The 58,023-nt window shown below is 40.4% G+C and overlaps 1 protein-coding gene, 1 non-coding gene and 1 pseudogene across 8 annotated transcripts; 2 read left to right on the top strand and 1 right to left on the bottom strand.

Annotated features, from left to right (window-relative positions):
• Positions 1-7,633: 7,633 nt before the first annotated feature.
• On the bottom strand, positions 7,634-56,594 carry Gabpb1 (GA binding protein transcription factor subunit beta 1). 7 transcript variants are annotated; one of them, XM_048459442.3, is made up of 9 exons: positions 56,369-56,594; positions 35,298-35,405; positions 31,459-31,626; positions 29,942-30,136; positions 28,301-28,448; positions 27,912-28,025; positions 22,748-22,933; positions 18,226-18,341; positions 7,634-9,086 (listed from the first exon to the last, which is right to left on the bottom strand). In XM_048459442.3, exons 2-9 carry the CDS (start codon positions 35,403-35,405, stop codon positions 8,934-8,936), a joined length of 1,188 nt encoding a protein of 395 aa, XP_048315399.2. In that variant the 5' UTR covers positions 56,369-56,594; the 3' UTR covers positions 7,634-8,933. The 7 variants fall into 7 exon arrangements, with proteins under 7 accessions (XP_048315399.2, XP_048315398.2, XP_048315397.2 ...); XM_048459441.3 differs by lacking the exon at positions 56,369-56,594 and adding an exon at positions 56,308-56,330 and having other exon boundaries at positions 22,748-22,930; XM_048459440.3 differs by lacking the exon at positions 56,369-56,594 and adding an exon at positions 56,308-56,329.
• LOC125416928 (U6 spliceosomal RNA) lies at positions 10,611-10,714 on the top strand. The gene has a single exon (XR_015004313.1). It is a non-coding gene; the product is annotated as a U6 spliceosomal RNA (small nuclear RNA).
• On the top strand, positions 55,322-56,273 carry LOC146892584 (uncharacterized; annotated as a pseudogene).
• Positions 56,595-58,023: the final 1,429 nt, after the last annotated feature.

The raw sequence follows: 58,023 nt of genomic DNA, 5'->3' as shown, positions 1-58,023 counted from the left end.
AGAACAGAGAAGGGACTGGGTACAATAGAGTGCAGGACGGGCAGGTTCCCAAAGGGGAAGAAACACTGTCCTGCGTCAGATGAAAATCTTTCTGGTGATGACAATAGTCTGGAGCCCTCCTCTTCCTGAGGCGAGTGGTTTTTCTGACAGAGGCTTCTTTCTGAATGTCTTCTATGAAAGGACAGCTTTTGAGAGCAATCCCTATGCCTATGGCTTCTCAGAATAGCACAAAGGAAATCCATGGCAGGGGAGTGGGGACAGCAAATTCTCTTCTCCTGAAATCATATTCTGGGGTGGTGGTGTGTTTGTCCTGAATCCCAACAGTGCCACAAAACATCAAAAATCCTTGGAGTTTTTCAGATGTCAAGAGGTTTTTTTTGTTTGTTTGTTTGTTTTTGTTTTGTTTGTTCCTTATATTGAGTTCCTTAGAGGCTCTAACCTGAGGATGTTTGAACCCGAGAGTTTAAGCCCAACCTGAGCAAAACGAGTCTCTGTCTAAAACATCATCTGTATCTATGACAACAGAATCCATGCTCAGAGGGAAGAGTAGAAAGAGCTGGAGGGTAAACAAGGGGTGAGACCCAGTGCAGAGCATTTACCCAGCACGTACAAGACCCCGAGTTTGATCCCCAGCCCTCACCTTCCCCCTCTTAAAAAAAAAAAAAAGTACCTCTGGAAGAAGAGTAAGAGTTTGAAAGACTTAGGAGTGCTGAGCACATGGGGCTCCCTGAAGGCTGGCACCCCTTCACACCCCATGTGCCGCTCTTTCCCTGGCTGTGGAGTGTACCCTGCATCACAGCCTTGTGATCAATGAGAAGTGTGTTTGCTATAGTTCTATGAGCCATCCTGAAACAATAATTAAGTCCAAGAAGGACGCGGGAATCCTGTATAAAGCATGTAGTTCGCAAACACAAGCAACAAAGTCCTTCCTGGCAACCTGTGCCTGAGGTCGGCGCAGACTCGTGCGGCTGAGTCCTCACACTCCAGGACCTGACAATATAGTGTCACAACTGGGATGGGGTTACAGGTTATGTAGTTGGTGTCTGCAAGGGATCCTTTGGTATACAGGGGAAAAGCCACACGTAAGAAAGGGAAAGGGGCAATTGCTTTGCCAACAAGAAGTTGAAAAGGGGAACTAGAGAACCGGCTCAGCCATGAAGAGCACTGGCTGCTTTTCCATGGGACCTGGATTTGGTTTCCACACTTATGAGGCAGCTCACAGCCATCAGTAGCTCCATTTCCATGGAATCTGATGTCCTCTTCTGGCCCCACAGACAGCAGGTATGAACATGGCACATAGACATACATGCAGGCTCGTAAGCCACAACTTCCTGGTCCTCAGAGTCCCATCCATTTATGCCCGGTGGATGAACTTGATTGGCTGCACTCATCTGTAAACCAGGGATCAAGGTGAGGCATTCTTGGCTGGCTGGTTTGAATACCTGTGGGAGATTTTTAATTGAATCACAGGTGACTCAGGGAAACCCAGGAAGAGGTAAGAAACAGGAAGCGAAAAGGAAAAAGACCAGAGATTCACTGTCATCTTGGTGAATCTGAGGTTTCAAAACTCACAGCTTCTAAGCCCAGCTGCTATGCTCAGTCTGTGTTGTGTGTGCCAGGTCCCAGACGTCTCCCATGCTAGTGGCCTGTCACTCTCAATAGCTGCCTATAAAAGACCCTACTTAGCTCCCAACTCCTACCAACACCAGATGCAGTGTGGGTGAACTAAGAATTCTCAACACTGATACTCTTCATAGATATTACAGAAAGCAGTTTGATAAAGTCAAGTAAGGCCTCACGATCCGAGACTAACAAGTCAATTGTAAGACAGTGTAGAAAGCCAACTCATGAACTTAAAAATCTAATATGATGATGTTCATTATGATATAGCAGAAAAACAAACTGGAAGCGATATTTCTATACATAGAAACAGGCCATACATATACAAATAAATATAAAAATACTTTTGAGAGGCAATCATTCTACCAATAAGATACATTTACTCCTGATTATTACAGAATTAGTCACAATAGCTGAAGTACGAGGTTGCCGTCACAAAAGCACAGCTCCCACTACAAAGGGAGTAAGGGAGCTTATTCCAGAGCCAACCTGGGTGATCATGGCCCCAGGACCTAGGTTTAGTTTCCTCCAAATACCATTCCTCAGTGAGGTAGCAGTTTCATGAACTTTTCATAGAAATAGAACAAAGAAAGTCATAAATTAAGACCCTTTTCAAACACATCGGTGGGTACATCAAGTAGGCAGGTTACATAGCAAGGCAGACAGAGCACTGCTATAGGCCTCAGATTTTAACTTAGTCTTCTGATTAGTGGAAAACGAAGGTTTTGCTAGTACATTCCGAAGATTTTTAGCCATTAGTCACAGGATGCTAGGTATGACACAGAACTGGGCAAGAAATGGCTGCTTAGGGGGTTAAAGAGAGCCCAAGATAAATTGGGATTAGGCTCCGGACTTGCAACATCCTGAACCCTCCACAGCCACTGAGGCTGTAACCAGTTAACAAGCCTTGCAGACTCAACGTCTCTCCAGGAGTTGTGGCTGCAGCGCCAACCCAGATGCCCTTCAGCAGGAGAATGGCAAAACGGCAACAGCGACAGAACATGGTGTGGTTACACAATGGCATATCACACCGTCATGAAGAAGAATGCAATCTCGCCATTTGCAGCAATTTGCAGTGATGTGGGAATAACGGAGGAAAGGTGGATGGAGATAGTGACACAGAAAAAGAAGAACCACGTGTTCTCTCGCTCGAGTATGGAAACTGGTAAGTCTGTTTGTACACTGTGGAATGGAATAGCGGACATTAGAGATGGAGGGGAGAGGACAGAGGGAACAGGAAGAGATTAAGGGAAACTTTGGGGACAAGGAAAGGTGGTGAACAGAAGTGAGACAGGACAGCAACCCTGACCCGAAGAACGATGGAGAGACATGAACACTGCACGTGCATGCATTATAGAAAAAGCACCCAATCAAAACCGCGTTAATTTTTATAAATTATGTATGTTGAAGAAGATGTAAATAAGAGCTGGGGGTGTGGCTTACTTGTTAGAGAGCTTTCCTAGCACGTGAAACCCTAGGTGCAAACCTGAGCACCACACGAGCCAGTCAGGTGATTGGGCCTATGATCACAGCACGTGGGCAGAGGAAGCATGAGAATCAGTTGTCCCAGGACAGGGTGTGGCACAGTGGATTCCCAGTCAAGTGATGGGCCTATGATCACAGCACGTGGGCAGAGGAAGCATGAGGATCAGTCATCCCAGGACAGCGTGTGGCACAGCAGATTCCCAGGCTAGTCTGGGAAACATGAGACCCTGTCAAAAACAAACAAAATAACATGTTTTTAAAAAATCAAATAACATATGAGCCAGAGAGATGGCTCTGTTGGTTAAGGTTCTTCCAACCTTAACCTGGTGACCTGGGCTTAATCCCCTAGGACTTGCATGGTAGAGGAAAGGAACTGACTTCTGAAATCTATACACATGCTGTGGCACAAGCACATACATGCATGCGCACGTGCACGCACACGCACATGCACACACACACACACACACAGAGAGAGAGAGAGAGAGTAGGGTCAGGGAGAGAGTAAATAAATGTAAAAAAAAACTGATCAACCAAAAATTATCAATATGCCAAAAGATAGCACTAACAAAGTTAGGAAAGCCAATGATGTAAACCTGTAGTCAGAGAACAGAGGCTATAGCTCATGAAAAGGTACTAGCCTAGGAACACACCAGCACATAAATCAATCAGTACATACCTGACAGACTGAACACCTTAGACTCGGGCTACTGGTTGAGTGGACTGGACAAAGGTGACAGCCACATCAAGTGGCATGCGCTTCTGAAAAGAATGGAAACAGAGGGCAAACCTCAGATTCATTAGATCTGGGTAAGAGCTTTGTGTTTTAGTTTCTTCTGTGTGCTTTGAAGTTTTCATCAAAGCAAAACAAGAAATTGATGTACAGTCTACTCCTGGAAAAGTACTAGACACACTGAACAACGTCTCAGTGTGTGATGCTTGTTAGATTTCTGTTTCCTCGTGGCCACCTGCCCCAGCTAAGCTTACGCAGCCGTTCTAGGGTGTTGGCAGCTCTGCCATCTTAGGGCCCCGCTTTGTGACCTAGTGGAAGCATGCTTAGACTCTGGCCACCACCAGAAAAAGACTGATGGCCGGGAAGTGGTGGCACAAGCCTTCCATCCCAGCACTCGGGAGGCAGAGGCAGGAGGATCGCTGTCAGTTCAAGACCAGTCTGGTCTACAGAACGAGTTTCAGGACAGCCAGTGCTACATAAAGAAACCCTGACTCAAAAAAGGAAAAAAGGATGAAAAAATAGAAAAGGAGAAAAAGCAAAAGCTGCCATTTTCTGAGCTGGACACAGCACGCGGCTTGTCTCCACCTAGAAGCTGGGTCCACTCTTTGGCTAGGAGGCAGCAGCAGCACCACCACCACCACCCCCACTTACTCTGACACTAAAATACTGGGTAGAAAAGAATGGAGATAAAGGCAGTTCCCAGGAAGACTAAGGAGTTCTGTAAAGAGACTGTGGTTTCACTCAAATGTAGCTTTCTTACAATACGGTATGTTCCTATAGAGATCCGCAGTTCACATTATACAGTATGTTCCTATAGAGATCCGCAGTTCACATCTAATTCTTTAGCATTACGACGGAAATGGAAAGGCTAGACCAGTCAGGGAAAACAGCAATAGAAAAGCAAATGCTTTAACTGGTGAACTAAAGTGTGTGAGAGAATCATTCTCGTAGAGCAATCAAGGTATTTAAAAAATCCATGACACTCAACATGGTAATCGACATACTCGGCAGTAAGGATGGAGCTGTCTTATGTGGTGGCATACGTGATGGAATGAAATTCATCGTATATTAACTCTGCATATGAGATCAGAGCTATTCAGATAAAAAAAGAAAAACCAAGCGAGCAAATAATAAAATACAGTGGACAGCACCTTAAGAAAATAGGTTATTGCGTGACTGCCTCCCCCTGATGGAAGCATTCTGCACTGGATGCAAGGAAACTTAAGGAGACACAGCCCTACAAAGCCCAGCAAGTTACCAGGATCTCGAGACCCACCCCAGGAGAGTTCAAAAACAGCAGACAATCTTGGGGGTGTTGGGTGGGGAGAGAGCCTCAGGAGCGCTACCTTCAAGCTGTTCCCACAGCTCCAGGCGTTCAGCTTTGGGGAGTCGTCATCTATGCCGGGTGGCTTTTTGGTAATGCAGTAGATTTGAGTCACTCATATCCCTGCTAGTAACGCCAACAAACCCATTGGTTTACCAAGCAAGACTTCGGCAGAACCATCTCTTTGGTTGTTGCTGGTGTCCTGTTTGGGGTGAATAACGTTTGTTCATGTCTCCCCCCAAAAAGTCAACACAACAAAGCTCTGTTTTCTTTCAGGAAAGTAAAAGAGATTTTTGTTTGTCTTTTCAAGTGATCTTTATCTAAAGAGTGAAAGGCCCTAGGAACTGTATCCACAGTACATTCCATATTTTGTTATCACTTTCATTTAAGTAAAATATTTTCACAGAAATTTAAGGTATCAAATGAGCAGAAGACACAAGGCCACCTCTAATATCTGCACATACAAAAAATTGTTTTAAGAAGTCACAAAAATATTGGTATTCAAATTTTAACTTGAAGCTAGCACATGGCTAGTGCTAATGCCGTATTTTCCGAGGTAGTCTAAAGAGCAATTAGAAGATGAACCAGGAGCGCTTGCGTCAAAGTAAATCTATGTGCATCAGGTGTTCCCATTTAACACAGAAAAAAACAAATATCAGGCATGGCTTAAAACTACAACAGATTAGTTATCTATAATGAGATCCAAGTACAGTAAATATTACTTAATGAACTGACAAGTCTATTAGCGAATCAATTCCTAAGTTGATTTGACAAGATGAAAGAGTTATTTATTCAGTAGGAACCAGGTGAATAGAAAAAAATTAGTTTTCCTGTTTGCTGTATGAGCCCAAATACTACTGCTCTGGGAGCTTCTCCATCTGCCACAAGGGTTCCTCGAACTGATTTGTGGCTTTATCTAAAAATGTTCCTTCTCGTTGTATTTTTACTTTGAGTCAAGTGTCAAGGTCTTCCCAGTATTAAAAAGCACAGTGTAAGTCGAACCACGGGTAGTACAAAGAGAAAAGTCTCCTCAGAATCAAGCCCCGTATTCATTTCTGTCGCTGTGTTGGTGTCTGTTATAGGATTTCCTATTGTCAATAAACATCACCACAAACGATGCTAGTCAACATATCCTGGCACAGGCTTTCCTTTAAGCCTGTGCTTTAAACAAATAGTTATATGTAGATCTTTTTATTGCAGACGGGAGTTTGTTCACCTATTTCCTCTTGATTCCCGCGTCAGAAACTTTGTTCTACTGTCAATAGAGCGCTCTCACCTTCCCACCACCATCAAGAGACAGAACAAGCTGGGGCAGGGGAGGAGACTTAAAATGCAAGCATGAGAACCTGAACGCCATCCAGAAACCACATGTGTAATACTAGTTTAAAATGCAAACCACGTCTCAGCAGCATGAAGCTTCTTGCTTTTGGTCCGAAGTCACTGGAGAATATGAGGTTTGGGTTTGTGTAGTAATTAGTGTTAAGCAGAAAGCTGGTGCACATTTAATTTCTACATGTGTAGGCTATAGGCCTAGCCCTAAAATCTAGTGTTAGATCATTTAACATTTATGTAAAGATGGTGGAGAGATACACCTGTTGTCTCAGTTACCTGGAGGAGGATTAATTGAGTTCAAAAGTTAAAGACCAGCTAGGTTGAGACAGTGAAAGATCTCTCTTCATGTTTGTCAAACCCAAGTGTGCTGTGGAATAATCCTTTTGTATCCTGTGAAGATTTGTCACCTGGATTGATTTAACAAAACACTGATTGGCCAGCAACCAGGCAGGAAGTATAAGTGGGGCTATCAAACTAAGGATGCTGGGAAGGAGGGCAGAATGACAGGAGAGAAATATGGGTTAATTTAGATATAAGAGTTAGGTAGTAAGAAGCCTAAGCTATTGGCCGAGCATTTATAATTTATATTAAGTCTCTGAGTCAGTTATTTGGAAATGACTGCTGGTTATTTGGGAGCAGGTGATCGGGACAGGAAAACTCTGCCTACACTATTGTAGTGGCACGTGCTTATGGCCCCAGAACTATATAGGCTGAGGTGGGAAGGTCATCAGAATTCATAAGTTGGAGACCAGACTGACAGTAAATTTATTCATTTTGAAACTTACTGTCAAATTTAGAGAAACGCTGGAAGGAATTCTCTTCCTTAGTCTTCTTATATTTGCCATGGAGATTTCCTGTGCTCTCCAGAAAAGCAGTGAGAGCAGGCTGAGGCTCCAGATCTTTTATCACCTTACCTCATGGAAGGATAACCTGGTTGAGAACCATCACATTCCCAAGGAGTCAGTCCCTCTGGGGGATTTTAAGACATATTTTCATATGGCAGAATGTAGCTCGGGTTATGTGTGTGACAGGATTTGAACCAGAGTCCAAAAGTACCAAGTACCTGCTCCACCACCGAGCTCTATTGCCCACGTTTTACTGTGAGAGGAATGTACAGTCAAAACACGAGTCTGCACTGAGCATATGTGGAAAGATATTTAATTGTAAAATAGAAAAGGAGGCCAGAGTACAGTCTTGAAGGTAATTGGTTCTTTATACAGGTCATCTAGAGTAGTTTTGGGGTTAAACGTTTTCATAAAGCAATAAAAAAAAAATAAAGAGCTTGAAGTTACATTTTACGAAACAGAATGGAAGAGCCTGCTAAATGTCCACACACTGTGGAATGGACCGTGTTGTGACGAAACTGAGCTGCAACGCAGGCCTGGAGCTTCACAGGGAATAGCGGGAGTTACATTAGACGTATCTATAGCATCACTGAGTACAAAAGGTTCCTGTTCTACATACAAAAGCAATTTTCCATAAGAATAATTTCTTGGGCGGGGGGAGTAAGTCCATGAAATATTTCAGAAACCCAAATGCACTGAGTTTGCCAAAAACATTATCTTAAAATCCAGCGCCTCAAAGTGCTCACGTGGAAATCATGATGGAAGGCACAGAATACAGTCTCACGTCCCCATAATGGAATTTTCAAAAAAGCATAGATTTTGCAGATTCACGTTCTCTTGCAAGCTGCTCCTTCCAAGAACATTGTCAGGGTTGCCAGCTAACCCAGCTGCTTACTTCCTCTCAGTGGCTGACAGAACGACAGCGTGCCTTATGTGTTTCCTGGTAACTTTCATCGTCTTTGTGGGAAACATATCTAAGCAAGGGATGCATCTTAAAATCATAGAACATGCAGAATATGTACAAACAAAATTTTAAAAATATTTGCTTCATATACATGTAAATCTACTTGCGTGTAGCTGAAATTGAACAAATATAAAATTTCTGCTTCCTAAAAAAATGTTTTCAGTGAACCTGAGACAACTTAAAAGCTGTACAAAAGTTCCTGGGAGAAATCTCTTTGCAGAGTTATTTCCAACATCAGTCCACCATAATTAGCACACATTTGGTCTAACCGACAATGACCACCCTTCGAACTTCTGTTTCTGAGATATGAAGTCTGTACCCAAATCAAGAATTGCCTGTAACAGTGCCTTACTATGGTTTTTGGATCTCCTCAACAATCTTTATCAACTCATTTGTAACTGTAAAAAAAGAAACAACCAAAAAACTATTTACAGAATTCAGTTTTAAATACATTTCACAAGTTCTAAAGTTTTATATTACAGGAATTCAGAGCTCATGGCTTAAGTCCCATTACCAATCTGTAGTATTTTCTAGTATTCAGTACTCCCGTGGCTGTGTCTTTACTGTGCGCAGTTCAAGACTGCATTCTTTCTGGACAAAAGGTAAAATCAAACTCATGTTCGTGTCAGGCGGCTAGACAGCCTCTTTGCTGGTCTGGAGGCGCGTCATGGCCTCCAGCTTCTGCCTGTAGGCCTCCGCCTCCTGCTCCTTCTTGAGCAGCTGCTGCCGGTACTTCTGCGCCTCACGGTTCGCCTCGTCCAGCTGTTTCTGAAGTGCTTCTCTCTCCTAATTTAGAAAAGAAAATCGTGTTTTCAATTTTTGCACAAATATATTAACATAATCATGTGTCCTTCAAAAAATACAAGGAAGACAGACAGACAAAACTCTGTGCAGTGGCCACAGCAGATGCCTAGTGGTAGGTACCTCCAGGACGGGCTCATCTTTTCCACCAATTCATAGGTAACTCCCAGTTTTGTTCTCTGTACTATGAGATAGAGATTACTCTATAATTTCAAGAAAATTATTTCTAATTTATAAATAAGAATAACAGACATAAAATGTGCACCTGTTCTCTTATGTACTGAAGAAAATAACAGAAGACTGAAGAGGAAACTATGTAAACACACCTCATCCCTCCTCAGAAAACAACCACAGAGCTGAGCCCCTACCACATGGCTGAGCAAAGGCAACTCCACAACTCACTTCTCATGTGTCAGGCTATGAGTGAGAAAAGTAACGCTCAGAAATGATGCAGCCTTCCCAAGAACACCAAAAGAATTGGGTGTATGGTATTCAGATGTTACTAATTTCAAAACGACCCATGCTCCTCTACACTACCAAGCCAAATACCTGAACTCCATCACAACAGGTGCTAGTCCAGACTTGTGAAGTCATACAGTGGGCAATCCATAAAAGGCAACTCTAACAACCTTCTACTGTTAAACAGGTATAAAATCTTTAAATCCCCAGTTATTGAGAGCCAGCATATACAAACCCAGTCCAATGAAAACAGCATACTTATTTCTTCTCTTCACTGTACCCATTATCAAGGAGAAAGAGACCAACACTATAAAGAACCCTTCCATATACCTGTAGTAAGCACATGGAGAAAACCTAATCCACACAGTCCCAGGCTCAGGGAAGTTTCCTATCTCAGGAACGAGGTAACCTCATCACAAAGACCTATGATCCGCTAGTGAGGCAGGAACCTGAATGTAACTGAATTACAGAAAAGACCAGGTTTACACTGAGCATGCCCAGAGGGAGCGGAAGGTGAGGGAGGTCCTTGAGGACGGTCTGAGATCTCCTCCTACATATCCACTGCCTCCTGACACAGGCTCATTTTAAGTACCCAAGACTGCCTCTGCTTTACTGCTCAATTGCCCCTACCAGGAGAAACATGCAGCCCCCCTCTTCCCTCACCCCCACCTTATGATCCCACCCACTGTCCTACGCTGAGAATGAAATTAGATTTAGTATTTTTTTTCTGATTCTTATTGCTCCACCAGATATGGGAGCGACTGAGGAGTTCAAGAAAGGAATGTCTTTTATTTCCAGTTTCAGCAATACCAGGTCCTACCTAATACCTTACATTGCCGTTTCCCTTCTCTTAGAACCTTCCAAGATGCTAGGAAAGATGGCAGCCAGAAAGATGGAAGCTGGAAGAATCAAGCCTCGGGGAAGCAATCAACACTAGAACCGCTGTGACCTATGCAGGACTCTGAGCTTGCCAATGACCAGGGGTAGAGGAGAAAGGTAGGGCCTGGTTGTGTTTCCCTGGGAGCAAGACCTATGAGGAGCGAGTGGGCTTAGCTCGCTTTGACAGCACATGTGCTAAAATTGGAATAATACAGAGATTATCATGGCCCTTGCACAAGGACAACACACAAACTCAAGAAGCATTCCATAATTTTCCTCCAGCTCCAGGAGGATCTGATGCCTCTGACTTTGCCAGGCACCAGCTCTGTGGATGCACACATACACATAACTAAAAAAAAAAAAAGAAAAAAGAAAAAGAATGAAACTAAATCTTTTTAAGTTTACATGTGTTAAGAAATAAGATCTTTTGTTAGTCAATGTTTTGAATATACATAAAATTTTCCCCAACTGCATAGGAAATATTAGAACAAACTGCCCATAAGGGATCATCTAGTATTAGTTATTTATTAACACCAGCATTTGCAAGGGATTTACTATTACTGTAGAAGATGAAAGCAAATGGAGTGAGACAAACAGTGTAAAGTGAAATGGCTTAATCCTATCTTCCTTATCTCACTTCACACACACACACACACACACACACACACATACACACACACACACACACACACACACACACACACATACACACACACACACACCCCACACACACCACCCAGCTGGGGTCAAACACAGAACCTCACAGATTCTAGGCAAGTAGTCAATCACTGAGCAGTAAGTAAAATACATTTTAATACAAATAAAGTAATAGCTTCCTTTCACCAATTGGGCCAAATAAAAGACTCATTTCATCATCTTTTTGTCTAAATCTGTAAAATGTAAAGACAAAGATCCTTAGTATTTGTTGATCTTTTGAATATGATTAATACATAGACTTTTGGTGTTGTACCTTTGATTTTTCAGAAATGCAAAGTATGGAACAAAATATGGAAGAAGAACTTGTTTACCATCTCAGTTTTCAAAGCAAATAAAAGTCTGAGAAATGGAAAATGTTATTTAACTGAGACCTTTTTCTGATGTCATAGTTACTAAACATACTCTCTTTACATAGCAGTGTTTCACACATTAATAGTGCAACAGGCTGACAGCTGACATTTTTATTTAAATATAAATGTTACTCCTATAGATTTAATATTTTATAGTAAAGCCACACTAGCCAATTTTTACATTTTTAGTATTTATTGTGAGTTTCTGTGGGCTCATGTGCTACAGCACATATGTGTTCAGAGGACAACTTTCTGGGGTCAGGTGTTTTTTTTTTGTTTTGTTTTGTTTTTTTTTTTTTTTTTGCTTCTAACCTTACCCAGACTTGGGATCAAACCCAAGACGTCAGGCTTCCACAGTGATTCCTTCCATCTACTGAGCCATTTTGTTGGCCCAATTTTGATATATTGTTATTGCACATAAATGGTATGGATGTTTTGCCTGTGTGTGTGCCTGTGCACCCTAAGAGTACAGTACCTAAGGAGGCCAGAAGAGGGCATTAGATCTTCTGGAACTGGAGTTACAGACTACTGTGAGCTGCCATGTAGGTACTGGGAATTGAACATGGGTCCTCTGAAAAAGGAGCCAGTGCTCTTAACTGATGAGCCATCTCTCCAGCCTCCAATTTTGATATTTCATATAGCAATAATTTCATCAGTTAATATGTGGTGCTAAGGTACTGTTCTAGGGATAGGTTGTAGCTGCTCAGCATCCAGGAAGCTCAGGGCTCAACTCCCAGCACTGGAGGAAAAGAAAGATGTCTAACATCACAGATCTCTAAGAAAATGAAACCCTAGTAATAATCAAGATTGACAGCCACAACATACACCATAACCCCGAATTAATATATCAGGTAACAGAACCATAGGGCAACAGGTGATTTCAGCTCTATTTTCAAAGATGATTCTCTAATTCTGCCATAAAAGCAATGTGTGGGACAATTTGACTGTTTTAATATATACTTTTTGAATGCTCAAATGTATGTCTTTGTTCTAGCTATTATAAACTGAAAGACACAATTACAATAGTTTATCTCTACCTCAACACACACTATAGGGCAATCCGGCTAGTAAATATCACTTACTGAGCATTTACTATATGCTCACCACTGAACTCAGCCTGCTTCTGTCCCCATTTCATCTCCAGTCTCACTGTGTAGCTCTGGCTGGCTTGGAACTTACTATGTACACTGGCCTAGCCTCAAACTCACAGAAGGGATTAAAGGCATCCGCCATGATACCAGGCTTTTCTTTCACGTAGTCTTCAATCAATTGCTGATGCTATTCATTTTTCGTCTTGTTGATGGACAGGCTATGCCTTGAAATGTCAAATTAGCCAAGGTCACACACTCAAAATATCAGAAAATTCAAACCTACTGTTGAGTCCAAACCCATGTCTCTGAGAACAAGCACGTTTTTAAGTTTTAACTTATTATTATTACTAGTTATTATTGTGTGTGTATACTGTGTGTATGCGCATGTGCACCATGTGTGAAGGTTAGAGAACGACTGTAGAGCTGATTCTCTCTGCCTTTATATGGGTTTCAAGGATCGGACTCGGGTCACCAGGCTTGCATGGCAAGCATTACTTGCTGAGTCACTTTGTCAGCCCAGCACACACAAAGACACACAAACACACACACGTCTTAATGTTTTATTTTTAGTTACGAGGCACTTATATGTCAGTGCAGGGCTGTATACATGTGAGTGTAAGTACCTACAGAAGCCAGAAGTTGTGAGGTCCCCTGGAGCTAGAGTTACAGCAGCTGTGAGCTGTTTGACAAGAGTGCTGTGAATGGGATCTGGTTCCCTGCAATAGCAGTACATGTTCTTAATCACTGAGTCATCTCTCCTAGGCCCTAACTACATTTCTTTTTCCTTAAATAAAGGACAGAGTGTACCTTACTACTACAAATTATACCAAGTTTCTCACATTTGGAGAAATCACAGAAATCAGCAGACCCACACTATAATGGATGAGCCTCTCCTTGGGAAAACCAGCTTCACGATTATAGATCTCCCTTAGCAGGTATTAAAGGTCTATTTTTTAAATTACTGTGTGTGTGTGTGTGTGTGTGTGTGTGTGTGTGTGTGTGTGTGTAGGTGCCAGTTAAGACTAGAAGAGTGTGTCAGATCTCTCTGAGAGTTGCAAGCTGTGTGTGGGTGCTGGAAAGTGAACCAGGTCCTCTGGAAGAACAGCCAGTGCTCTTAACTGCTGACCTGTCCCTTCAGCTTCAAGTCCCATTTTTTTTTTCCAGGATAAAAGCTAGGCCAGGTATCAGAACTATTTGCTTGCAACTAAAAATCAGCTGTCCGGATGTGATAAATGATGTGATTTGTATCAACATAGTTCTTGACACACAGCCACAGCTACTTGATTTGAACTGTCTGTGGCTGCTGTCTCTAACACAACAGACCTGGGCAGCTGCAGGGTTCATATGGTTCATAAAGCCAAAAAATACCTTTACTTGGCCTTCTCCATAGAAGACCCTCTTCTTCCCCAACTCTGGAGAAAGAACTTCCTGAGAAGAGATAGAGGGCATGTGACTATATAGAACTTTAAACCCTGGCAGAAGAAAGACAAACCAAGCATGGCTGGAGATTCAGCTGTGATTTCAGCACCCTGGAAGCTGAGGTGAAGAGGATTGCTGTAGTGAAAGACTAGCCTGGGCTATAAGGCTACTCCTAGACCAGCCAGGTCTATAGCAGAACCCTACCCCAAACCAAACAAAACCAAGAAAACATATAAAATAGGTGAAATAAACAAAAATAAATTTAAAAAATTATATCAAGACAGCACTTAAAATTTACAGATCATTTTTCATAAAAGCACTAATATGAAGGACCCTTTATTCATACCTGACTAAAGGACTCAGACATTTCATTTACAAAAGAAACCATCCAGATAGGCATGGTGGCATATAACTTTGATCCCAGTACTTGGGAGCAGAAGCAGGCAGATATGTTTGAGGTCAGAGCGGTCTACCTGGTGAGGCCTGGGTCAGCCAGAGTGACATAGTGAGACCCTGCCTCAAAACAAACAAACAAATACAAAGAGGATGAGAAAAAGGAGGAAAGACAAGAAGGAGAAGGAGAGAAAGTAAGAAAAATAAGGTGGAGGAACAGACAGGGTAGCTCAGGGGTAGACCTAGAATGTGCTTAGCATGTATCAGGCTTGATCCTGAACACCCACCATCCCCACAGCACAAAAAAAAAAAAAGGTCTAAAAACAAACAAACAAGAAAACTGACTAATAAACAGTCATCTCCAGAGGGCGGGAGAGATGGCTCAGCAGTTAAGAGCACTGACTGCTCTTCCAGAGGATCTGGGTTCATTTCCCAGCACCCACATGGCAGCTGTCTGTAACTCCAATATCTGACACCCTCACACATACATGCAGCCAAAAAACCAATGCAAATAAAATGAAGCAATAAATTATATAAAGTTAGCTCTGACTGGAATTCTATAACTCCCTAAGAAGCAGAGAAACCTGGCTCCTAAAACTCTTAGCGCATTGTCTCCCTCCCAAATGCATATTTACTTCCATTGAACAGCTCAAGGCTGAATCACCATAAAAGATACACTTCCCCTTCAAAGCATCTTCAACAGGGAGCCAAGAAGCAGAAGCAAAGTTGAATGCACTAACATCTTATTTGTATCTGCCTCTCCAAAATGAAAGCCATTTCATGTTCCTCACTGTCACAATGTATATGTGGAGGAACCACAACATCTATAATTAACTTTTAACAATTTAAATGAACTTTTCCAGAGATTACTGACTGCTGGAAAATTCTTATAAACAGCCACCCTGTCAGCTGTGAACCCCATGAAAAATACTGAGAAAGACCCATGAAAATTGTGCATGAGTTGAAGTTTTATATTTCTTAGTAGTTTTTTTTTAAAATCTAAGCACTACTAATACGCTTGAATGACATAAATTCTTAATGTCGTCCTGGGTAACAGGGAATACCAACCTAGCCTCTACCCACAGTTGTGACAACCAAAAATGCTTCTAAACATTGCCAAATATCCTTTAGGGTCAAAATCTCCCCACTTGAGAATCAGTTTTACAAAAAATTCTAGGGTTAAAGTTTGGTCGAGATGTCATCTAAGGAAACTGCATAAAAGCTTGCTCCTAGGATAATTCTACTGTCATCAAAGAAAATACATGTAAAAGAGTGACTTCACATGTTGTAGGAAAACAGTTCTTGGCCTGACATGAACACTGTGACTCCAGGTGCTTCATCTCTTCTAGTCTATGCAGCAACTAGACTAGAAACCTAAGAGGTCACATCACTTTGGCTTAAGCATTTCCAGCGATGAGAACAAAGATGTCCATTACCAAAAAGTTCTACTGAAAACAAAACAAATGTAAAACTCCACTGTTCTTTATACCAAATCAAACCAATCTCCCTAAAGTTTCCTTCTTAGTTCTACTTAATTACTGCACCTAGTTCCTCTTCTCTTTTGTTTATCTGGAATTACTTCCCCTATTCTCTGAAGACTAAAAAAGGAATCAGGCTGGACTTGGAGGGAAACAGGCCCCCTACTCATTAGTAAATAAAGGGATAAGCTACAATCACTATGGTTAGAAAATAAACTGTTAGTCAGGTGGTGGCGCACACCTTTAATCCCAGTCCTTGGGAGGCAGAGGCAGTTGGATCTGTGAGTTCAAGGCCAGCCTGGACCACAAAGCAACTTCCAGGACAGTTAAGGCTACACAGAGAAACCCTATCTCAATAGACCAAAGAAGTAAATTAATTGTTAAATAAACTTACATTTAATGAAATTCAAACAATTTTAAATGTTTTATTATAGAATGGAAACAAAGCAGTATTTTTTTTTTCACTTTCTATGTTCCAAAGAGACCAGCTGACAATGAAAAAAGGACAATAAAGTGAACTTCAGAGGTGCGGAGATGCTCACCCAGTAATGTGCTTATTGTGCAACCATGAGAACGTGAGTTTGGATCTCCAGGACCCATGTAAAAAGCTGGGCATGGTGCACACTTGTAATCACAAATGCTGAGGCAGAGGCAGGAGGACCCATGAGGCTTGCTGCTCCGTCTCAACCCACACCCCAGTCTAGCTGAACTGACGAGCTCCAGGCTCAGTGAGGGACCCTCTCTCAAATAAACGAGGTGGAAGGCTGGGGAGATGGCTCATCGGTTAAGTGCACTTGCCGCTCTTGCAGAAGACTTGGGTTCTGTTCCCAGTATTCACAACCATGTTTAGCTCCAGTTTTAGGGTATCTAAAGACCCTGGCCTCTGGAGACACCAGGAACACATATGATACACATATATACAAGCAAAACACTCATGCACATAAAATAAAGCTAATTAGTTTCTTTTAGTAAAAAGAAAAAAAAATAAAAACAAGGTAGAGAGTGATTGAGACACCCATCAACCTCTGGCCTCCACACGCATGCATACACATATACACCAATACATACACACACATACCACATACATACACAAGGGCATTTAGTGAGGACGAAATAAGATTCTGTTTAGTGAAGTAAGTTTTTAGTTCGTAAATCAGAACTGTCCTATAGGTGTCACTTTAAATTTTGAGAAATAAAACATCACACCCAATAGTTAACATTTAAAATTTTACTAGACATCCTGTATAAACCATTAGCCATAGATTCTTTTGTGTAAATTTTAAGGCAGGCTTTATTTATAACTAGACTCTGTTTCGTTTGATACTTGTGATTATGCCTACAATGTACCTATCTGCTATTTAATATATATGAGACTCTAGCTGTCTTTAATATTAAAGAATTGTGTTGCCATTCACTTACCAAACAAAACAAACCCCTTTCTATGATAATCAGAGCCTTTGACAAGAACAGCTAAGCAATCATCAACTTTACACACAGATGCAATAAAGGTAAAGAGGGTGCTGAAGTTATCCGTTCTCATGAAAACCCCAGAATGAAGTTAATACTCATCTAAATTCCAGTTCAGGAGAAAATAAAACCAAGACTCAAAGCTTATAGGTCAAGAGCTTGAGCAGTATCTAATATCAAAGATATTTCTATTGCATTTACTCTTCAAAGTTACTTAAGAATCATGCTTTGTGTGAGACACTGTAAGTTCAGTAGATGGAATTTTATTTATAGTCATGTAAGAGAAAGCTAAGAGATCATGATTTGTTACACCAACACATGAGTTTGGGAGAGGAAAAAGGTAGGTGTTAACACCAGTCTAAATGAATCCAAGTTCTTCAAAGGACGTACTAGGAAAATAAGCAGTTATCTTTTGTACTTACAAACAAAATGTTTAGCAAACATCAACTTTCTGTAAGAGGATTTCCAGGCCAATCAGGGAGAAGAACTTTTGAAAGAAAAGAAATTTTCAATATAAAAAGGGTATCTTCCTCCAGTGACTTATGAGAATGGTATGTATAAGTTTAACAAAAAATAAGGGGTGGAATCCAAGAACCAAAGACAGTACAAGTGTTACCAGCATAACAAACTTTGTTACAAACAAATTCTTCACTCATTCATTCATTCATTCAATGTTTATTTATTGAGGGCTTGCCATATGTATGAGGTCAAAAAGCTAAAACAAAATGATGACACTATGCACTTTCATTATTATCAAAACATAGCCAGTAATAAATAAAAATGACAAATAATAATAATAATGAAAAGAAGAAGAATAAACAATTTATTTTGGATGACTGCAGCAAAACACACCGGGTAAAAGGCTCCTTACTTCAATTTCTGCAGATTCCACCCGGTTCTCAATTATTTCCATACACTGTCTCTTAGCAGGCGGCTCTTCACTGATAACAGTTTCTTCAGCAATGTCTGTTGCTGGTACTGTTAATACTAAAATAAAAAAGGGATACTTGTTACGTCACCCCAGACAACTAAGAGATAAAGTCTCAATACTGTAGGTGCTACTTGCCTGCAGCAAGCAGCCTCAGTCATTTCAAACATTGTTCTTGTATAAAGATGCCCCTATTGGCCACCTTCATGGTCTCTCTGAAGCCCACTTACTGAAGTGGCTACTGAGGGCAATCATATACATAATATACTCATCCACAGCTGAAAGGTCAAAATAATATTAAAGATGCATATTTTAAGAGGTCTCAGGCACCTGCGAGCATAATTCCTTTTACTAGTTTCTGTGTAGTATTCTTACAATTCATGTAAAAACAACAAGTATGCATGGGACGCATATACAGAGCGCACTCTCAAACACACATGCATCACTCTGTGTCTGCTTTACCAACTCCATTTAGATTTCCTTTTCTCAGCACAGAGCTTTGTAATGCCTGCTAGTACTCTACTTGAATGCACACAATTGTGAACACTGTTCCCCATTGGACTAGTGGGCATTATTTACATTCTTAGTGTTTTCATATAAACATGTGCATATAGAGGGCGTGTACCCTGGCTAACATATTTGATAGCCAGGAAGAAAAAAAATTAATTAGTTTTTAAGTCATGAGGGAAATTATGGTCATTTTCTAAGACTATCAAAACTTTTTGTCAAAGTGGGCATGGTGGGACAGAGGCAGGTGGATCTCTGTGAGTTCAAAGTCAGTCTGGTCCACGGAGTGAGACCTTGCCTCAAAAAATAAGTAAATGTTTATTTTCTTATCAAAACATAGCCAGCATTATGGCTCCACAGGTAAGGACACTTGCCACCAAGCCTGACGACTTGAATTCAATGGATGGGATCCACACAGAGAAAGAAAAGAATGGATTCCCTCAAGTTGTGCTGACTTCCACGTGTGCTATGCTGCGCACATTCTCCTCCCAACAAGTAATGGTAAATGCTTTGTAAATTTTTGTCAAAACATTAAAAAATGTCAGCAACAAAGGTAATGCATTTAAAAGTAGTGAAACTAGTATTAATTTAATACAATGTACAGTAATTTAAAACATTAGAAATGGGGCTTAGTAGTTAAGAGCATTGGCTGCTCTTTCAGGGGACCTAGGGTTCAGTTCCCAGCATCAACATGGCAGCTCACAACTGTTTATAACTACAGTTCCAAGGGATCTGACACCTTCTTGTGGCCTCCATGGGCACTGCATGTATGTAGTACACATAAATTGTATGTGTAGAACCATACTTACATAAGTACTTAAAACATCATATATGCTAAGAAAGTATTATTTTATTAATAATAAATTATGTTTGTAACAATTCAAGAATGGAGAAAAAATTGTTAGTGTCAGCCAGGCATGGTGGGATGTACCTTTATAGCTCTTATACAACTGATATTCACCATTCCTCTCCAAAGAGAATCTCAATTTCTTGATAAGGATGTAGATCATGGTCACATAATTTAGCTCAATGCAGACAGAGAAGTCACCTCCCAGCACACGAGATCTAGGGCCTTGGTGTGTGGAACAAACTGCATGGCTGCCTACTAGTTCTTTCAATGAACACCTTGCTAACCGCTCTTCTCTCATTTAGACATTCCTAGTGGACTTGCTGGGACAGGTTCCATACTATTCAGGAAGCTCTGCATTAACTGGCATGGGATGGTCATGCTCACAGTCAGGTGCCTTCTGTAACTGAAGCATTACACCATGCTTCAGTGCTGCCCTCATTCTATACCTCCATTCTGTTCAGATGGTCAGTGACCATGATGCCGAATGGGACATTAACGGGGATCACCTAGACTTCCCAACAGTCTGACTGCTGTCACTACCAGAGTCCATCTACAAAACATCTAAAAGTGCTTAACTCTGATAGTACAGCAATGAGGTTAGACCATGGATATAAAGGAGACCCAGTGAGCTATAAGGGTCAAGTACCAACACGTCTGATTACTTATTCATATCCCCCAAACGAAACAGACTACACTACTGTCAGATTCCTTCATAATTAATGGTTCCACACTGTCATACATATCTTCTCCCTAGAATATCTATGCCAGAAGTAGTAGGAATCAAGAACTCAAGTAGTCCATTAAAGCCAACACTGCCTACAAAGAGTATAACTCAAAGTCAAAAGCGATCAGTTCAGCTATGAGGTTATGGGCTGTTTTGTTTGGTTTTTTTGCAATGGGGTAAAAGTTATAAAACTCTTCAGCGGGTGTCCCTGAAGAAGAAAGCTCCTAACGGCACTATACTCCAAAGTGTAGCACGGTCTCTGAGATGTTCATCTTCAGTGTGTGGCTGAGAAAATGAGGGTGCCCAGGCATGTGATCCTCTTGCCCATATAGGCAGTCTGGCCACAGTACAAGCATACCATGCTGCAAACAGTAAAATGGTTTCATAGCTTTGAAGTCTTCTTGTTATTAACAGGAAATACAATTTGATAGTTTTTCTGACTATTATTGTTCACTGTCACATCAACTAATTTGGTAGAGAACTTCCCACAGAAGCTGAAGTGGCAAGTAATAAGTATGCCACACTTAAAACTAGATTGTGCCTGGTTCCTGAACACCTCAAAGTGGTATCTGTTCATCCGCCATATCAAACAGCTGGCGCCCACATGTCCCTTCCTCCGCCTCTAATAACAGCTAGTACACACACTGCCTTGAGACTGTCTGGGGAACAGTGAAAGTGTGCAGTCACACTTCAGATTGCAGCCTTCCTCAAGACCTTATCATGTTGGATCACAGCACCTAATTCAAACCTTCAGGCGTTCACCACATCGGTCCATCAGTACTTGAGAAAGTACATTACCAAGGCCCCAGTGAGACCCATAAGACACCAGCACAGGTATGTCTTCTGGGCACACCCCTAGGATTCACACACAATGGCAGGTTCTCACCCTGTCTGAGGATTAGAAAAAGGTAGAAGAACCCTTTTCTAGGAGCTGTCCTAGAGCCTGCAAGGCAGGAATCCCCTCAGAACACAGTGTTTGTGTGCAAGCACAGGAACAACACATGCACACAGAACAGGATACTGTGAGTCTCACCTGCCCTTCTGTAGCCTACTCTGAGGGGGTGCATTCACTTCATGTGTATAAACAGACAATGAACAATCTGTACCAAACCTGTTTATGTTCATACTCTTTCATGAAGCATGCACATATTCTTTCGCGCTTTCAAAAAAATAATGTCTCTGGAGCCAAGTGGTTGTGACACTCACCTTTAAACCCAGCACTCGGGAGGCAGAGGCAAGCAGATCTCTGGGAGTTCAAGGCCAGCCTAGTCTACAAGAGCTAGTTCCAGGATAGGCTCCAAAGCTACAGTGAGAAACCTCATCTCAAAAAAACCAAAAAGTCTGACTTTAAAGCATTCCTCTTGGAGTTCTGTGCTGGTGGAAAGGAGACACTGGTCATGGCTTCCACAGCTGTCCAGTGTGCTGCTGTGCCAAGACAACGGCACCTCACTGTCACCCTTGTTATCAGAAGACTGAAGTTTTCCAAGCTTGCATATGCCTACCTGTCTCATGTCCTCAGAATCATTTATAATGTGCTTTCTTTTCCAAACTCAACTAGGAATATGATTAGCATTTCCTGTTTTTTGTTGTTATTGTTTGGTTGGTTGTTTTTTGTTTGTTTTGTTGTGTTTTGTTTTGTTTATTTTTGAAATTCACTTAAATCAAAAATAAGTTTCCTGACTACCCACCAGTGCCCAGTCGTATCTCGGGTATTTCACTATGCTAGCATCCTAGACTAAGATGCTCATTTGTGTACTCAAACACTTTTTAAAACAACAGTTCCATCTTTTAGGCTGTTTGTAGGAATATGGCTGATCTTAAGTATCACTGGAAAGACACTATAGCTCAAATGCACATGCTGGGCACAATTCTCTCCAGTTCTAATCAACACAGTCTGGATATGAGTGTAGTACAGACTTCTGGTCTTACAGATGAGCCTCTGCCGTCTCGACAGCAGGAACATCCTCTTGCGCTTGTCTCCACACTTCTAGAGCTCAGCTTCCCAGCTTCCCACACTTTTCAAGCTCTATACCTACCAGAGATCTGGGCCATACCCTCAACTTGTACTGCTAGTAGTTTCTGTTCTTTCACGGCATTTTTTAAAGCTCTCATTATATATGAATTGCATAAAATAGTCTAAAAAATTGTCCAATGCTAATTCTGAATTATTTGCATATTGTTTGTGGCAATATTTAAAGTTCATTTTCCACACAGAATATTTTGAGGCTAATTCCACCTACTAAGTGCTCAAGCAAGCTAATTTTAATACTAGGCTAAGTAAACAAAATCAGGGAATTATATCCATTATAAAAGGTTATATGAGTAATATTCAGTGCATGAATAAGTATTGAATGCAAACCATCACACGGACATCTAGTACTAACCTTGCTGTCCATCAGGCATGGTCACAATGATGGGCTGACCCATCCCACTGGTTGGAATGGAGTGCAAGTTTCCCAGCTGGATTCCATCTGTAACTATGGTGATGACTTGCTGACCCCCTGAGCTAACTACTTGCTGAATTGCACCATCGACAGATTCTGCGGTAACCACTTCCTCTGTGGCCACTACTAGAAGGGAAAAAGAAAGTAAAAATCATTCAATATGAATATAAATTCATTTTTTTGTCTGTGTCTTTCATACAGGTCAAGTTTACATGGTTTTTAAATGTCATTGCCAAAGGTAATATAGATGTCTATGTAAGTAGTTGACTGAAAGTTTTATAATTTATAATTGAGCTCTAACCACCTTTTTATAACCACATTTTAATAATCTTCACTCCTCTGTATCTCTTCACATGAAGTACAATATAAGATCACTGACTAATAACAAAGGTTACAGATACTTAATGAAATGACGCAACTCTGCCAGGTGATGGTGCACACGCCCTTTATTCCAGCACTTGGGAGGCAGAGGCAGGTGTATCTCTGAGTTTGAGGCCAGCCTGGTCTACAGAGTGAGTTCCAGAACAGCCAAGGCTACACAGAGAAGCACTGTCTCAAAAAAAGACTCAACTCCAATGAGAACTTTATGATTATACTCTAGACATATTTATGTATCAAGGGACATGCAGAACAAACAGGAGTCCCTTTTGGACCAAGTGAACAAAAACAGAGTTGGCCCTGTATGGCAATGTGCAATTCAACTTTTGTACAACCAAGCCCCCAGCTATGCTCTCAATAATTTCTAAGAGGTGCACAGAGAGTTCTTCTGACAGTTAAAAACTCTGCCTTTGGCATTGCCTAAGTAAAAGAAAACAAACTCTCAAGTTGATATGTCAAAACTTCTTCCCCCAGGCAGTCCTACACTGAGCCCCAAAAATGTGTGCATAAAGATATGCTAATTCGCATTCCTAACAGCTTCACAGTAGAAACTGTGAGGTAATGGGCTGGAGAGATGGCTCAGAGGCTGAGAGAACTGACTGCTGCTCCGGAGGTCCTGAGTTCAGTTCCCAGCAACCACATGATGACTCATACCCATCTGTAATGAGATTTGGTGCTCAGAACACTATATACATAATAAATAAATTTAAAATTTAAAAAAAAAGAAACTAAGATAAAACAAGAAACAATCACATACTCGTTGGCAGTAAATAAACTGTGGCCATCATACAATGGAATACAACAAAGTCACTAGAATAACTTTACACTAGTCATGTGAAAAACACGGATGAAAGTAACAAAACAGATGTAAGTAATGAAAACATGTTCTACCTGCCTTCCTCTTATGAACTGAGGAAGATTCTCCTGGAGTGAACTTTATAAAATTCTGTAATAACACGTTTAAGAGGGAGTGGAAAAGGGAAAGGTTTTGACGAAGAGTGACAATTAACTAACACAGTCAAAGGGTCACAACACAAACCCAGAATACCTCAAAACACAAACGAACTTTTGAGAGTCCTCGTTATTTTGTTTGCCTAAGCAATAATTACGTTTTGCTAGCAAGCACATCAGACAATTTCAGGAAAACAGCCATGAGACAACACAGAGAGCACACAGGAGCAATACATCCAGCAGAATAACTACTCATGTTTCCAATGCACCACCTACTGCTTTGATTTCTTTTAAGCATCCATATAAAAAAGAAAGGCTCATGGTTGAATACTAAATACTACTATTTAAAAGCTTCAGCAATGTAAGAAACTTCTGAGGTCACAACAGTAAGGCTCAACTCAAGAACTTTCATCTTTGCATTGTTAGCAGTGACTGCTATTAAAATAATAGGACCTACCTTTCATCTAAAAGGTTCTTTTAAGTTGTGTAATGATAAAGTATGTATGAAAAAAATTAAAAGGAAAACAATTATAAAGACAAAGTACACATCCCAAACCTAGAGAACAATCTGATAGCCAAATGTTGGAACATGTAAGAAAAAACAACCTTAAAACTTTAGAAGATTGTAAATATAAAGTGTATACGTGTGTGTACAAATTGGCTTAACAAAAGGTAACTGTGATATCATAAATATTCATTGATCTAATATAAAAGTCAAGCTATAATGAGGAGAAACAAACAATGTCTGTGCCTTTGAGGTTAAATTACCATGCCATAAACTAAATTAAGGCCATTAAGAAAACATTCCCTGAAAACTATCAAGACTGAACACTTTTATGTAGAAATATTTACATGAAACAAAAACTACATTACAGAAAAATATAACATTTTGAAGGTGGAATCCTATAATCTAACCTGAAATTAAGAACAAAGAAAAGTAAAACCAAAAAGACTTACATGACCCAGTAACTCATTCCTAAGTTTCAAACCCTATTCTGGAATAGACCAAAAACATAATGCATAAAAATTTCCTGATATACTTTACTTTGAGAAAGAGAATTTTCAATGGCCACTAGACACTTTATATCTTTCAAATACATCTAGCAATTATAAATTTTTAAATAGAAAAAAAAGGGAAATCATAGATTTCTATTTAATCAAGGTATTATGTAACTGGACCACAGAGAGCAAAGAAAAGTCATAGGACTACAGGCTAGGGCTAGAAAACAAAGCTACTGGGGTGGTGTATGTGGTGCATATGTATGTACAGGCACGCACGTCCATGTGTGTGCAAGCATAGGAAGAGTTAGGGCAGGCCGTCAGAGATCTTCCTCTACAGCTGGTCACCTTACTAGCGAAAAACAGGGTGTTCCACAGAACACAACTTTACCCTTTTGGCTGGCAAGCCAGCTCTTTGGAGCTACTATGTCTGCCCTCCCAATGCTTGAATTACAGGTGCATGCAGCCATACCGGGCTTTTCACCTGGAAGCCGAGGCTTCAAACTCAGGTCCTCATGTTTGCACGGCAAGCGCTCTTACCCAAAGAGGTAGTCTATGAAAAGCTATTTTTACATTAAACCCTCCACCTCATGGCACCTGAGCATGTGCTAACTGAGTCACAAGACTGGATCTCTCTAATTGGTGTGCATCGCAGTGACACATCGACCTGAACTTCTGCTGCATTCGCATTCCTTAATACCCCACCCCAGCTCTCCAGATCTTCAGTACGACAGAGCACTGAAATGAAGTCTCCACATTTAAACCACCAATGAAAGTTTTCTTTCTCCCTTTTCACTGGTGCCAGTGCCTCACGCACAGTGAGCACACATTCTCCCTCTAAGCTGCTACTGTTAGCCCTGAAACCAGCTGCCTTTGATGGCTTCTGCAAATCTAAGCACTAGCTAAAAAATGCAGCATATCAAAACGGTGATGCTTGTAGACGCTAATGGCCAGAAGTAATTCACAAAAATCTTAAGATTTACCAAGAATCAGGATAACACATATATGTTTATAGCTATAAATTAGCCAAAGAAAATGGGAAAAGGGTAAGATTTTTCTCTTTTCCAAGTGAAAAGAAATTCATTTATCTTTTTGGTAAAAACTCAATGACACCCTAAGTAAAAACATTGATCACAGCATCTCATCCACAGAATATGCAGACAGTGAACAATTATTATTAAATAAAATTTGGAAAAGAATGAATTGAAGGTTATTCTTTACTCTTATAAGCAAATATGATCCAAATATGATCATTTAAACTACAGCTAGAATAACATTTCTCAAGGTTTGGGAGGATTGTGCATGTCTTTACTTTCTTTAAGGCACAGTATCACCTAGGCTGACTTTGAACTAGTCATTCTGTCTTAGTTCTTGAGCAGCTGAGACTATTGGCAGGCACTATGGTACCTAACTACTTCAAGATTTCCCTAAAATTTCCAAATTAAAACAAATAATTTATTTACACAATAACTAAAAGACAATGTGAGGAGAATATAAAAGCAAATCAGGTTGGAACCAACTACCTGTCGATATTACATGTCATCATCTGAACACAGCTAAACTAACACCCTACCCCACTCCTTTGAAACAGGGTCTCACTGTGTAGCCCTGCATGGCCTCATGGAACGCATAGAGATCTGCCTGCCTCTGTTGCCTGAGTGCCCGGATTATAATTGGGTGCTACTATGTTCAGATATGGGGCACAGCTAACCTTTCTTTTTTGTCCTTTTTTTTTTTTTTTTTTTTTTGGTTTTTCAAGACAGGGTTTCTCTTGTGTAACAGTCCTGGCTGTCCTGGAACTAGGCAAGCACTACCATCTCCCAACCCAGTTAGCCCCCGCTTTTTTTTTCTTTTGGTTTTTCGAGACAGGGTTTCTCTGTGACTTTAGAGCCTGTCCTGGAACTAGCTCTTGTAGACCAGGCTTTTCTAATATTTTTATCAAATACTGCCAAAATTAAATTTATAAAAATGCAAATTCATATTTACCTACTCTATGTAAACAAGTCACAAAATAGCAAAAACCAAGGGCCAAAATGGGCAAGCACATGTTTTATGTGACCCATACAAGTTTGCTTTCCATTTTGTTACTAAAATTTAGCAGTTTTTATGCATTTATTCTCTTGGTTTTGTCTTCTCTTGTTTCTTTGAGACAGTATCACACTGTGTAGCCCAGGCTGAAACAGAACTTATGATTCCCCCTTTCTCAGCCTGGGATGCTGGGATGACAGGAGTACAGACCATGCCTGATTTATTTATTTTTTTTTTTAAAGAAAAACATCTAGATTTTTTTTTCTAGTTTCCCATGTAAACACAGGTTCTGGCAAGATGGGACACATTACCACACTCAGGGCGAGCCCAGCAGTGGGTGTTCATCCCACTTCACACTAGCTAAAAAGAACTCTCCAACCTCAGTCCTCTGTCATCCTCCTGCCTCTGCGTCAAGCCCTTGCACCTCTATCTTTCCTTCCTTACTATATTTAATAAAAATGGGATCAGGATATTGAGTCACACTGGTGGCTGATACAAAAAAAAAAAACATAAGAAGTAGTAACCTTAATTAATAAGAAATAAGACAGTAACAAGAAATGTAGGCAACTGATTCTGAAGAAACTGCAGAGGTTAAAACAAACTCTAAGTAAAGACTCTTGAAGAAACAAAATAGTCTACTAAATCATGAAGCGGTTTCTGAACAGGACTCAAACAGCACTAAGCACAGAGGAAACCCCGACAGTGGCCTATGAAAAGGTCAGTGGACAGATCTGACTTGTTCTCTGACCTGGAGTCTCTGAAGAGTTGGACAATGGGGCAGACGCCTCCGCTAAGGCAGCTAATGTAGCTAATACTGATGTAGAGGAGTTCCCAAACTGAACAGCAGATACTCCTGTTTCATCTACAAGAGAAGAAAAGAGAATTTAAATCAGGGTGCTTAACCCAATGCATCCTGCTCATCTACGTCCACTCAAGTCTTAACTAATGCTGGACAGCATGGTGCTGCACTGCTGTCACACGCTGTAAGACTGCCTTTCTTCAGATTCATCTACCTTAGAAGGATGGAGACCGGAGAGCAGATGTTATTCTTACCCTCATTGTCCAAGTGTCCTTCCTTAAACTGATGATACCTACTAATGTAACATCCTAACAGCTGTCCTACATGCATCTCAATACCTGTTGCCTTGGATGAATTTTCTGAAGATACCAGACCTGTTAGGTTCACCACCCCTCCAGGTCCAATGATGAACTGTGGTGTGGCAGTGTGTATTGTCACAGTGTCAGGACTCTCCGGGTTGGTGTTGATTTGGTTCTGCATAGCAATCTAGGGAACAAATTATCACAATACTTTCAGAATTACAGGCAGCACATGTGGGACAGGCTTTCAATGCAGTACATAAATATACATATGAAGAAGCAGTCTCTCAGAAGAGTCACACAATTCAATGGGAAGACTTGCTAATGAAGCACCGAGAGTGCAGCTCTAAGTATAGGTGTGAATTCACACCCTATAGCCTTCTGTTGAGTGACAGCAAACCCCACTGGAGGAGAAATTAGTATCTGAAAGGTGTCTACAGAACGCATGAAAGGTAGTCTACTGTTCCGTCAAATTAAATTATTTCTACCACACTAGGCAATATATAACATGACATATTAAAGTATGACCTTCCCATTTAATTGTTCTCAATCTTTAAATCTCAACCCTTAAAGTGTATTCCTAGATATGAAAAATGAGAAGAGTCAACGTAAAACTCATTATTTCCCAGCACATAGCACATCTCATAAGTAAGTTGTGGAGTTCAATGAAGTCAGGAGATCTCAGAGAGTTCTACTGAGAACAGAACAAGAAGACAAGCAAGAAGGAATCCTGCAAACACAACTATGTCTACAACAGTTGTTTTGTTTTTACAGAGGGTGAAAAAAAGAAAGAAACCAGAATAACAGACTGTATCACAAACCCTGACAAAGTTCTGCCACTCTCAGTCAGCTGTGTCTGCCCTGGTGCCTACTGCGTGTGCCACTGGAAGCGCTAGCCCTGTCGAGGGGCTGAGGGAAAGACAGGGTTAAAAGGAGGAGCTGCCTAGGGAAATTCCCAAAAGCTGCACCATGAGAAAAAGGATGTATGGGGAAGGGGTTATCTAGACAGGAATCAAACCCAACTGGGAATCACTTTTATCTAAAGTAAACCTTTTCATTCACATCCCTGGGCAGCTAAGCCCAGACAAATAAAAGCCCTGCATAGTGAGACAGACCAGCTTGCTAGATCCCAATTTACATTTTAAAAAATTTGCACATAGTAGTAGACAAAGTAAATTTAAAATAAAGAGGGGGTCAGGACAGTTCAGTGAATAAAGGAACTTGCCAGAGAAGCTTGAAGACCTTAGTTCAGTCCCCAGAACCCACGTGAAGAAGGAGAGGTGCCTCCAGTTACCCTCTAACCACCCTACACCTGCCCCACACCATGCATAATCAATTCTAATTTTTGAAACAGACAAAATAGATTATAAAAAAGATTGTATCACTCATCAGAGGGACATTAATTTCTGAGTCTTTATAAAGTAGTTTACAACTGATTTGATAAAACATGACATCCAAATGTGTGACAAAATAATTATGTCTAGAAGGGGATTCAGAAACTGAGAGCACAGAGGTTAGCGCCTCATCTAACTTTCCAGAGCACAAACAGTAATGAACAGAGAGGAAGTGGAGAGAACAAGGCCATTCAAAAGAACTGAATCCAACAGGAGAAGCTACAAGACAAAGAGTATCCATCTGTAAGCTGCCTTTCATGTTTTCTTAAACTCAAAGCCAAGTTACCTGTAATATCTCTGCTAAATCTTCATTTCCATTGTCTATTGAAATATCAAATGCAGTTTTACAAAATTTACTCTGCGTGTGTACATCAGCACCATATTTGATTAAAAGTTCCACCACCTCTTGATGATTATGTTCTGTTGCCCAATGCAGAGCTGTCATCTTTAACATATCCTTTGCATTGACGTCAGCACCATGCTAAAAAATATTTCAAAATCAGTAATATTTCAAGATATGAAATATAAAGAATCCCTGATATGAGAGTATCAGCCACAATGCTTCTACACAAGAAAAAGGACCATTAATTTGAGGGGAGGGGTGTTAATATATGTTATTGATATATGTTAGCAATCATCAGTTATCTGTGACCTAATCATTTTTCTACCATGATTGTTTTCCTAGTTACTTTCCTTTCTTGAAATAAGACAATTATGTTTTTAGCTACTCAATTCGGGGCACAATGGGCTAGAGTGGCCTTACAGGCGAACAGCAGCTGAGTTTTCCTCTGGAACACTTTAATGGTTTATGGTGGATAACCCTCTCATCCCTCACAATTAAATATACCCTTTGCTTTCAAAACAAGCACAACCCAAGGAGTCAAAAGGAAGCTGTCTGAGGCAGTGTCTGCTATGTCAGGCAAGGAATGGCTGGCTAGTCAGCATACTTCAGCTCATCAGGTACAGGTGCGCTTTGCATAAATAAGCCCTGGAGCTCAGTAACAAATAGAATATGAAACATCCCAGCAACGATTTCCACTCTTCTCTCATGTTGAAATGATAATGTTTTAAACACAAAAAATTAAATATTAAAATGAGTTTTTACTTTTTTTTGTTTGCTTTTGGTTTTGGTTTTGGTTTTTCAAAATAGGGTTTCTTTGTGTAGCTTTGGAGCCTATCCTGAAATTCACTCTGTAGACCAGGCTGGCCTCGAACTCACAAAGAACTGCCTACATCTGTCTTCCAAGTGCTGGGGTTAAAGACACATGCCACCACTGCCCAGTGAATTTTTATTTTTTCATGTGGCTTTAGAAATACCTAGGATTACATGTAATTTGTCCTCTAGATTTCCTTGCATTTCTTTCACATGGGTTCATCTATAGGTTAGGATGAAAAGGGTCAAGGATAAAGGCTGTCATTGTCTGAGAATCTTCTGTGTGACCTAAAGATAATTTAATTAGATTTTAGATGACTAAAGATAATTTAATTACTTATTAATCTGCATGCTAGTCATCCAAGACTATTCTTCCCTGCATAGGATTCTGACTGAATTAAGTTCTTCACCCAAAGGACTGACTTTCAATAGTTAGCAATTAACTGAGAATACACCTACAGGAAGATTTTTCCCTACAAAGAAAACTTTAAGGCAATATTCATTTGACAGACTTATACACATCAATAACAAACGCTCTATCACACAAAAAAACCAAAAAGTAGGTACTTAATAAAACTCTTTCCTTTTTTCATCTTACAAAGTTTGTATGGGGTTTGGATTCAAAATCTAAGTACAAAAAGAAGACATACCTTAAGTAAAACTTCTACTATGCTGGCATGGCCCTCAGAAGCTGCCATGTGCAATGGTGTCCGGTCCACTTTGGTCCTGGCATCCCTACTTACACCGGCTCGGAGAAGTACCTCTGTGGTAGAGTAATGCCCATACTGTGCGGCCAGATGAAGTGGAGAAGTTCCCAACTATAACATAGGAACACACGCATACACATGCACAAAAAAGAAATTCCAGGTTTTAGCTGCTTTTAATATACTTTTACTACAAACTATATTTTTAAACAGTGATGCACATTACATTGTGTATTTGAATTACTATGTAATTCACACATCAAAAGAAATTACTCAATTCAGGCTTATCTTCACAAGCCCTCAAGAGGTCCCACACATGTATCAGTGTGGAAAGGTCAGTGGTCCCTTTTCATTCAATTCTCTTCTTGCCCCTTCTTTCCCTTTCTCTACAGTTAGACAAGATCTCAAACTTGAGATCCTGCCTCAGCCTCCTAGCTCTTTATTACTAACAGAAAAACAACCTTAATTAATTTTATTGAAAATTAGAGCTAATTATGACCTGAGAATTAAGACGAGCTTCATATCAGAGGGGTGTATCTAGATAGGTGAAGTTTATAGGTCACATTATATTACATGCATTAAGAAGCACAGAAGAGCTCACTAATTCCGATTGCCAGTCAATGACGTTAAAAGAGCTATTTCACCAGAACATGAACTTTGCCAGGCTGTCATTGTTAAATAGCAACTGTTTTAATTTTTTATTTATTTTAGATTTACTAATTTTACTTTATGTGTATGAATGTTTTGCCTAAATACATGAATGTGACATAATCCCAAGAACTGAAGTTATAGATAGCTATGAGCCAACAAGTGGGTACGTGAAATTGAACCCAGGTCCTCTGCAAGAACAAGAGTACTTAACCACTGAGTCATCTCCCTAGGCCACCATCTTAGTTTTTAAACCACTCTCTATGGACCTTCGTTTACTGGTTTCATAGCACGGGTACTATTATTACCTTGATAAGGCAGTAAAGGAACCTGAAGTACAGAGAGGTCACCAATTTGCCTAAAGCCACATAAGTGACATAATACAAAACAAACCTTAGAAATAATTAATTACAACAAAAATCATTTATTTTATATAGGTTTTAACAGACCCTCACAGATCAAAGATGAGACTGTTGAATAACCCTTTCTTTCATGCTTTGTTGTATTTTTATATAACTAGCCTTTTCTCTACTCTCATAGTCTATATTTAATGAAAACCTTTAACAGTACACCAAACAACCACTGAGATTTACGAGATTTACTCAGTGAAGTACTGAGGTCTACTTTGTATTTCTATTGTTATTCTTGATATTTTTCCTTTTTGGTTTACATGCAAGAAAAAAATATGTGTAACATGCATACTTACATGTAGTTTCAAGAATAGTTAATGCCTGTAAAGTCAACACCAGAGTCTGGAAGGAAAACCTGTCTAGTAATTTTAAGTCCTCCTACATGTTGTCCTCCGATCATAATAAACCCTTCCTTAGTCGGATAAATGCTACTCAAAAAAGAATTGATTCTGGTATGTATGTGTGGTATAGTTCTAGGGATCCAAACCAAGGCCCTCATACTTGCAGCGCAAGCATTTTACCCACTAAGCCGTTTCAGAATTTTCTGACAAGCACTGCTTTTATTTCTATCAACCACAAACCCTTAAATGGTATAGTTGATTCTTTACTAGTTTGATTCTTTACATGTACTTCTGATTTTTCAACTTAATATTATGTTTACAAAATGTTAATGGGCATAAATATAGTACACTAACTTGCTCTACAACATTCCACTCCATGAAAAAGCTGTAGACTAATCAACTGATGAAGACTGCTTTGTTAACGCTTTGTTATTATAAACAATTCTGCTACAGAGGGTCTTCTAGTAACTTAAGCACATAACCAAGATTTTATTCAGTATTCTAGCTCAACTGATACAAATGGCATATACATATTAAAATTTATTAAGCATGGTCAAGTTGTCCTCCAAAATGGCTACATCAATTCACCTTTGTACCATCTCGTCACCGATGCTGGCCCTACTTTTCATTCACTGGGAGCTGACCACAATTTCATGTCTACCGGCCATCCTAACTTTATCTTGGTGAAGTGCCACTCTGAGTCACCTGTTGGTCCATTCCTGACCCACAGGAACTCCTTGTATACATACAGTGGACACTAATTCTTATTTACATGTATTTACATACATGGTACTACAGCACCATGATGAAATATCTAGTATGCATTTAAAAAGAATTATTTATCTTATGTGTATGAATATCTGCATGTATGTCTGTGCACCGTTATGTATGCAATGCCTGTAGAGTTCAGAAGAATCCTCTGGAACTGAAGTTTCAGGCAGTCGTGAGCTGCCATCTAAGTGCTGAGCAATGAACCCAGGTCCTCTTCAAGGGTGACAAGTGTTCTCAACCAGAGACAGCTCTCCAGCCTCATAGGCACACATTTTCAACAAGCTGACTACTATAAATTTGTGGGTACTTATCAATTCTGGAAATTCTAAGCAACTGAACTTCAATCTACTTCACCCTGATCCACACTCATTTTGTGGGTCTACTATACTGATGAGTACTGGGCTGCTTCCAGCTTTGTTAGCATGTATAATGTTCATTTTGTGGGTCAGTGTCTCTCACCACTCCTGATATCACATTCTGTGTGTCCACATTTCACGCTGGGTTTCCTACCACCGGCTCTAAGCTGTCTGCAGTTGTCTCTCACTAGTTCCTAGTCTCTTCAGTCCTCAGGTCTGCCCACTGTCAGGTTGTCTCAGTGAGACCTCCCAGCTGCTTTGTGCTTCGGTGTTACTCAACTGCTAGTTCCCTTGCAATTTCAGTAGTAGATATAAAGTTGGAATTTAAAAACATAGGCTTCTGAGGGGACATGAATTTGCTTCTGCCAGGGACCTGAGCACAAAGGAACTGTACATTCACTCCTCTGCCTAGTTTCTCGGGGACACAGGTGTTTGACTTCAAATGCACGAGACATGGCTTGTGACCCCAAACTCCCTTCAATAAACTTTTCTTGCTCTCCCTCAACACCGATTAACATTTATTTATTTGCAGTGCCCCACGCTGGGTCTCACTATGAAGCTTTGGCTATCCTTGGAATTCATTACACAGATCCACATGCCTGTGCCTCCCCGGTCACATTTCTTACAGTTTCTCAAGCAGCAACGGAAAGGCAAGCTTCTTTTTTCAGGAGCAGTTAGTTAAATCCCCATCTTCACTATATTGTGAATTAGCGATTCTTTCCCTGTTAATCTTTGAATTGAATCCAGGCAGCTATATGTGTAATCACACCAAACTAGTGCAGTTCAAAGTCCTTACAACAACCTTTATTCATAGATATTGATTGGATATGACTATTATCAAGAAAACAATATGCGCAATGTGTTCATTTAAAAGACAATTTAATTAGGAATTGGAGAAATGGCTCAGCCACTGAGAGGATGCACTTCTCTTGCAGATGACTCAGTTTCAGGTTCTAGCACTCGTGTCCGGTAACTAACAACTGCCTGTAACTCAGCTCCAGGGGACCCAACACCTCTGACTTCACCTCACAGACAACTGCAGTTACATGAACATGAACATATCCACACACATAAACAAATTAAAAATTATAAAAATAAATCCTTCTAAAAGATAGTTATAATTATAAAATCTGAACAAATAACCCCCAAAGTGAGTATGTGTATATTATATCATTTACAAGCATAAATACTGGCTAAACTTTTATCTGGGAAGAAGGAAGGAGGAGGAAGAAATAAAGCAACATTAAATCACTCTTTACCCAGTCTGTAGTAAAAGGAGCTCCATTTGCCATCAAAATACGAACTTCGTCATCTTGACCTGCTCGTGCCGCTTCTAAAAGCTTCTTCCCCAAATCTACCAGGGACATCTGGATGAAACACATGAACTGACATCAGCATCTCCATTATATACTGTGAATGACTCCCCCTCATTCCTAATTCTCAGTTATCCCTTCAAGTGTGCTATGGTTAATCTAAAACTAAAGATCACACAAAACAATTTATATTTTAATTCTTAAAATATATCTCTTTTCTCACTAAGTTTTTACCTGAGTAAAACTGGTTTAAACTCTCCACACATGGCCAGTAAACGACAGACGACGTAAAGCAGCAGGCACAGTGAGCCTGAGAATTAAAAGTGGCGTCTATTTTTATTGGAGCCTGATGACATTGTTATAAAGTACAGTTAAAGTACGAGATATTGTCTCCCCACCCTCTTCTAAAACAGTGAGTGTGCTCAAATTCTAAAACACAGGCCTTCTGCTCAGGGGCACACAGTGCACACCTATGTCTTCATACTCCACACATGTACTAAAAAGCAGTCGGGCAGTGGCGGCATACTTAATCCAGCACTCAGGAGGCAGAAGCAGGCAGATCTCTGTGAGTTCGAGGCCAGCCTGGTCTACAGAGTTCCAGGACAGGCTCCAAAGCTACAGAGAAATCCTGCCTCAAAAACAACAACAACAACAACAACAACAAAAAAGTACTAAAAAGGGAGTTGAATGGTCTTCTGGGCAGGACACGTGTCTTACTATAAATCTACAGAGATTTTATCTTGAATTCAAAAATTCTCTAAAGGCTAATGTCCCAGTCAAGGGAGGGAGAAGAAAGGAGGAGGCAGGGAAGATAGACAGATGTGTCAGAAAAGGCCAAGACAGGAATCCATAGGTGAACAAAGACTTGAACTGGTCACAGGAGTTCATATTCCAGAGACGGTCATTCTGAGGAGTGGCCAGAAGCTTACTCTTTTACACTGTAGAATATGCTTTGGAAAGAGAACTGAGAAAACTGCAGTTCTCTGAGACAAATCTTTTGAGATTTAGTAAGAAAAAGATGTGGCTGGGATTCAAATTTGTCTAAAACAGAATACACACACAAGGTAAAACGTCATAAATGAGAAGTGAACCACAGGGCAGGAGTGACGTATGTCAACAGCCTCCGCTCACGAAAAACACATGCGACAGTGACAGATCTTGGAATGGTATTTCTTCCAGGAAGGGATAAAATATGCTATATACTTAGAAGAAACGCTAGGAGGTACAAAAGAGGTAACTACAAGAAAATCTTAAGTTCTGGAAAGAACTATGCCCAATTCTCTTATATTTTAGTAGATCCTGTAATGTAAGAGCATTCATGCCAAACCCAGGAATAACCACAGAAAACCTTGAACACCAGGTGGTATGCGCAGATGAGATTTCTTAGGAGTTATTCTTTGTATAACAATAAAAGAATTCATAACCTATGCTGTGGTAAGAGAAAGCTGACATACGCAGTTGTAGAGTTGATATGGGTTTTTCTTTGTGTTTTTGTTTGCATGTGACACTTGTAACATTTCTTTTACCTTTGACCTTCTAGTTTTCTTTCCCTCCCCCCCTCCCATTTTTCTCAGTAACCCAAGGTCTTTAATCACTGCAAACACACTGAACTTCTGATCTCTGACAGAGGTCTTTCCCTCAGAGACAACAGAAGTGTAACAGTAACCATCACACTCAAAAGGCAGTGGAAGCTTAAGCAGTGCTATTAAAGACAACATAATCTTTAAAAGAGAAAGGAAAAGTTGATCCCTTCCCTATAGATGTATTGCAAACTCCAAACTATTGAACACAATATCCATACTGTAGATAAGCCAAATTTCACTTAAATCTGTCTCTAAAATAAAACCTATCTTTCAAATAAACATTTTTAATGTTGTATACAACAGAAACACTTTACAGTGTTTATACAGTCAGATGAGTCTATTTGGCATACACAGTGCCAGACAAAGAAATATCTGGAGCATATCTACAACATGCCAGACTAGATTTTTCTCATTCTGAAATTAGTCTGTCTTCTTTTTTCATCTTGATTTGTATACATTCTGGATAGTAGGTCCTTTGTCAAATATAAAATTATCAATAACTCCTTTTCAAATCCTGATTTCTTTACTCTCTATCCCATTATCTTTGATATCATATACTATCTTCTATGCATAAGTAACTTAAGTTTTATATAAAAAATGTGATATTTCTACATATTCAAAAATAAAAGTCAGTCTTAGTGACACATATCCATGTCTATACCCCAGCACTCAATGAAGTGGAGGCAGGAGAATCTTGAGTTTGAAGACATTTTTTAGTATATTTATAATATGTTCATACCTGTGCAAGACCTTGACTCAGCAAGCAAAAACACACAAACAAAGAAAAAATAAAATCAAGAACAGAAGATGTATGCTTAGCACCAAAGATAACTAGCATATGCTAACTTTTTAATTATTTAAGAGGTCTGACTCAACAAGCCAGGGTAGAAGCAGGCAGGTGGTTCAGTGAGTTATGCACCTGGAGCACTCATGGTCCACTGACCTGCAGGCTTGGACTCTGTCCAAGGTCCAGCCTAGCTTTTACTGAGATGTTGGTTCTGGTGGGGGGGGGGGGATTCTGAAACCTCAGACTAATAGAATTCTCTTTTAGTAGGTATAGTCCTCCTTAATTGCAACTCAACTAAAAAATGCTTTAGAGCCAGAAGATAGTGGCACACGCCTTCAATCCTAGCACTCAGGAGGTAGAGGCCCATTGATCTCTGAGTCAGGGCCAGACTGGTCTACAGAGGGTGTTCCAGGGCAGCCAGGGAAAAGCCATCTCGGAAAAAACAAACAAAGAAACAAATAAAAGTTAAATGCTTTATAGTTTGGGGCAATGAAACGAAGGCTGGAATCAAAATATTCTGAGTTTTAAAAACGATGGCAATGTAAAGGCCCAAATGGCACAGTGTTTGAAAGCGACCTGTAAACATTTAGCACATCTGAAATCTGCAGTTGTTACAGGTGTCTACACATACATCCCACTTTCAGAACAGATTTTGCAAATTTTACACAGACAAAAAAAGACAAAAGTTTTTAATAAAAGAAATTGCATTTATAAATGATCTATATTAGAATATAAGAAATCTCCAGTTATAGACAAGTACTACCCATGTTGTACAACAGATATCTTCCATTTTGGTTGCTAATAAAAGACTACACAATGCAAAAAAAAAAAGTCTGACTCAAAATAAAATGAGGTAGGAAGCATAAACAAGAATCCAACAAAGTAGCAAAAGAACATGACGCACATGTATTCTGAAAAAAGAAAGGACTTGCTGGCTGTCACTGACAGATGTAAAATTATTTATTTATTTGTTTGTTTGCTTGTTTGTTTTTCAAGACAGGGTTTCTCTGTAGCTTTGGAGCCTGTCCCAGAACTAGCTCTTGTAGACCAGACTGGCCTTGAACTCACAGAGAACTCACTCTGCCTCCCAAGTGCTGGGATTAAAGGTGTGCGCCACCACCACCCAGCATAAAATAATATTAAAGTGTGATTTAACTTACACTTTCATGTACTGCTCTATACTGTATGCAAACAGCAGTTAAAAGTAGACTAACTTTAACTTTATTTAACAAATTTGTTAAAATATTTAAGACTGTTGCTGGGCACTCAGGAGGCAGAGGCAGGCGGATCTCTTTTGAGTTCAAGGTCAGCCTGGTCTACGAGAGCTAGTTTTGGGACAGGCTCCAAAGCTACAAAGAAACCCTGTCTTGAAAAACAAAACAAAATAAAAGTGTCAAAAACCCACTGATTAAATTACTTCCCCTCAATGATCCTATTCTAAAGAGAAAATATAGATAAGTGACATTTGAAACAATCTAAAGGCAGAAAAGTAGTTCAGTTAGAGAAACCACAGGATGCAAATGTTTGAAGCTATATAACACAGAGTTATGTGATGCTAAGCCAACAAACAGTTTGCATATCAAAACGTGTATAAAGAACAAAATATAGTAACAGGTGTGGTGGCATACAGATGTAATCTCAGCAACTGTGAGACTGAAGTAGATAAAAGGTCATAAATTCAAGGTCAGCTGGCGACACAACCTGCCTTGGAATATATATGTATCATACTTTTGGATCACCTGTTGATATTTTTAGTACTATACATAACATATGATATATGTAAGTACAAATATGTATATATTAGTTCTAAAATATTAGCAAGTGATCCAATAGTATGATTATGGGGAAATTTCCCATTTTACAGTTTCTGCAGTGTTACTATTCTGCCTACTTAATTTTAAAACAAGAATTATAAAGGAACAAGTTTCATTGTGCAGCTGTTCACTAAGTAAATGTCACACTGAAGAAAGTCTGACGTGCCTGTCTTACTAAACAGGAGTGGAAAAAATAAAGGATGCTGAAGAGCAGAATTGATGATCTACACTACACTACAGTTGAGCATTTGAATAAATGTGCTCCTATAACTTCCATGTTTCAGTTACTCAGAACCTGCAGAGTTGATGATCTACACTACACTACAGGTGAGCATATGATAAATATCCTCCCGTAACTTCCCCAAGTTTTAGCTATTCAGAACCTATCATGTTTATGATCCTAGGTACTGAAACTTTTGTGTTTTGTTTTTTTGTTTTTGTTTTGTTTTTTATTTTAACCCACAAACAGATTCAAGTCACCAGACTAAGAAATCACTGGTCTCAAAAAGCAGCAACACTGCCCTCTAGGGACCCTTTGTAAACGTAGGGGAGGCATCTGAGAAATTAAAAGTGGAGAAGGCTCTAGCATGTCATGGTCCAGCCAAGAATACGAGAAGTCTCACAAGAACCGTCACATGTTCTGGATTCCCTGCTGGAACAGCATACACTCTTAATCACCGAGCCTTCTCTCCAGTCCCAAAACTGTAATTTCTATTTTAACTTAACAGAAGAAATCAAATTATTTTGAAAGGTAGAAATGAATCTAATGGAAAGAAAATAAGAGGTGGAGAGATGGCTCCATGGTTAGAGTACTGGACACTCTTTCAGAGGACCTGGATTCAGTTCCCAGCACACATAAGTGGCTCAAAACCATGCATAAGTCCAGATCCTGGGCATCTGATGTCCCCTTCTGGCTTTCACATACACTACACAGACAGGGTGCACATACACGTGTTAACAAAACACTTATACACATCAAATAAAAAAATGTATGTTAAAAATTAAAATAAGACAATGCAACACCAAAATCAAAAATTCTCTCATTTTGGCCAGATAAAAATAAAAAAATAAAACTTTAAATAATGAATATTACCAAAATGCAACAAACATCTTCTATGCTCACCTGAAAACACAATGCAAGAATTCTGACTCTTAAGAAACTCGGTTGTATTCAGAAAATGAAAATGACCAATAGGCTGGGGGATGGTTCAACGGGTACTGGAAATGTATGCTGTGGAAGGAAGCACTAGGTCCAGAGTTCGGATACCCAAACCCAGGTGGATGTGGTGGCCCAGCGCCTAGCACCTTGGAGATAAGGCTAGCCAAATTCAGAGAGCAACTGAAGACACTCAATTTCAACCTCTGGTCTTCACATACATGCATGTGCACTTGTGTACATGACTAGGCCATGAGGCCAGATACGCGCCTGGTGGAGCAGCTATTACACACCAGAGGGCCGCTGTCTCTGTGGGAGCCTGGGAAGACAGAAGAGCCCGGCTGTGTGGGTGCAGCACCTTGGCCGGCTGTAACGAGCCCTGCAGACACCTAACCAGAGAAGATGTTCAACACAAGTGTCGTCTGTTTCATTTGAGGACATTTGTGCGGAAGGAAAGATAATTAGAGACAACTGCATGGTTAATTACAGATATGTGCCCATACACATGTAAATGCATATACACATATATACACCACTCACATAAACATGCTGGGTTAAGTCTTCCGTTCATTCAGACTAATTATCTACAGGATAAATCTTCAGAAAAAAAAACTTAATATTAAAAAGAAAACTAAAGGTTATCAATTAAAATGTTTCATCATTTCATTCTTTTCAATTGGAAAAAAAATAAATTGTAATGACTGCTAACCCAGAATCTACTGTATATGGCATGCTACACCTAAGTTTAATACTCCCTTTCTCCTTGAGACTAGAAACACCCATAACAATATGTTCCACCTTGGATTTACTTACTGTTTATGAAATGCTTATCACAGTCTAACATAAACCACTGTTTTACTTAAATTAAAACATAAGACCCACCTAGAAACTTCAACATCTGCTACTTCAGCTCATAAGAATTATACATGCTAAGTGCCATCTAGTGGTTGCAAGAACAACAGTTTATACAAGCACACATACTTAAATAACTTTAATACTTTTATTTAAAAATATTTACAACTAGAATGTAATGGCTTTAAGAATCAAGATCATAATCTTTATATACAACATACTGAACTGTGCAAAAAATAAACAGAAAAGAACTATAAACAATAAAGTGAGATAATAAATTTATAAAACTTCCCACTTAGTTTGTTGTTCTGTACAATGAACACATATTACTCAGGCAATTAAAAACAAACTTTTATTAAAAATCTTTACATCAAAAATAAATTACAGGTAAGTTTAAAAACCTTTAATATATAGTTAGATACTGAATATTCTTAAATAGTAAAAAGATGTAAAATTATTATGTATATAGCTGTATGTATAAAATATTCTTGGCAACCAGTATTTAATTGTCAGCACTCTCATGAGAAAGGACCCAGGGGCTGAAGAGCTGGCTCAACAGTTAAAAGCACTTGTTGCTCTTGCGGAGGACTTGAGTTCAGTATCCAGCACCAACACAGGAGCTCACAACCACCTGCAACTCCAATTCCAGAGACCCTATTCCCTTCCCCTGGGACTGTACACACTTGGTAAAGGCATACATACAGGCAAACACTCTTACACATAAAATAAAAAGAGCTAGAAAGGAATTTCACTAATAACACAATCCACAGAATCTTGTCCATTTTACTGTTGTCACCATCACACAAAGAGAACAAAAGTAAAAAGATTTATCAAGAACACTCATTTTGAACCGAACTAGATTTTTAATTTTTTGTCTTCTATTTTTAAGAAAATACAGAGAAGCTTCTGAAGTAGAAGGCAGTATGTCATCTATGGATTTGGGTCTGGTCTCTCCTCCCTGTGTAATTCTTTTTTCTGGAAGAGAAAAATGATCACCATACCCCTTTTCCTTTTTGAGAAAGCTTTCCATTTAGCCAGGGTTGGCCTCATATTCAGACCCTTCTCCCTTAGTCTTCTGAATGCTGGGAATACAGAAGTGCCACCACATCTAGTATACAATACACATTTATCTTAAAAATAAAATGAGAGCTGGAGAGATCTGAGAGGAGGCCCTGGTGCAATCTCGTCCTTGTCATCCCCCATTCCCCAACCCCAGTTAGCCATTTTGAGGTAGACAAAGTAGTCAGCTGAGGAATGGGCCGGAGGACAAGGGGCAGGGAATCAGAATGAGTTCAAAGCCTGTCTGGGCTACACAGCAAACTTGAAGTCATTCAATGCTACACAACAAGACCTTGTCTCAAAAATCCAAAAAGCAGGGCCAATGGTTTCCTTTTTCATAAAAATCATGAGAATATCTGTTCTAACCAATGCAGAGTAAGTCAGAATGAATAGATGGCTTGGAAAATAAAGACCCAAAATGAATGCAATGGAAAGCATTCAAACAATTGATGTCCTCAAGGGACACTGACAGACATGAAAGCAAATCTAGACTGGAACCATCACACAGAGGTTCCAGGAGGGAGGCCTCCAACATAGGCCCGAAAGACTCCTGATAAGGGACTGAAACTTCCAGTCAGCCTCTGGGAAGCATGATGATGGATATAAAAAGACTAAGTAAAATATTTAAAAAGGCTGGTTCTCAGAGAAAAGCAAAAATAGTTAAGTTTTTCACAGTCATACTGTACAAAAATACATATTACAAAATATAGGCTGAATAATAGTCCCCAAAGATGTCTACATTCAGAACTTGTGTTGACTTAAAGATTTTATAGATGATTCCCCAGGAGAGCACAATGCAAAAGAGGAAGGAGGAGCTGAGAAGTATGTGATAAAAACATGATACTGACAGCAGATAGGAGTGTCTCAGTGTGCATGTGTGTAATGCGAGGGGTGGAGCAGGGGAGGTGAGACGGAACATGAATGAGGAAGGTGGAAGACTCTGGAACTTTGGACTAGAAAAGCAGTTCAACACTGCAATCAAAGTTTAAAGGGCCATTCTCACAAAAGACTGGAAGACAGCAGTTCTGAGAGCATTGCAGGCTTTGTGGGTCCAGTAAGAGTAAGAGGTTTCGAAGGAAAATATTAGCAACTCTGCTAGAAGACATTCGTGAGATATTTACAGGAAAAAAAAGGGGGGGCCTTTTTTCCCCTCATGTCCTAAGAAGTTGCCTCAGGCTAAAATTAAACAGAAATGAACTAGGCAAGGCAGTGGTGGTGTGGTGTAGGAGGGTCTTCTTTCTATGTGTTGCTTTCATTGTCAAATAAAGAAACTGCCTTGGCTTTTGGATAGGGCAGAATTTAGACAGGTAGAGTAGACCAAACAGAATGCTGGGAGAAAGAAAGTAGAGTCAGGCAAACGCCATGGCTCTTCTCTCCCAGACAGATGCTGGTTAGACTCATGCTTTTATTTCCACAGGAAATGAGAGGCCCTAGATTCATTCTGAGCTAAGAAAAATCAGGTGTGATTGAGGAAGACTCCCTGGAAACCCTGGCTACAAACATAAAGAAATAAGCCTAAAAGAACTTCAAGACCTGAGATGCATTATTATACCTGCTCAAACACATAACAAGGAAATTATCTTAGGCTAACTTATGTACGATGCACAGTCTATACTTATTATCCAGATACATAGGCAGTTTCCTCAGAGTTCTTCATTAAAAATAGCTTCCAGGCTGTTGACTGGGATGATCCAACCTCACAGAATACTACAGCCAAGACTTAGCAATTATCTTGACTTCCTCAGAGTCCCTCAAAGCTTACCAGTGCCCCGCTAAACAGCAGGAAGTAGTCTAGAAAACTATGTCCACATTCACAAAATATTGGTTATAAATATTTGTTTTCATTTAAGAGGTTTGATTACAAAATATTATTAGTCATAGTCAATCTCTTTCTAAAAGAAGAAAGGGAGATACAATTATAGAGATGATGGGGAAAACGGTAGATTATTAAATTTAACTTTAATCCAAAAAAATCTTAAATTACTTTACATTGGTAAGGATTTTGGTTTGATTCAAATTTAAAGTTAATGGGGGGGGCTGGAGAGATGGCTCAGAGGTTAAGAGGACTGGCTGCTCTGACAGAGGTCCTGAGTTCAATTCTCAGCAACTACATGGTGGCTCACAACCATCTACAATGAGATATAATGCCCTCTTATGACCTGTAGGGATATATACAGGCAGAATACATACAAAATAAATATTTTAAAAAGTTAATTTTGTTATACTGTATGTATATTTCTACTCTTGTTTAAGGTATTATGTTTATGTAACTCACTTAAAAATGTAATGTATAGGGCTGGAGAGATGGCTCAGAGGTTAAGAGCATTGCCTGCTCTTCCAAAGGTCCTGAGTTCAATTCCCAGCAACGACATGGTGGCTCACAACCATCTGTAATGAGGCCTGGTGCCCTCTTCTGGCCTGCAGACATACACACAGACAGAATATTGTATACATAATAAATAAAATAAAAAGAGTAGAAAATAATGTAATGTATAATTAAAAATACGTATTAAGCCAGGTTGTGATAAGACATGCCTTTAATATCAGCACTCGGGAGGCAGAGGCAAGTACATCTCTGTGAGTTCGAGGCCAGCCTGGTCTACAAGAGCTAGTTCCAGGACAGGCTCTAAAGCTACAGTGAAACCCTGTCTCGAAAAAACAAAAAGTAAAATAAAATAAAAATAACAACCGAAAAAACTATACAATGGGACTGGAGATGGCTCGGCAGTTACAAGCACATACTGCTTTTGCAGAGGACCTACTGGTTCAGTTCACTGTACTCACACTGGGAGGCTCACAATCACCTGTTAACTCCAGTTCTAGGGGATATGATGCCCTCTTCTGGAACACACAAATACTTGCAGACATGTGGTACACATATATACACTTGGGCACACACACATATAGAAAATAAAATCTTTTATTCATTTTTGTATGCTTTATTTTTTAAACGCTTTGAAAATTTAAAAACTGAAAATAATTTTAAAAAACTTCAATTGCCATGTACATAATAAATTATTAAGAGTTTGATAACAAATTATAATGATATACATAGAGATTTCTTTTTTTTTTTTTAATGTGCACTGGTGTTTTGCCATGGATGTTGGCTCCCCTGGAACTGGAGTTACAGATAGTTGAAAGCTGCATGTGGGTGCTTTTTTGAACCCAGGTCCTCCGGAAGAGCAGTCAGTGGTCTTAACCACTGAGCCATCTCTCCAGCTCCACACATAGGAATTCTTAAAGAGGGGGGAAAAAAATCAAGATAAGCAAGGAAACAGTAATTTTTCTCCTAGAAGTAAATACTACAAATAACCTAAATATAACTTATTATAACTTTAGATTTCCTACAATTTAAAGCTTTAGTAATTTAAAATACCCTACATTAGAATTCTATCTTAACTTGGCATTTAATAAGAGATCTAGAGCAAATCCCTTCATATTTCAAAATTATATATTTTACTACTTTCTTTTTTTGTTTTGTTTTTAAGACAGGGTTTCTTTATGTAGCATTAACTGTCCTGGAGCTTGCTTTACTCTGGTCAGGCTGGCCTAGAACTCAGAGATCCGCCTGCCTCTGCCTCTGAGTGCTGTGACTAAAGGCGTGTGCCGCCACCACTCACCTTATTTTACTGCTTTTTTTCCTTTTGGATTTTCAAGACAGTAAGAGAATTTTTCATCATAACAAATGCACTCCTTAAAGCTATTTTTATCTTTCTAATTGAGCTTTTAAACCAAAACATTGACTAGAGATTATGAATTCAATATTTTATGGTTATGCTAGCAGAGAAAGGTCAGACATTGGTATGAGACTAAGTGCCATTTAGAAAAGCATTCATAGTCAATGTTCACATCTGTATTATAAAATAAAATTCAGCACAATTTTGTCACCCCGCCCCCCCAAAAAAAGACAGAAAATGACCAAAGCTTAAATAGAAAAAAAAATCATTCAGCACCACTAACCTTTAAAGAAATTGTTAATCAAAACAACAATGAAGACAGGACATGGTGGCACACATCTTTAATTTCAGTACTCAAGAGGCAGAAGCAGGTGGATCTCCGAGTTCAAGGCCAGTCAATTTCAAGAAGCAAGTACCAGACCAGGCAGAGACAGACAGTGAAAGCTTGTCTCAAAATAAAACAAAAACCAAAAGACCAGAACCATAATGGAAGACCATTTCAACCTAATCAGAAAAGCTATTCTTGGGGCTGGAGGGAAGGCTCAGTGGTTAAGTGCACTGTCTGCCCTTCCAAAAGTCCTGAGTTCAAGTCCCAGCAACCACATGGTGGGTCACAACCATCTGTTAAGAGATCTGATGCCCTCTTCTGGCCTGCATTCAGAATACTGAGGATGTTGTATACATAATAAATAAATAATTTTTTTAAAAAAGAAAAGCTACTCTCAATACATACATACATTCATAATACATACATATATAAGTTCTAGCAAGACTAAAAGAGAAACACTCCCTGATGGCAGGGTTATAAATAATAGTAATGATGGGAAATGTCTCAAAAACTAAAAAGAGAACTGTCCTATAATCAATAGATCCAGCCACTAGATGTACGTCCTAAAGAAATCAAATCAGCATGCCAAAGAGATAGATAGCTGTACTCGGTTTATTGCATTATTTATTCAGGACAGTCAAGACATGGAATCAACTTAGATGCCCATCAAGGATGAGTAAAGAAATGTGGTCTCTAAATGGAGTATTTCACCATGAAAAATAATGAAATTGCCTTGTACAGCAACATGGTTGCTTATGTGAAGACCTCAAGCACAGAAAGATACTGTTACATGTAGAAGCTAAATACCATCTCTAAGAATAGGATAGTGGTAGCAAAACCCTGGGAAGGTTGCAGAAAGGAATAGAGAGGATAGTTGGGGATAAAGTTCCAATGGATAGAAAGAATGAATTCTATAATTTATTTATAACAATTAAAATAAATACTTAAAAATAGCTAATAGGGTTTATCTTGGATATTCCCAAGACAAAGAAATGATGTATGTATAAAGCCACATGTCAACGCAGTGATCCAATTATCACATCTCTGTACTCCTTAAGGTGGTACATGTCTTTAATTCCAGCACTCAGGAGGCAGAGGCATGTGGATCTCTGTGAGTTTGAGGCCAGCCGAGTCTATAAAGCGAGTTTCAGGACAGTCAAAGCACTCTTATAGAGAAACCCTGTCTGGAAAAAAACAAAAAAGGGAAGAAAGAAAAAAAAGAAAAATGTGTTGTTAGCTATGAAAAGAATATATGGACTAAAACAAAAAAACTATAGTTCAGACTTGAAAATAAAAACTGTGATGGTTCCCAAAGGCTCATAGGGAGTGGCATTATTTAAAAGGATTAGGACATGTCACCTTGTTGAAGTGTGGCCTTGTTAGAGGAAACCTGTCACTGGGGGTAAGCTTTGAGGTCTCAGAAGCTCAAGCTAGGCCCACTGTCTCTTCATGCCGCTTGCAGATACAGATACAGAACTCTCAGCTACCTCTCCAGCATAATGTCTGCCAGCATGCTGCCATGCTTCCCACAATGACAATGGACTAAACCTCTGTAAGTCAGCCCCAATTAAATGTTTTCCTTTATAAGAATTGCTGTGGTCATGGTGTTTCTTCACAGCAATAGAAACCATAACTAAGACAAGTGGGTACATACCAGAGTTCAATGATTTTCAAGATCATGAGCCAAGACTTATCATTCTGAGCTAGACCTACTATTCTTTTAAAATCTTAGCATGTAAGTTACCTGTGTACATATACACAAAACCAAAGTAACAAGTATACATGACCACTGTGTGTAATACTTGCTACTGTGGGCTACTGTAAGATATCTGGGAATTGAAAATGAGTTCCGCAGTACCTCCTTTGATATATGAGAGTCAGCAAAGTTTTCTTAAAAACTTGAAAACAACTTTGATTGTTGTCATATTCGTTCAGATAGGTCTCAGTGAATGTTCTAACAAGCCAAGCATGTTCCCTCTTTAGGATCTTGAGTTTGTTCAATCCAGAACATGTTCCCTCATTCTGACACCCAGGTGTTGGGTTTCTCTGACCACTTCAAGTGGCAGCCACACCACACCATCTCTCCCCTTGCCTAGCTTTATTCCTATTCTACTCATTACCACCCAACACCAGAAACTGTTTACTACATTCCTCACTCAAAAGTTTGGTTTTACTCATTACTATAAGAGATGAAGAGAGCCTGGCAAGGGACAAGCATCTGACTAAGTTTTAAAAGGGAAGACAGGGGAAAAACATCAACAAGGAAATAGAAGTTACATGATTAAGGTCAAAAAGCAGTATGTAGTACTAAAATGTCTGAGCATCAGAAAGCTGACTTTACCCTGCCGACTACTGAAGATTACTGCAGGTTATTCAAAGGGTTGATCTACTCAAATATTTATTCAGCACAGGTTCAATTCATGTTGCTTGGCACAGCAGTGACTGCAAAGGTCAAAAGCACAGCCGGCGGAGAGTACAAAGGACAAAGCCAAGTTCTGTCCTTGGGCTTTTAGATTAGGAGCATGTGATCTGGAAGTTTTGGGGAAATTATTCTGGCTGCTATACGCAGGATAAATTCAAGGAAGGAGAATCTAAGGAAAACTACTGGTTGGTGGATATAACAAAGGAAAAGCATGTATCATAGACAACTTCAAGATAGGAGGAGAAAACTGTGAACTGATAGGCTAGAAAGTTCTTTAGCGTTCCACTAAACCATGAGCCTTGACACTCTCAGACACCAGCAGTACATAAAACAATCATGTTGAAAAAGAAAAAAATAGGGGGAGCAGAGAGCAGATGATCTTACCATTGGCAGAAATGACAACACTGGTAACAGAATCACAAAACAGACAGACAGTAATCAAAGGGGTTAAGAATAGGATATTAAATAAAAAGAAATAAGCTTAAGAGTCTTTATGAAATCAAGCAACAGGAGGCTAAAGTCATGGCTCAGCAGTCAAGAGCACTTGTTCTTGCAGAAGACAAGGATTTGATACCCAGCACCCTCAAGATGGTACACAGTCACCCATAATTCCAGTTCCAGGGATCTGATGCCCTCTTCTGACCGCTGCAGGAATCAGGCAGGCAAGTGATGCACATACATACATGCAGACAAAACACTCATTACATAATATAAATCTAAAAGTTCCCTAAATAATGTCAAGCAATTTATCTGTATCTGCTCCATATAATCAAGATAAAGTCCATTATTACTGACAAAAATAAGTTCTCTTAAGCAGTTTGAATATGATATCCAGTATTACAGTAAGTTAGGGAAGTAATAAAGAGAACCTAGAGGCTGAGGGGATCCAGAGAGAACATTCGTCCATCAACAGATGGAGATAAACAGAGACCTACATCGGAGCACTGGACTGTGCTCCCAAGGTCCAGTTGAAGAGCAGGAGGGAGAAGATGAGCAAGGAAGTCAGGACCACGAGGGGTTGGTCCACCCCTGAGACACTGTGCCTGAGCTAATGGGAGCTCACCAAATTCAGTTGGACTGGGACTGAATGAGCAAGCATGGGATCAAACTGGACCCTCTGAATGTGGCTAACAACTGGGGCAGACTGAGAAGCCAACGATAATGGCACTGGGATTTGTCTCTACTGCATGTACTGGCTTTTTGGGATCCTATTCTATTTGGAAGCATACCTTCCTAAGCCTGGATGGAGACGGCAGGGCCGTGGATTTCTCACAGGGCAGGGTACCCTGCCCTCTCTTAGGACTGAAGAGGGAGGGAGGAGGGGGAAGAGGTAGGAGGGAAGAAAGTAGAAATTTTGAATAGTATTTATAAAGTAACAGAAAAATTATTAGAAAAAAATATGGGATTGTAAAAGGAAATGATGAAGACTAAAATTGGAAACTCCATGGGTACATCAGATGCTTGTTATCAACTGTCAGCTTGACAGGATCCACAGCTATTGAGTAGACAAGGTCCTGGGCATGTCTGTGAGCAGTTATTGCCATTAGGTTAATAGTGGACTTGGGATGACCATCCATAAATATGGATGGAAACATTCCATGAGAGAAGGTCCAGGATTGAATAAAAAAGTGAATCAAAGGTGAGAATTAGCAATCATCACGCTGGCTCCTGACTGGATGCGATGTGATCAGCTGCAGTTAGCTCCTGCTGCCATGACTTCCCTGCCATGATGGATTGTATCCTTTAAATGTGAACTAAAATAAATCATTTCCCATAAGGAGAGAAAGAGACAGAGAGAGAGACAGAGAGAGAGAACCTAGAGCAAAAACTGTACCTGGGCTCTTAACAGTAATGAGATAAAGGAATGAGGCCGACACTGGAAGAGATTCTGAAGTCTGTTTATTTATTTATTTTGGGTTTTCGAGACGGTTTCTCTGTAGCTTTGAAGCCTGTGAAATTTATTTTCTTTTCCTATTTTATGTTTGTACATTTGAAAGCAGGGGGAATAAACCTCTACAGATAGTGGAGTAACCAGAAAGAAAAAGTTAAATATGGAAGCTAGATTCCTGAAAAAAAACAAGATTCCTCTTTCATTTAGTCTATCAAATGGCAGAACTGAAATTCACCATAGTGACGGTAAACAATGCGAAAGCTCACACTCTGTATTTTTCTCCAGTAAGTAGGTGTCAACTGTATCAATTAAGTTAAAGGAATAGAAGAAATCAGAAACAAAACAAAACATTAACAAAATTATTCCCAAGTAGCATGAGACCATTGAAATTCTTCATCAATTTAAAGTGGCCAAGAAATCCTAGCCATTAGACTTCTTCAGTGGTGAGAGGTTCTGATAAAGGAAGCCCAGTAAATATGAAAGTGACTAACATCCAAATTCACTAGACAAAACTGTCTCAGTGTGAGTTACACAAACAAACGACTCTCTTTGGGTGCGTGCAAAGAGAAGTGTATCTCTCAAAGGCCTACAGGACATAGTCCAAGACCACAGTGGTATGGGTCAACAGACCAACAGAATTCTTTTTTTGTTGTTTTTGTTTTTGCAGACAGGGTTTTCTTTGTGTAGCCCCGACTGTATTGCAACTAAGTAGACCAGCCTGGCCTCAAACTCACAGAGATCCACCTGCCTCTGCTTGCTGAGTGCTAAAGGTGTGTGTCACTACAGACTGGCCATCTGCAGTCTCTTTTGAAAAGCACTAATCTCATGCATAAAGGCTTTACATTCATCATCTAGTCTCCCCAAACCATCATCTTGAAGATTGAGTTCAACATGAATTTCAGGAGGACACATTCAGACCTCAGTATTAAGGGAAAGACAGTGGGGGTCCCTATGAATGGAAAGAATAGAATAATCAGTCACATGGGTAAAGGTCAAAGATTTTACATAAACCATTTTGGATATAAAGGAAAACTTTCAAATCATTTATGCACCAAAGTTTCCTGTTTGAATACAAGTGCTATAAGCACAAGGGATACAGCAAGGCAGCTACACATTCAATAATTTTGTTTTGTTTTGTTTGGGGGGGAACTGAGACAGGGTTTCTCTGTGTAGCCCTGGCTGTCCTGGAACTCACTCTGTAGACCAGGCTGGTCTTGAACTCAAGAGATCGCTTCCTCCCCAGCGCTTGGATTAAAGGCGTGTGCTACCACACCCAACAGATAGGTTTTCATCATGAAAGAAAGTGATCTTAATTAGTGTCCAATACTGTAATTTTATGGCCTTAGTAGCTACTTCTCTACCAAATGGGAGGGGGTTATGTTAGAAAGCAGTATCATGGTACCCCTCCCACTCACTTCTTTTAAAGAATCACTACTAGATATACTACCAGGATTAGCAGGAGCCTACCTCTCTAGTGTAATGAGATTGAAACACCTAACTTTAATAGAGACACTCAAGATTCTTCTAGAAAAAGATACTGCATTGCATAATAAAATTACAGTATCTAATTTTAAAAGACAGTATCTAATTAAAAAGACAGAATCACAGTGGCTATTGAGTTGTCTCAGTAGGTAAAGGGACTTTTTTATTGTGTGTGATGCACAGGAACAGGATGTACACATCCCATGAGTGTTCGGAAGAGTGGGGTCAGATCCCCTAGAACTGGAATTATAAGCAGTTGTGAGAAATGTGACAAGGGTGCTGGAAACTGAACTTGAATGTCCTGAACAAGCAGCAAGTGATCTCAACCAGGTACCTCTCCAGCCCTAGGGCAAAGATCTCTGCCACCAAGCCAGTCCTGAGTTTGATCCTAGTAAAACGGCTCCCAAATCTGTAATCTCCTAGTATCATGGGCCTCTTGCACCCACACACGAGTAAGCAAATTGAAAAGGGATACTGTATTGGACTCCTTCCAAAGGTTACATAACATTATTATTTTTGCGTATATGCACATATATTTGTGTACACATGTGCATTCACACACAGACAAATTCCAAGATTACTGATTCCAGGGGTTCTGAATGGTGGGTATGAGACCTCATGATAACTATGTACACTAGAATGATCATGCCTGCAATCTCAGGATCTGAAAGGATGAAGCAAGGGGATTGTGCCAAACTCAAGGTCAGTCTGGAGTATACGGTGAGTTTGAGGCAAATTGAGGTTAAATGGAGATTCTGCTTAAAAAATAAAAAATAAAAAATAAAAAAAAACTAAAAAAACTTACTGATCTATTAACTATCTAAGGCAGTAATCCTGAACCTGGAGTCACAACCCCTTTAGGAGGCGACCGATCCTTTCACAGAGGTCGCCTAAGACCATCAGAAAACAAACATTTACATTACAATTCATAACAGCAACAAGATTACAGTTATGAAGTAACAACAAAAATAATTTTATGGTTGGGGGTTAGCACATGAGGAACTGTTTCAAAGTGTCACCGCATTAGGACAGTTGAAAACTACTTTATACATGTACTAAATCATTTAATGATCCCTACAACAACAGGTGCTAGAATGATCCCTACTGTACAAAGAAGACAACTACAGCACAGGAAGAGTCAGCAACTGCTCTTGTTATCAATAACGCTTCAACTGGTACTCTTCACACCTTTATTACATCAAGATAAAATCAGGATTTATCTTTGGAGAAATTACTTACAGCCTAAGTCTCGACTCCAATGTCATAAACCTAAGCAGCCCAAATAAAGACGCACTAACCTTTTCAGGACAAAAGAGTGCTGATGTTCGGAGGAAACAAACAGGTCCTAATTCTAATTTCTTCTGACACTAAATGTATCTTCCACAGGGATAAAGGAACAAATACCTTCAGAAAAATAAAATGCTAATTATCACTGACCCAAAGTTGAGACATCAATGCTACAGAAATGTATCTATTAGTTGTAAAGCCATGGGGTCACTGGAAAGCTACCTGACTTCAAATAAAAAAGTTTACAATTATATATTCTATAAACTAAACAGAAGACTTGAAAGGGTCCCAACATACATACACACACAAAAGTTTGGAAGACAGAGATACTAAAGACCTTAATTTGATCACTACATACCACATACAGAATCAAATTATCGTACTTGGTGATCTATAAACAAGTTCCTAGATGTTCAAGAAAGTGCTAACAGGTTCCAATGTGAAATAGGGGCTGGACCCCAGTAGTGCATTTACTGGCATAGGCAACTTGAAAGAAATTCCAGCTCCCTCAAAAATGAATTTCTGACTTAAAGTTTTATGTGACATATTTTGAGTTTGTAATGTTTGCCCTACCTGTTACCTGATGAGATACTTATAAAAAAAGTTTTTTTAAAATGCCAGGAAAGGGAGGGAAACAATCAAAATCAAGTAAAATTAAGCAGGATCCAATTTTTTATATGAATAGCACACATTGAAAATGTACCTGGCACTTTCTGACAATTACATGAAGAATGGCCAGATGCTTCCTGTTGATGAACAGCAGAGAAAGGCCAACTGACAGATTCAGACTAGAGGTCACAAGAAACCACTGCAAACTCAGCTTCCTTCCAAAGTAGGCCCAAGTCATCTTGAAATTTTACACATTTATCACCCACACCTGGGAAACCCAAACTGACTCAGAAAAGAGCTAAGGGCTTATATATGCAAATTATACATGCATGTTACTTATGCTTTGTTTCAGCAAAGGTCTCAACCTTCAACTCAAGTCTGAGCTCTACAGTGTTGAAAAGATCATTGATGCACAGGTCTTTACAAGCACAGTAGATGTGCTTGTAAATTCGCTTTGTCTGTCTTGTCACTTGGACTAGTTCCAAATGTTCCTGAGACTTCAAGACTATCGGTAAATTAGAATGTCTGTAATGCTTACATATCTTAATCCCCATCTTTTAAAAAGTTAGAGCCCTCTTTCCCAAAATCCAGGAATCACTGAATCATTCTTCTCATTCATATGTTTTTTAAGTTTGTCTTGTACAGTACCCTGATTGTACTTACATGGCTAAAACAGGATAAAGAAAAAATGCATGATGTACGGTGTTTTCCAGTGGTTAGGTGGTGTGATAGCACATAAGACTGCATGCAAAAATAGATTCAAGAATCTCCTTTCTGTTTAGGCACTAAAAAGATTTACAAAAATGCAAAACAATGTGGCTCTTGCCTAAATCATAAGTTAACACATAAAACAACTTCTGACTTTTCGCAAAAGAAAGGATAATAGCTATTAGTTTCCTTATAATTCAAAGCCATAGAGTATGAAGGGCTGAGTCAAATTCTATCAGTTAAAGTTAAATTAACCTGGGTGAATCTCTATCAGGTAATATCTTCTGTATAATTCGGTGCGTTTTAAATTCTGGGATGGCAACTATTTCACAAGGAAAAGTACACCAGCGCTTTGTCCAGATAAAAATTACACTTCAGAAAAGTAACTCGCCTGAAGAGACAGCACACCAGTGTCTGCAGAAGGAACTTAAAACTATTTCCACGCTATGAAGCTCCCTTTCGGAAGTTCTGTGGTCTCGCCCCTGCTTTAAACAGATGTGTCTGCTAGACACAATCCAAACGGACTTAAAGCAAAAGCTTCAAGGGAAAACAGAGCAATTAGGCCCGTGCCATCCTTTGCTTTCATTTCGGAGATGCACATTTGGAGCTAGGCACGCGGCTTCAACACAGTGGGAGAGGTTCACAACCGCACACTCAACATCGATCTGTGCCCAGACATGAGATGACCCGACGAAAACTCGCGGCTTCTTTCCCGCAACCCCGCTCGCGTGGGTTCCGGGGGCCAAGTCTCTGGGGGCAAAAGCCTCGATCACTGAGACTGGCAGGCTCCGTCCCTCCAGGGTTCTCCTGTCTACCCTGACCCGGGCCGGCTCTCTCGCCGAGACCCGAGCGCCCCCCGGCCCCGTGGGCCCCAGAGCGGTGGGGTGGCCCGATCCGGCCTTCCCGTTTGTAGTCGGCCCGGCCCGGCCCGGCCCGGTGTTCAGGCCGCCGAGACAAAGGAGCGGGCGGAGGCCGCGCCGCCTTTCCAGCCGCCCGCCCCACCGGCCCGGAACCCCACGGCCATGGCGACCCCACCGCAGCCCCGGCCCGTGGGGACCGCGGGAGGCCGCGGCGCCAGGCCGAGGAGGGGGCGGCGGCCGCCACCATGTCTGCCGCCCCTCCCAGAAGCCAAGCGCCGGGCGGACAAAGCGCGGCGGCGGCGGCACGGACACCCAGGCCGACCCCGCCGACCCCCGCCAAACGAGCGGGGCCGGGAGCCCCGGAAACCCGGCGCCTTAATGCAATAAACAGGAAATCGCGGGGATGATCTGGGTTCCGGGGGAAGTGGAATTATTTTTTACCAGCGAAGAGATCAACTTCCACATCCGGTGGTAACAGGGCCCTACACAGACCCGCACTGACCTGGAAAAGCTTCGGGAGCGGCGGCGGGGGAGCAGCGGGAGGAGGTGCGGGGACCGCGGCGCCTCGGAGCCGGCAGGGCTGACGCGGCCCCGCCACACACAGAGCGCTTCGCTGCACAGGGCGCTATTTTCCGAAAATGCCGCGTCTGGTCGGCGCCCAAAATCCCCACCGAAAAGTCCCCGTCGGCGCGGAGGGACACGGCGGGCGAGTTCCCAGCATGCCTGCGGAGGCCTGGCCAGCCCGCGCCGGTTTCCGCCCCACTGCCCCCGGGAGCAGGCCTGCCGCCACCCTCCCCGGGCCCTGTTCCGGCGGGAGAAAGGGACGAAAGGGTCTGATTTTGACTTTAAACAGAGAGAAAGGAAATAAGCCATTTCTAGCGCTCGGCCACACAAAGGCTGCGGCGGAATGATCCACTGGGCGACCGCAAGTCCCGGCTCGCCCGGCGCCTGCGCGGCAGCGGGGTGAGCGCTGCGGAGGCCATGTGCGCGGCCGGGTGTTCACTCTGCGCCGTGGGGCGGGATGTGTGGGAGTTGGGGTGCGTGTGCTGAGCGTCCTTTCTCCCCGGAGTGACACGTGAATCGCAGGGACTGCGGGACGGTTGGGGCTTAAACTTGCTCGTGGGGTGTTGTAGTAGATTCCCGGCAGGCGGAAGGGCAGCTAGGAACCTAGGATTTACCTTAAAGTGGTCCAGGAAGGTAGACCCGGAGTCGCTAGTTGAGGTTCCAGTACAGGAACAAAAGATGTGTCCTCTTCACCTGGCATAAACTGCTCGTGTGTGATGAGGATGTTTCTGCGGCTTTTTTTTTTTTAATGTTGTAAGAGTGACACTTTTCGCCGTGTCTGCAATGTCAAGATTTTTTACCCCCTAGATAGAATCTCTCTGTAACAGCCCTGACTGACTTGGAGCCCAGTTTGTAGTCCAGAGTGACCTCGAACTCAGAGATCCTCCTGCCTCTGCCTCCGGATTGTTGAGATTAAAAGCGTGTGCTACGCCTGGCGTTGAGTTCCTTTTTTAATGTACCAAGAGTTTATTGGGAGATGGTGATTCGTGAAGGAAAAGCCTTATAAATTTTAACTTAAACGAGATTTCCAAAGCTACACTTTGGTGTGTAACAGGGAAGTGGAACTTTTGGCATCTGGTGTCTAGGAATGGGAATATCTGAGACACTTCCGGCAGTTTATCCTAAGAGCAAAAAAGGCTTAAATGAGATCCAAATAGTCCGTGTGTGTATGTGTGTGTGTGTGTATATCGCCTCAATTACGTAATCATTGTGTCTCCACTTGCCCTTTTTACTAATATGGTGGAAGTTTCTAGTCAGTGTGACTTAATTAGAGCATAGCAAAGTAAACTATGGGGGCCATGGTCGGTCTTTTTTTTTTTTCCTTTTGATTTAATATTCTATTGTTTTGGGTGTTTGTTTTTGTCATGAGGCAGACTCTCACTCTGACGCTCTGGCTGTCCTGGAACTCAAAATGTAGACCCAGCTGAGCTCAAACTCCCAGAGATCTCCCTGCCTCTGCCTCCCAGTTGCTGGAATTACAGGTGTGTGTCTATGTGTCCTGCTGTTAAGGTTTTTCAAATTGTCACACCTTCCCATTACATTTGGAGTAAATATTTAATGATTGCCGCAGAATCTTGCTTTTGTTGTGCTATA

Source organism: Myodes glareolus, chromosome 10 (genome assembly GCF_982192425.1).
Source record: "Myodes glareolus chromosome 10, mMyoGla1.1, whole genome shotgun sequence".
NCBI classification, from domain to species: domain Eukaryota; kingdom Metazoa; phylum Chordata; class Mammalia; order Rodentia; family Cricetidae; genus Myodes; species Myodes glareolus.
Note: the sequence above shows the minus strand (reverse complement) of the source record. Positions and strands in the feature narration are given on the sequence as shown.

Bases quoted from the DNA above. Each gene is read 5' to 3' on its own strand.
- Gabpb1 (XM_085696423.2), bottom strand. From the start codon at position 55,045: ATGCAGTCTTATGTGCTATCACACCACCTAACCACTGGAAAACACCGT. The intron at 31,627-35,297 runs GTAAAGAGTGAT...CCTATGTTATAG, and splicing joins CTCCTTTTACTACAGACTGG to TTGGGAACTTCTCCACTTCA. The intron at 28,026-28,300 runs GTATTGAGATGC...CTTCTCTTGTAG, and splicing joins AAATTCATCCAAGGCAACAG to ATGAAACAGGAGTATCTGCT.